The 72089-nt window shown below is 43.1% G+C and overlaps 3 protein-coding genes across 4 annotated transcripts in view; all 3 read left to right on the forward strand.

The window, feature by feature from the left end:
• LOC110496445 (transmembrane protein 106B) overlaps window positions 1-2062 on the forward strand; it is a 17245-nt gene extending 15183 nt beyond the window's left edge. For both annotated transcript variants that reach the window (XM_021572359.2, XM_021572360.2), the window contains exon 8: window positions 1-2062. This exon is cut by the window's left edge and continues 140 nt beyond it. In XM_021572359.2, coding sequence (XP_021428034.2) covers window positions 1-20 — 20 coding nt within the window. In that variant the 3' untranslated portion in view covers window positions 21-2062.
• A 6873-nt stretch (window positions 2063-8935) lies between these two features.
• LOC110496446 (adseverin) lies at window positions 8936-23429 on the forward strand. Its single transcript, XM_036953028.1, has 16 exons — window positions 8936-9277; window positions 11993-12147; window positions 12788-12949; window positions 13579-13728; window positions 13957-14049; window positions 14138-14270; window positions 14395-14483; window positions 17382-17597; window positions 17852-17973; window positions 18086-18176; window positions 19414-19584; window positions 19843-20020; window positions 20551-20672; window positions 20772-20849; window positions 20946-21006; window positions 22862-23429. The coding sequence occupies exons 1-16, from the start codon at window positions 9085-9087 to the stop codon at window positions 23029-23031; spliced, it is 2184 nt and encodes a 727-aa protein (XP_036808923.1). The 5' UTR covers window positions 8936-9084; the 3' UTR covers window positions 23032-23429.
• Window positions 23430-24546: 1117 nt separating this feature from the next.
• LOC110496447 (ADP-ribosylation factor-like protein 4A) lies at window positions 24547-28240 on the forward strand. The gene is made up of 2 exons (XM_021572363.2): window positions 24547-24733; window positions 25539-28240. Exon 2 carries the CDS (start codon window positions 25661-25663, stop codon window positions 26270-26272), a length of 612 nt encoding a protein of 203 aa, XP_021428038.1. The 5' UTR covers window positions 24547-24733; window positions 25539-25660; the 3' UTR covers window positions 26273-28240.
• Window positions 28241-72089: the final 43849 nt, after the last annotated feature.

A 72089-nucleotide genomic window follows, 5' to 3' on the forward strand; every position in this document is an offset into this window, starting at 1 on the left:
TGCCCCCCTACCTGACCTGAGCCCGGTCCTGGTGAGGGTCCTTGGATGCTAGTCTTAGATCAGGGATCTAGGAAACCTGCCAAATCTGGAGAGGAGCTGTGTGTGTGTAGGCTATTGTTCCAGCCCTTCTCTAACACAGCTGATCAGCAGGATATAGAATGTTAGAGCAGGGATAAATGTGTCCACCCAGTAGCTCTCCAGGAGGGGGGTTAGCCACCCCAGCCGAAGATGGTACACTGTGTTTCTCCTTCCTCTTCACCATCCATCTACTGATGAAGACCCCACTGTCATGCATTTCTGTGTTAGCTTACCATTTTGTTGGGAGTATATGCCAAATGTGCAGTTGAGGGGAAAAATACTTGTTTTAAATGTATTAACACTACCACAATGTTTCAGTACCAAACCATTATGCACTTTATTAATGCAGTTCAAATTCAACCTGTCACTGTGACAATGTAATATTTCACGATGCCACTCCCGACTCCTCCAAACCACTTTGAACTGTAAATGTATATGAAGTAATAACACTTTCCTGTCTATGGATGAGGATAACCTCTGAAAGAGTTCTCTCAGTAATCTGATCTCAAATCATTATGATAGTCAGAGAAGTTGAGCCAACAGATCTGGGACCAGTCTTCTATTCTCAAAGTTAGACCTGTTTTAACACAATAGTGTGTGTTCTCAAGACATTAATCTAGTCCATTTAAATCTGCTGGTAAATCACAGTCCCCTATATAGCACTACTAGGGCTCTGTCCAAAGGAAGTGCGCTATATAGGGCCCTCAAACTCAACTCTGGACCTCGAAGCCAGTTCCATTGTGGGTTTTCATTGTTCCCCTCTAGTCATGGACTGATTTAGACCTGGGACAACAGGTGGGGTGCAATTATCAGGTAGAACAGAGAACCAGCAGACTCTGGACCTCGTCGGGTTAGAGTTGAATTCCCCTGATATAGGAAATAAGGTGCCATTTGAGATGAAGCCAGAATGTGGTGTTTCCAGAATTTCTCAGCTTATAATGACCAGCTTCTCCTTTTAGAGGGCTCTGTACAATCTGAATTTGGAACAGTTTACTGCGATCCGTTGTGTGTGTGATCCGTTAACGTGAATTGAAAGGCTTATATCCCTGAAATTGAGTACATTTTAAGATATTAAGTTCCTTCCACCACTCTGTTCCCAATTGGTAAAATATTGATTGATTGATAGTGATTCCTTATCAGTAATTTACTCCTCTCAGTTTGTGCCCACGAGGGAGTTGCGTAATGTTTTGCGATCCATACCTACTGCTGATTTGTAATTGACCAACTGAATTTTTACATTCCATCGGATCCATTTTCATGATATACATAGAGGATTTATTAATAACCTGCAAGGAACTGCGTTTTGATAATTTACTTCCCTGCCTATGAAACTCAGTTGAGTTTGTAGAACTACCTGGATTTAATGAAAACCTGTTTTAATACAACTTTTGTAATATGATTCCTACCTACGTTGTAGAGAACCTTTTTTGAAATATGAACTCAAATGAATATAAACTACCCTCTTTCATAGATATAAATATACCTTGAATTATACAACTGTAATAGAAACAACCCTCTGTCATAGAAAAATATGCCTTGAATTTCTTAATGAACAATCAAACTGTGTAGTTTGCCGTTGATGTAATTAGCAGTTTCCTAGGTTATCGTAGAGCACATTTAATTAATTTTTTGTTCCTAATCATACACCTTAATCGTGTATGGAAGAGTGGTTCAGCTTGTGATGGAATGTTTGGATCGAGTGAAGACTTTAAATACTATTGGTACATCAAGAAGAAGTGGTTTTGATGATCTGATGAGGTTCTTTCTGAATGTCTACTTCTGTGGGGTAGATACATTATTCTGATTGACAACTATTTGACAAGATGTAAATACAAGCTGTTTTTAAAGAGTATAAATGTAGTTTTTATTTGTTATTTGCTTTTCATCATATATAAAATAGTTTGTCCTACATAGGTATGTTGTCATGCTTTCAGGAAGAAATTAATATAATAGCATGAATAAAGTTGTCACCACATTTGTCTTATCTTGTATTTTCTTCAGTCTTTGTTCATACCTTTTTTTTATATTTCCAAACCACAGAGGAACTGGTGAGAAATTGAACACCTACATCCTTTAGCACATGAATCAGTGTGACATCACAATTCACTCACAATGAGTTCATGAACCAGAATTGGAATCATACTGGTAATTCTAATTCGATGGATGTTAGCCAAACGGTTGTCTCCTGAGCAAAACTGAACTCGCACAGTGTTGCCATGGGGACAGTGGACAGCCGGTGGGAACAGTTTTTACATCATAAACCCCATATTTGACAAACACCTGTGCATAAATAGCCCCTTCTGGTGGCATTTGGCACATTATTTAATTTCCTTAGGTGGCTGAAGGTATGTTGGCATCCATGCACTTTCAGGCCATTTTGGAAGGTGATCTTTCTTTTGCCTTACTGCAAAGTAATGGGAAGTTGCTATCACTGATGACATGTTGATGCAAGCTTGTATACTTACTGACTTGTCAGATGAGCCTTAACGTGGTTGTAGCCTCAAAGTTGTTTGACTTGACAATGGAGCAAGAGCACCAATTGATCCTGGAACAGGCCAGTAACCAAAGTTTGAGTCCCAGGACGGACAGGGAAATCTGGAGGAAGTTGCAGCCGAAGAGTTGCTGGCTTCAATATCCTATGTTCTATACCCAGTACCATTGTGCCCTTGGGCAAAGCACTTACCACCAGCAAATATGAAAAGAATGTCTCTGCGAATAGTATTGTATATTACACATATTGTATAACTTGTTTATTTTTGCATTTTGTGTATGCAGTACCAGCAGTTTCATTACTTGTGAACAATGCTGCCCCTAACGGGGTATACCAGGTGTACCACGCAGCACCATCGGCATCCTGGCATGGTCTTCCTGTGTCCCCCACCTCACCAGCTGGCCTTGACCACTTCAGAGATACAAGGGGGCACATTTCCAGTGGTGTAAAGTACTTAAGTAAAAATACTTTTAAGTACTACTTAAGAAGTTTTTTGGGGTATCTGTACTGTACTATTTATATTTTTGACAACTTTAACTTTTACTCCACTACATTCCTATAGAAAATAATGTACTTTTTACATTTTCCCTGACACCCAAAAGTCCTAGTTACATTTTGAATGCTAAGCAGGACAGGAAAATTGTCTAATTCACACACTTATCAAGAGAACGTCCCTGGTCATCCCTACTGCCTCTGATCTGGTAGACTCATGAAACACAAATGCTTCGTTTGTAAATTATGTTTGTTGAGTGTTGAACTGTGCCCCTGGTTATCCGTAAATTTAAAAAACAAGAAAATCATGTCTTCTGGTTTGCTTAATATAAGGAATTTTAAATGTTTTATACTGTTCTTTTGATACTTAAGTACATTTAAAACAAACCAAATACTTTTAGGCTTTTACTCAAGTAATATTTTACAGGGTGACTTTTACTTTTACTTGAGATATTTTCTTTTAAGGTATCTTTACTTTTAGTATGAAAATTGGGTACTTTTTCCACCACTGCACTGTTCCCATGAGCCCTGTTGAAACACCTGAGACAAGCCAACATCAGGAGGCTTCTGACTGGAGCCACGGGAGTTCTGACTGGAGCCACGGGAGTTCTGACTGGAGCCACGGGAGTTCTGACTGGAGCCACGGGAGTTCTGACTGGAGCCACGGGAGTTCTGACTGGAGCCACGGGAGTTCTGACTGGAGCCAGAGTTCGGACTCTTCTGAGCCACCCAAGAAGAAGAGAAAGAAGAAGCATGCTGCACCAAAACAGAGGAACCCAGATGGCAGCTTTAATTGGACAAGTACAAGAGAATAATGTCACTGCTGAGGAAAGACGGAGTGGAGGTGGTGGATGAGACAGGGACTAACAGACACTGACAGTGAGTCTGAGCAACATATGAATCGAATGGTGACAGCAGTGAGTAAAGGGGAAAAGCAACAGTGAAAAGTAGGAACTGAAACCAGGCTAACCGACTAAACCAAGACAACGGAGACTCAGCAATCTGACATATCCTCATCTCTGGTAGAGACACAGACTGATGGACCAGAACTGGAGTGCTTATTCTACCTAGCAGCAGAGGGCAATGACGAGGCGGACCTGCTCTCAGAAGTGTCGGATGGGCCCTCAGCGGTCCCAAGATACCTAGACTTCTCCGAGGGCGCTTTGAGCAACATGATCCTTTCACAATATGCCACTCTCATGAACATGTTCCCTCATCTGCCGTGTCCTCCCTTACCTGTACCCTCCATCCTCCCTCTGCAACCTCACCTCGGCCCAGTCTATGGAGAGACTCCAGACCTACTCACACCATCTACCCACAGCGACTGAGTCACCCATGGCAACCCCAGTGATGCCGGCTACACCAATACAGCCGGCCGTTTTGAGGACCAGTATCCTGCCTCCCGAGAACCCCAGCAGCCAGGTGATGCCGACTACACCAATACCTACAGCCATTCCGGGAACCCTTTAGCTATAACTCCAGAGCCCATGCAGCCAGAAGACTACACCAATTCAGGCAACCTCTTGGAGGAACAATATGTTGCCTTACCTGACAATATGGTCAGACCTTTTTGGGACTCTGACTATATTTCTACTGAGCCTGCCTCCTCCCCAGAGCCAGAGCCAAAGATTCAGCCATTAGTGCGGAGAGCGAGCCGATGAAGAGGGAGGCCCAGAGACTGAGGCAGCAGGAGGCCAGGGATACATTATATAGCCTGGGCCGCAACCCACTGGCTGACAGGGAGGACTTCACACTGGGGCGCTACCTGTTCACTGACTGAAACACAGTGACTGTGACTATGGAAAAATAAACATTTGGATTAAAGACAATGCTCTGCTGTTTATTCTAATGTAATGTGTGTTTGTTTACATTAGAATTAGTAGTAGGAAATAGAATACCTTCATTATAGATTAGCAAGTGTGAATACCGTGACACTGTTAGCTAGTTGATTAACTAGTCATTTTGATATCTCCATGTCTCTGGGAAATGAAATGTAGTTGGTGGATTTACGTTATGATTGATATCAGGCAGCAATAATGACAAACAGAACTATAACATATCAAGACGAGGAAGGAAGACAAGGTACTATATTTTTTTCAGCACTTGTCTTCTGCTGTTGGAACTGTGGCTGTCGGTCGAAGCAGTTGTCTGATTTTAAGGGCTATGTGTGTAGGCCTTATCCTCTCAAGACTGAGCGCCCCAAAGGACACAACAGAACAGGGCAAGACTTCTGTTCACATGGAGACCCAATATGAAGACATAATATCTGGCCCAATCAAGCAGACGATTCATCTTGTGTAACATGCTGACCCAGAAGAAAGCACTCAGTGAAAAATTGCCTTAATGAAATTGACTACACTGCTGTCTAGAGGCAGACAGATTGAAATATTCTCTGTGCTTGTGCTATGACAGTTTGCTATGGGAGTCAGTTAATACATTGATACTGTAGGCTATTACATCATACAGTTAATGCTACATCATAGCTCGTTATGTAGTGTTATCAGTGCTTGACTTGGACTGAAATAGGTTCCGGTACTCATTTTGGGTGTCGGTATTGTTTTTATTTAGGTGTAGGAGCTCCACAATACTTTTGAGCTAATATTCTATAAGATGAACAGGAATTTATCTTTTATTTATGACATCATAGCTGTTCCTTTAAGAAATAATGAATTAAACCTCTCAAAGATTCAATTCCCAGCAGGTGGTACCTTTTAACTTTGAAACAGTGTCAACTAGAAGTTGTTGAATTGAATTCCAGTAAACGTTTCATTTAATTATGAGCCATGTAATAAACTTGTAATAGATGACACATGACAGAACTTGTTTGCTTAACTGCATGCAATCACTTACTGGTGGAGAGGTCACAGCCTGTCTTTGAATCTAATACACTCACACACTTTTACTGCACTCATTTCAGAGTACCACTGCCTGTAAACTTCCCCTAAATGGCCTATCTTACCATAAAATATTTTGCCTACCCCACCATTGTAAAGAAAATACTATGAGAAAATAACACAGCCAATGTAAAGCTGAACGTAGTCACTTTAAGTGACGATGAAGTGTGGGTGTATATTGCAGATAAAGTAACAAGGGAATTGACCCCCATTGCTTGTACTTTAATATCAGATCCACACCAAAAACAGGATATCACATGACACTGTGTTTTGATATGTTTACAGTGCTAAGCAACAGCACTGTTTTGCTCCATTTCATTTCTGACATAGATCACCTATTTTCCCTGTCTATCTTTCATATGCCCATAGACTATATTATTTTCAGCATTATATTGGGGTGGCAGGGTAGCCTAGTGGTTAGAGCGTTGGACTAGTAACCGCAAGGTTGTGAGTTCAAAACCCCCGAGCTGACAAGGTACAAATCTGTCGTTCTGCCCCTGAACAGGCAGTTAACCCACTGTTCCCAGGCCGTCATTGAAAATAAGAATTTGTTCTTAACTGCCTGGTTAAATAAAGGTAAAAAAAAATTTTGAAAAATGACCCAAATCAAAAAATGTATATTAAAAAAATGAATGTATGGAAATTGTTATTGAACTCAAAATACCACTCATATTTCAGAACATTTGTATCAAAGCTTCATTTGACTCCAGTTTTGTAGCACCTACGTATGAAATATTATGGAGTCTTAAAGGAGGAGGTCTGGGTAAGTCCAAAAATGTCAGAAATATGCCAACTTTGATTATTTCTCAATTATGTTTTTTGATACAAATGTCAAATATATGTCAACAATACTTCCTCCAAAGGACCATTCTATTTATTAAATGTTGTGAAAGTCCCGAATCATGGTCTTATTTTGTCCTGCTTTCGTGAGGAATCACCATTATAAAACTTCCATCACTGGTCTGGTTCCTCCTCTTCCATTGCTCACATTAACTGACACTAAGTGGAAACTGGTCACTGGCGTCACAAACTTTAAAATAACCTTATTTTTGAGGGGGTTAAAACTCTACAGTACTCAAAACAGATTAGTTGCACAACATTAGCAGATTGGTCTTGTAAAAAAAACACTTGTGTAATAGTTAGTAGTAAGTAGTTGTACTACAGACTGTCATTGCATTTCAAGACTTATGAGGAAGATGCTTGACATTTTCCAAAGATTTGGCCCCAAGCTGTGCAATGTGTTGGAATTGAGCAGGTACGGCTGGTAAATCTACAAGTTTTGAATACCATGGCAAAAAACTTGAACTAGGGCTCTCCCCTAAACCATGACCTTTAGAGACCAGTCTAATTCGAAACAAGAAATAGGGAACTTGAAAGGGAACCATTCTGTAATGTCTGGTTTATATTTAGTTTCTTGGTCAAATGGTAATATTTCTTTAAACCAGAGTAGAGATCAATTCTGAACTGATGCAATTATGGGGATTTTTTTCCGGTTCTTTGTGTTTATAAGTGCAGAGACAAATAACCACACACTGATATCATGGTCCAAACACACCAAAACAGTCATGAAGAGGGCACGACAAAACCTTTTCCATCGGGGGAGACTGAAATGATTTGGAATGGATCCCCAGATCCTAAAAAAGTTCTACAGCTGCACCATCGAGAGCATCCTGACCGGTTGCATCCCCGCCGGGTATGGCAACTGCTCGGCATCCGACCGTAAGGCGCTACAGAGGGTAATGCGTATGGCCCAATATATCACTAGGGCCAAGCTTCCTGCCATCCAGGATCTATATACTAGGCGGCATCCGAGGAAGTCCCCAAAAATGGTCAAAGACTCCAGTCACCCACGTCATAGACTGTTCTCTCTGCTACCCTGCGGCAAGCGGTACCGAAGCGCCAAGTCTAGGTCCAAAAGGCTTCTTAACAGCTTCTACCTCCAACTTCTGAACAATGAATCAAATGGCCACCTGGACTATTTACCTTGACACCCCCACCCCCACCTAAAACCCCAAACAGCAAGCAATGCAGATGTAGAAGCACGGTGGCTAGGAAAAACTCCCTAGAAAGGCCAGAAACTAGGAAGCAACCTAGAGAGGAACCGGGCTCTGAGAGGTGGTCAGTCCTCTTCTGGCTGTGCCGGCTGGAGATTATAACAGAACATGGCCAAGAAGTTCAAACGTTCATAGATGACCAGCAGGGTCAGATAATAATAATCACAGTGGTTGTAGAGGGTGCAACAGGTCAGCAACTCAGGAATGAATGTCAGTTTGCTTTCATAGTCGATCATTCAGAGTTAGAGACAGCAGGTGCGGTAGAGAGAGAGTCCAAAATAGCAGGTCCAGGACAAGGTAGCATTACCTCGACTACCTCGACTAACCTGAACCCCCGCACATTGACTCTGTACCGGTACCCCTGTATATATGGCCTCGTTATTGTTACGTCATTTTATTGTGTTACTTTTTATGAAATGTTTTACTTAGTTTATTTAGTAAATATTTACTTACCTCTATTTTTTAAACTGCATTGTTGGTTAAGGTTTGTAAGTACGCATTTCGAGGTAAGGTCTACTACACATGTTGTATTCGGCGCATGTGATAAATATAATTTGATTTGATCTGCTGAGCACTGTAGAAACTGCAAGATAAACATCTCTGTTGACCTGATCTGAATGCAAGTTATTTGAAGCCTAATATTATGATGTAATAAAGTTATTATAGCAGAACCTTTACTCTGAGCGCTTTTCCAAGGGCATATTGGAAATATTGAGCATGGATAAGGACAGTAATATGTAGGTGTAATGAAAAGATGTGTGTGTGTGTGTGTGTGTGTGTGTGTGTGTGTGTGTGTGTGTGTGTGTGTGTGTGTGTGTGTGTGTGTGTGTGTGTGTGTGTGTGTGCGCACGAATTGTGTGTGTACTTTGGCCGCTTCTAAGACACACCCACCCTGTCTCAGCCTCAACCTCAGCCTTAGAGCCCTGCACACTGCTGCTATTGACTCACTCCTCCCCTGGACCAGACAGAGAACAGAGCAGCAGTCTGTGCCTTGCTCTCACCTCATACTCTTCTCACCACACCAGGGATACACATCCAGCCGCCGCCCGTCTGCCACCAGACAACCAGAGGAACCATGGTGCTCTACCACAGGGAGTTTGACAAGGCAGGCAGGGCAGCCGGTCTCCAGATATGGAGGATAGAGAAGATTGAGCTGGTCCCTGTGCCTGAGAACCTGCATGGGAGCTTCTATGTTGGGGACGCGTACGTGGTCCTCCACACCATCAAACAGCGGGATAGCTGCTTCTACGACCTGCACTTCTGGCTGGGTGAGTCGGAGTGAATGAGCGAGTGTGTTTCCTCAGGCTCTTCCACACAACATGTCACACGCTGGATGATTTGTTTACTGACGGAGGGTTATGGATCCTTGGAGATCAACGTGAATACATGTGGGGAGAGCATCATAGACGTTCACGTTTTATATCTACAGGCTGGAATCCATGGCATAATATTCTCAGAACCTTCTCATTAACATTAATAAATACATTGGCAATAGCTAAAATAACTTAGCATCAAAGGACATAATATACCAACAGTGTTATAACACATTCCCTTCATCATAGGATCATATCTGAGTAGATGTATTCATATAAGAGAAGAACAGGCTGTACATTACAAGACAGAACAAGATAGATGGTTTGGCTTGACACCACAAATGCAGATATGAGATGCTGATAATGTTGAGAAAGATAGTTGAGTCGTAACCGGCCGCGACCGGGAGGTCCGTAGGGCGACGCACAATTGGCCTAGCGTCGCCCGGGTTAGGGAGGGTTTGGCCGGTAGGGAAATCCTTGTCTCATCGCGCACCAGCAACTCCTGTGGCGGGCCGGGCGCAGTGTGCCCCAACCAAGGTTGCCAGGTGCACGGTGTTTCCTCCGACACATTGGTGCGGCTGGCTTCCGGGTTGGATGGCGCTGTGTTAAGAAGCAGTGCGGCTTGGTTGGGTCATGTATCAGAGGAAACATGACTTTCAACCGTCTCTCCCGTGCCCGTACGGGAGTTGTAGCGATGAGACAAGATAGTAGCTACTAAACATTTGGATACCACGAAATTGGGGAGAAAAAGGGGTAAAATAAAAAATTTAAAAACTAAAAAAACACAAAAAAAAAGATAGTTGAGAAATGGATTAAATAATCATTATTATTTGGCATTGCTGGCCTGCACCTCCCCTGAAAGACCCCATGTCAACCTAACAGTAGAATGCCTCTGCTCTTTGTGGATGATCGTGTGTGAGCAGCGATGGAACAGAAGGATTTTGGGCACTGGACAGCCAGTCTTACGTATAGGCCTCAAGGCCTTTGTCAGAGCCCGGGTCTAAATGCCATGCGATGTTTGAAAAATACAAAATGTCAATAGCTGGGTAGCTAGTTGGGCACATTTTGTACTAGCCCTGTCTGAAAAGTACTGGCAATGGGTTAATGGGCTAGCTTAATTTCCATCCCTGTGTGTGAGTGACGTTTCGTAACGTTTCACAACTGTGAGGTCTCGAGGTGCTGTTTTCTTAGTGTACAGAGAAGTAAAGCAGAAGCAAGCCAGCCGATCTTGTCATCAGCTGAGCTGAATACAGGTTTTTTTTGCCTGAAGTAAAAAATGAAAGTGACTATCTGGGTGGGGTGATTGACGATCATGAATCTTCCTGGATAAGATATGGTCATTCTCAGCAGTGGTCGTAAACTATATCAGTCCTCGTTCCACACCTAATCTGGGAAAACGATCACGCCTTTTCATTAACCTTTGAGTAACTTCTCTGTTCAGCTGCCTCAGAGTACACCCATTGTACCTGAAAGTACTGTTCGTTTTGTGGTGGGATGACTGAACCATGCAAGTCAAGGCTACTGATCTGTAACTCCAGCTTCCTTCCTTGACACATAATCATATATTTTTATGTCTCTCTCTCTCTCCCACACCCTCTCTCTCTCTCTCTCTCTCCCACCTTCTCTCTCTTCCACCCTTCCTCTTTCCTCTCCTCCTTCACCCCCCCCCCCCATCATTAATCATTAACCACTAAACACACTAATGGACCCCCAAAGGGTTTCTTTCACACTATGCTTTCTTCCCTCAGTTCCTTCATTCAGTCACTCACTAAATTAGAATGGCAACATGTCATAGACTGCTAGCTAATGTCTAACTATGTTAGTCACACCAAAATAGTAGGTATGACTTGGACTGTTTACCTACCTCATCAGCAGGCCTACAAGGTACCACTGACAGGGTTCCAGCTCCTCAAATCAAATCCAATTGCATTGGTCACATACACATGGTTAGCAGATGTTATTGCGACTGTAGCGAAATGCTTGTGCCTTTATTTCCGACAGTGCAGCAATATCTAACACTGTATTCTCACAATTCCACAACAACTACCTAATAAAAACATATACATATAAATATATGGATGAGCAATGACAGAGCGGCATAGGAAAGATGCAATAGATGGTATAAAATATAGTATAAACATATGAGATGACTAATGCAAGATATGTAAACATTATTGAAGTGGCATTATGAAAGTGACTAGTGATCCATTTATTCAAGTGGCCAATGATTTCAAGTCTGTACCCAGGCAGCAGCATCTCTGTGTTAGGGATGGCTGTTTAACAGTCTGAAGGCCTTGAGATAGGTGTCGAACCACTGTTGTGTTGTGCAGCAGCAGCAGTTACCCAGAAATGTACAATGGCAACACGCAAGGCTGTTAGATTCTGTTTGAGAGTGAAAATATGAAAACCGCATCACCAGTGTGATTATTATTGCCAAGCTATCTATCTGCAAGGGTGACAAAAAAGATGTGAACAAACAGGCCCACGCCACACAGTGTGAAAATAAAGCATACTATGGACATCACAGTGATAACATTAGCTAGGCAGTTTGACTCATAAGAATGAACATTGTGCTTAAGTTCCTTTGTCTAAACTTGAATACTCTCTCATTTCATGCTAACATTTATCACATTGTATTTAAGTACTGTACCACTCATGTTCTCTCCTTAGGTAAGGAGTGCAGCCAGGACGAGAGCACGGCGGCGGCCATCTTTACTGTTCAGCTGGATGATTTCCTAGGAGGGAAGCCTGTCCAGTACCGAGAACTGCAGGGGTTCGAGTCCACCGCCTTCACACGCTACTTCAAGGGAGGCATCACATATAAAGTACAATATTGTCTTACTGATGCATTTTATTTCAGTTTATTTCACTAATATTATATTTGTTCCTGTATCTGTCTTACTGCTATTTACTACTAGAAGATATGATGTTATATTGAACCAAAAAGCACCCTTATTTTTAGCAGTGAACATTCATTCCATTTGCCACATTTCAGACCCTGGGCATCATACTCTGGAGGTCTGCTATTAAATAAACACTTGTTGTAATGTTTTGTTTGGTCCTGACCATGGGCAGCAACACTGACTCATGGGATGGTAAAGGAACCTGGTGTGCAGATGAAAAGGAAAAACAGTCATGCCTGATCCTCACATTGTTTGTTTTTCTTGGTTCTGAACCTTTCTTAATTTTCCTTAATATTGCCCAATCACTAGAAGGAACAACTTGACATTCTAACCTTGTTCAACCTCACAGGCTCATAGGCTCTGACGTTGCCATTTATATGTTGTTTCAGGGATGTTTGTGTTGGGTACTATGTAACTGTGTATCTTGTTTTGTATGTGATGTATGCTATGTACATCTACATCTTGCATTGCTTTTAAACTGAGCAAGACAAATTCCCTCTTGAAGTATTCAATTTTATCTTGATCTACTCCATTTTTTCTATTCTATCCTGTTCTATTTTAGGCTGGAGGCGTGGCCTCTGGGTTCCATCACGTGGTCACCAACGACCTGTCAGCTCTGAGACTATTCCATATCAAAGGTCGCCGCGTCGTCAGGGCAACTGAGGTCACCCTCAACTGGTCCAGCTTCAACACAGGGGACTGCTTCATCGTGGACCTTGGAGCAGTAAGTTTTGATTGATTGATTGATTAATTGATCTACTGATTGACTAATTGACTCACGATGGACCGACAGATCAGTAGATTGTACTTTAGCCTCCCTTTATGTGAGAGTATACCATATAGATATAGAACATGTATCAATGATATAGTGTCTATGTTGGGAACACTGCCTCTGCCACTTGTATGGCACAGATGGTAGTGCACTCAGTCACCCTGTAACAACAGTTAATTTGTTTGACTGTCACCTTCCTGAGAAAACAGACACATTGTCCAGTCAAACTTCAAATTCTGTTGAAAGTCAAATATTAACTGTTTGGCTTGAGTTCTTCTTAAATATGTAGGCCTACGGTATGTTGACTTGAGGTGGGTTTATGTATCAGATAATTTGATATACAAGGTGTCCTAATGTTTACCAAACTAAATCCAAAAGCTGTACTGTTCTCTTATTTTAATATTGCCTGAAATCAGGATGTATTGCCACATAACAGTGACCCACACATGAACCTGGGTCATCTGCTTGCCCCAGCATAGTGTTAGTTATCCCTCGAAGCTAAACGCCTGTATGCACCTGGAACTTTATAAAGTGAGCAACAACCTTCTTTCAAATGAACCGTACCTGTTACCTATCTATAGGTTATTTACCAGTGGTGCGGTTCAGAGTGCAACAAATTTGAGCGCCTGAAGGCAGCACAGGTGGCTGCCAGTATCCGGGACAATGAGAGGAATGGCCGAGCAAAGCTGGTTGTCGTGGAAGAGTGGAGCGAGCCGCCTGAGTTAACTGAGGTGACAGATGCTAATTCAATATGTATTTTTACAATATTGAACTTTCATTCCCTAGTCTAAAATTTGCACTCTTGAATGGACATTACTCTTGAATTACTGCAGGCACTTAACTGTATGACAGTTAAATAATCCAGTTCTGTACACTATCATTTTGCTATCTCCATTAACACAAGTCAATATTATCTTGGTCTTTTTTGTCTTTGTGTTTTTACCGGTCAACTTTAACAGGTACTTGGCAACAAGCCAGATCTACCAGAAGGTGATGACAATGACGATATGATGGCAGATATCTCCAACAGGAAGATGGCCAAACTCTACATGGTACGGTACATAATCTATACACACTCTAACACACACACACACACACACCCCTTCACACACACACTCATCTTGCTGTTGTTCCTTTCAGGTATCTGATGCGTCCGGAGAAATGCAGGTGACCCTGGTCTCAGAGGAGAACCCGTTCTCTCAGAGCCATCTGCTGTCTGACGAGTGCTTCATCCTGGACCACGAGAAGAGCAAGATGATCTTTGTCTGGAAAGGTACGTATTTAAACTGCTACATATGCTTATCTTGGCCATCTAAATTCATCCCCTCATCCTTTAGTACCTCCCATCTTTTTTGTACCTCTTCTTCTGCATGAATCTTCCATCATCACCCATAAAGGCCGTAACGCCAACCCCAGCGAGAGGAAGACTGCCATGAAGACTGCTGAGGGCTTCATCAAGCAGATGGGCTACCCAGCTAACACACAGGTTCATGCTCGTTATCATCCATATAGCGTCAGTCATAATTGCTTTGGTTGGATCTTTTGATTGGATCAACTCGTGACTCAAATATCAGTCTATGTCATTTCATGACCTGCTAAACTGATCAAATCAAACTTCATTTGTCACATGCACCGAATTCAACAAGTCTAGACCTTACCGTGAAATGCTTACATACAAGCCCTTAACCAACAGTGCAGTGCAGAAAATATTTACCAAATTAACTCAAGTAAATAATAACTTGTACATGTAGGTAGAAGTGAAGTGGCTATGCATAGATAATAAACAGCGAGTAGCAGCAGTGTACAAAACAAATGGGGGTGGGGCAGTTCTCTGTCCACACTGCCAGTTCTCTGACCTCCTCCCTATAGGCTGTCTCATTGTTGTCGGTGATCAGGCCTACCGTTGTTGTGTCAACAGCAAACTTAATGATGGTGTTGTAGTCGTGTTTGGCCACACAGTCGTGGGTGACCAGGGAGTACAGGAAAGGACTAAGTACACACCCCTGAGGGGCCCCAGTGTTGAGGACCAGCATGGCAGACGTGTTGTTGTCTACCCTAACCACCTGGGGGCGGCCCGTCAGGAAGTCCAGGGTCCAGTTGCAGAGGGAAGTGTTTAGTCCCTGGGTCCTTAGCTTAGTGATGAGCTTCGTGGGCACTTTGGTGTTGAACGCTGAGCTGTAGTCAGGTGTTCCTTTTGTCCAGGTGGGAAAGGGCAATGTGGAGTGCGAGTGAGATTGCGTCATCTGTGGATCTGTTGGGGCGGTATGCGAATTGGAATGGGTCTAGGGTATCCAGGAGGATGCTGTTGATGTGAGCCGTGACCAGCCTTTCAAAGCACTTCATGGCTACCGACGTGAGTGCCAAAGGGCGGTAATCATTTGGGCCGGTTACCTTCGCTTCACAGGAACTATGGTGGTCTACTTGAAACATGTAGGTATTACAGACTCAGTCAGAGGTTGAAAATGTCAGTGAAGACACTTGCTAGTTGGTCCGCGCATGCTTTGAGTACACGTTCTGGAAGTCCATCTGACCCTGCGGCTTTGTGAATGTTGACCTGTATAAAGGTCTTGCTCACATCGGCTACCGAGAGCGTTATCACATAGACATCCAGAACAGCTGGTGCTCTCGATCATGCTTCAGTGTTGCTTGCCTCGAAGCGAGCATAAAAGCATTTAGCTCGTCTGGTAGGCTTGCGTCACTGGGCAGCTCACGTCTGTGTTTCCCTTTGCAGTCCATAATTGTTTTCAAGCCCTGCCACATCCGATGAGAGTCAAAGCCGGTGTAGTAGGATTCAATCTTAATCATGTATTGACGCTTTGCTTGTTTGATGGTTCGTCTGAGGGCATAGTGGGATTAGTGTCATGCTACTTGAAAGCGGGAGCTTTAGCCTTTAGCTCAATGCGGATGTTGCCTGTAATCCATGGCTTCTTGTTGGAATGTGTACGTACAGTCACTGTGGGGATGACGTCGTCAATGCACTTATTGATGAAGCCGATGACTGAGGTGGTATACTCCTCAATGCCATTGGATGAATCCCGGAACATATTCCAGTCTGGGCTAGCAAAACAGTCTTGTAGCGTAGCATCTGCGTCATCTGACCACTTCCGTATTAAGCGAGTCACTGGTACTTCCTGCTTTAGTTTTTGCTTGTAAGCAGGAATCAGGAGGATAGAATTATGGTCAGATTTACCAAATGGAAGGCGGGTTAGAGCTTTGTATGCATCTCTGTATATGGAGTAAAGGTGGTCTAGAGTTTTTTCCCCTCTGGTTGCACATGTGACATGCTGGTAAATATTTGGTAAAACTGATGTAAGTTTTCCTGCATTAAAGTCCCCGGCCACTAGGAGCGCCGCTTCTGGGTGATTATTTTCTTGTTTGCTTGTGGCCTTATAGAGTTAGTTGAGTGTGGTGTTAGTGCCAGCTTCTTCTGTGGTGGCAAATAGACAGCTGCAAATAATATAGATTAGAATTATTTTGGTGGATAGTGTGGTCTACAGTATAAGGTACTCTACCTCAGGCGCGCAATACCTTGAGACTTCTTTAATATTAGACATCGTGCACCAGCTGTTATTGACAAAAAGACACACACCCCCACCCCTCGTCTTATCAGACCTAGCTTCTCTGTTCAGCAGGTGAATGGAAAATCCCGCCAGCTCCATATTATCCGTGTTGACATTCAGGAACGACTCGGTGAAACATAAGTTATTACAGTTCTTAATGTCCCGTTGGTAGGATAATCGTAGGTCATCAATTTTATTTTCCAATTATTGTATCAGGATAAGGTAAGACCCAGATGCAGACCGTGTCAAAGTAACAATGTTGATTACAGCAACAGGGGCAAAGGTACAGGAAGGCAGGCAGGCTCAGGGTCAGGTTAGGCAGAGGTCGGTAATCCAGAGACGGGCAAAGGTACAGGAAGGCAGGCAGGCTCAGGGTCAGGTCAGGCAGAGGTCGGTAATCCAGAGACGGGCAAAGGTACAGGATGGCAGGCTCAGGCTCAGGCTCAGGCGCAGGCTCAGGCGCAGGCTCAGGCGCAGGTTCAGGGGCAGGGGCAGGCAGAGTGGTCAGGCGGGCGGGCTCAGGGTCAGAACAGACAACGGTCAAAAACAGGAGGACGAGAAAAGACAGACTGGGGAAAAGCAGGAGCTGACACAAAACCGCTGGTTGACTTGACAAAGAAGACGAACTGGCACAGACAAACAGAGAACACCAGAATAAATACACAGGACATAATGGGGAAGATGGGCAAAAAATTACAAAATAGCACAATTGGTTAGGAACATGTAAAACGGCAGCCATCCTCTTCGGCGCCGTCTTAATCAGGACTGAAGGAGAGTTGATCTCCCAACCCTGACATTCATAGAAACAACTCCTCTATCTCCAGATCCAGGTACTTCCAGAGGGTGGGGAGACTCCCATCTTCAAGCATTTCTTCCAGGGCTGGAGGGATAAAAACCAGAGCGAAGGGTTTGGGAAGGTCTTTGTGACCGAGAGGATCGCAAAGATACGTCAGGTGGAGTTCGATGCCTCTAAACTCCATGAGTCCCAGGGCATGGCAGCCCATTATAACATGGTGGATGACGGCACAGGAGACACTCAGGTACAGAACCATGTGTTACTGCCACAAGACTGTTAGCCCGCTGAGCTAAGGTCTAAGCAATAGATCAGGGAGCTAACACAGGCCTTCAGGTATCAGGCAAGGTTCCTCATTACGCAAGCATTACGAGCAGTGAATAAGGAAATGTGCTAATCTAAAAATTAGTCAGGTGTTTTATTCAACTGACAATTCCAATCACATGGATTGTAAACAATTGATAGTAGAATAGCAAGCCAGATGCATGTTTCATGTTCCAGATCTTCAGAGTGGAGAGCAGTGGTCGAGTCCCAATCGACCCAAAGACCTATGGCCAGTTCTATGGAGGAGACTGTTACATCATCCTCTATACATATAAGAGAGGACAGATAATCTACACCTGGTGAGTCTGGTAGACCTGTGCTCATATATTCAATTAGATTGATTGGTTGATTGGTTGGTTGCATGGATTGATTGATTAATTAATTGATTGATCCCTATACTTCCTGTGGCAGGCAGGGGGCTAGCAGCACTCTAGATGAGCTCACAGCTTCTGCCTTCCTAACTGTGGAGCTCGATCGCTCTCTGGGTGGGAATGCAGTTCAGGTAAGTCTAACCTAAATTAAGTTGAGGATCTCTTATTGTCCAATGTCCACAGATGTCCAGTGGATGTGCTTTATCCCAAACCCTCCGAAAGACACACACACTACTGCTCAGTGGAAATGTGTAAAAGCTGTAGAAAGTTTTAAACCTTTTTTTTTAGATCACAGTTGTAAAGTGTGATACTAGTGGTTTTTCTCTCCAGCCCATAGTGTATTAAATTCCCTAATTTGATTGTTTCATCAGGGTTTACTCCATGCCTACGGTGCATGATGAAATCTTTTTTCTGGTTGCTAAGTTGGTATCTCATTATCTGATTCAATGTTTTATGATAAACTGTTAGCTCAGGGTGCCGCTGGGAGATTCTCAATTGGTTTTACTAACTCCTCCATCCTCTCCTCATCTCTTTTTTTTAAAAAGGTCAAAGGTAATCAAGGAGAAGAAACGTGGAAACAAATGCGCTTATATGAAATGAGAATCTCCTTCTCCACTCGTGCCTCATCAGGCAAATCGAGAGCTTGGGACTAAAAGGTTCAATGTGGAAAAAGATGATTCTAAGATAATTAAAGTTCTGATCCCTCAATGGTTTGAATGGTGTCCGCGATGTTTCTTGTATTCTTTTGAAATTAACAACATGATTTGGGGTATTTAGAGTACTATATAGGTAGAGAACATTGAACAGAACAAGGCTATGTCAATAACAACATTTAGACAAAAATGCAGATACAATCTTATAGTCCCAAACTCTCGAAATACGTTTACAGGGGTGGAATACCCAAATAAATGTGTAAAGTGATGAAAACAAATGGATCTAGTTGTGGCAGACAGTTTATAGATAAGTAGAGTATAGTTTTGTGTACATGTTTTTCTCCTTCGAAAAAAAACATCTGATTCAAAGTGGGTGTGGCGGATTATAAAACCCTTCTGTGCTACCTGCCGCGAGGACACTCTTGTGCATCCGCTGCCGAAGGAGGCCATCGAAGAGGGAGCACTCCTTTGTTCGCCTACTAACGAATTGACACTTTCCTCAACCACTTGGCAACTTATCGGTTTCTGGGTCACAGAGGATAGATAACGGTATTTTACCCAAATGACAATCTTCCACTGTGTTTTCTGTGTTATAGTGCCCCCTAGTGGTTGTCTACAGCATAGTTTTCTACCTGGCCCTCCAGCTATGGCTTTGCTATCCATGAGCTCCTGTACCAAATTTGATATGCGTTAATACTCTCTTTTGGTTTCCTAGGTGAGAGTATCCCAAGGAAAAGAGCCTGCCCATCTCCTAAGTCTGTTCAAAGCCAAACCCCTCATCGTGTATAAGAGTGGTACCTCACGCATCGGAGGCCAGGCACCTGCGGCCCCCACACGCCTGTTTCAGGTCCGACGTAACCTGGGCACAATCACACGCATCGCAGAGGTAAGGATATTCTCTCACACAGACACACACCTATGGTTGTTTGATTGGCAGAGATGCAAGGTAAACACACATAAATGCAGTTTTCACACTATATTGTGAATAGGCACTGATTATTGCTAAATTTGAGTTTTTTTGCATTGGCATTTTCGATGCTCATTTGTCATTTCCTATCATCTAGACTGAAGGTCAGCATTTGCTCACCACTAGATCCCAGTTGCATTGTCTGTTGTGTGTGTGTGTGTGTGTGTGTTGTGGCAGGTGGATGCGGAGGCTAGCAGCCTGAACTCTAACGACGCATACCTGCTGAAGCTGCCCTCGGGGGGGAGCTACCTGTGGGTGGGTAAGGGCGCCAGCGAGGACGAAGAGCGGGGGGCCCAGTACCTGAGTCAGGTGCTGAAGTGTCAGACGCAACGCATCGTAGAGGGACAGGAACCAGGTGAGAATATCATACAGATTCCTTGGCCTGGTCTCATGTTCATAAAACGTCTCAGGGGAGGAGTGCTAATGTAGTATTAGTTTTCCTTTTTAGTTCATAATGAATAAGAATATATGGACGGGTTCTTGATATTAGATCAGAAGTTCTACTCCGAGAAGCTTTATGAGGGGCAGTAGCCTAGTGGTTAGAGCGTTGGACTAGTAACTGGAAGGTTGCTCGATCGAATCCCCGAGCTGACAAGTTAAATATCTGTTGTTCTGCCCCTGAACAAGGCCTTTAACTCACTGTTCCTAGGCCGTCATTGAAAATAAGAGTTTTGTTCTTAGCTGACTTGCCTGGTTAAATAAAGGTAAAATAAAATAAAAATGAGATGTGATGTGGTGTAGTACTCAGGAAAGTCACCAGGGGGAACACTGACACAAGGAAAGTCTTCAGACAGATTGACAAGTTTGAGGTTTTTAGTCCTAAAATGTATATCACAAGTTCAAGATGCAAAGAAACCCAAGCAGATTTGTTTTGTTTGGTTGTAGCGGACCTCTGGGCAGCGTTAGGGGGGAAGAAGGACTACCAGACATCAGAGAGACTGGCGAGTAAGAGCCTCACTCAACAACCTCGCCTGTTCGCCTGCTCCAACAAGACTGGCAGGTTCATCGTGAGTACCACACACTCTCACTCTCTCACTCTCACTCTCTCACTCTCTCACACACACACACTCACACTCAAATAGATAGATGACAAAAACTGCTTTCAGATTGAGGAGGTTCCAGGAGAGTTCAGTCAGGAGGATCTAGCAGAGGATGACGTGATGCTGTTGGACGTCTGGGATCAGGTATGGAGCTTGTTACATATCCTCAAATGACAGTTTTCAGCCCATTTCCAACTCTATGGAGGTTGAACTACATTGATGGGTTTTTTTTTGCGATAGGTGTTTATCTGGATTGGCAAAGATGCCAATGAAGTTGAGAGAACTGAATCTGTAAAATCAGGTGAGTTTTGGTCTTTGCCTTGTGTGTGTGTATATAGGGTAATTTATTTTTTGTAGTACGTTTAATATATAGTTTACTATAATACATATGTATAATATATGTGTGTGTGTGTGTATGTGTGTGTATGTATATATATATATATATATATATATATATATATATATATATATATATATATATATATATATATATATACACACTGCTCAAAAAAAATAAAGGGAACACTTAAACAACACAATGTAACTCCAAGTCAATCACACTTCTGTGAAATCAAACTGTCCACTTAGGAAGCAACACTGATTGACAATACATTTCACATGCTGTTGTGCAAATGGAATAGACAACAGGTGGAAATTATAGGCAATTAGCAAGACACCCCCAACAAAGGAGTGGTTCTGCAGGTGGGGACCACAGACCACTTCTCAGTTCCTATGCTTCCTGGCTGATGTTTTGTTCATTTTGAATGCTGGCAGTGCTTTCACTCTAGTAGTAGCATAAGACGGAGTCTTCAACCCACACAAGTGGCTCAGGTAGTGCAGCTCATCCAGGATGGCACATCAATGCGAGCTGTGGCAAGAAGGTTTGCTATGTCTGTCAGCGTAGTGTCCAGAGCATGGAGGCGCTACCAGGAGACAGGCCAGTACATCAGGAGACGTGGAGGAGGCCGTAGGAGGGCAACAACCCAGCAGCAGGACCGCTACCTCCGCCTTTGTGCAAGGAGGAGCACTGCCAGAGCCCTGCAAAATGACCTCCAGCAGGCCACAAATGTGCATGTGTCTGCTCAAACGGTCAGAAACAGACTCCATGAGGGTGGTATGAGGGCCCGATGTCCACAGGTGGGGGTTGTGCTTACAGCCCAACACTGTGCAGGACGTTTGGCATTTGCCAGAGAACACCAAGGTTGGAAAATTTGCCACTGGTGCCCTGTGCTCTTCACAGATGAAAGCAGGTTCACACTGAGCACGTGACAGCGTCTGGAGATGCCGTGGAGAACCTTCTGCTGTCTGCAACATCCTCCAGCATGACCGGTTTGGCGGTGGGTCAGTCATGGTGTGGGGTGACATTTCTTTGGGGGGGACGCACAGCCCTCCATGTGCTTGCCAGAGGTAGCCTGACTGCCATTAGGTACCGAGATGAGATCCTCAGACCCCTTGTGAGACCATATGCTGGTGCGGTTGACCCTGGGTTCCTCCTAATGCCAGACAATGCTAGACCTCATGTGGCTGGAGTGTGTCAGCAGTTCCTGCAAGAGGAAGGCATTGATGCTATGGACTGGCCCGCCCGTTCCCCAGACCTGAATCCAATTGAGCACATCTGGGACATCATGTCTCACTCCATCCACCACAGACTGTCCAGGAGTTGGCGGATGCTTTAGTCCAGGTCTGGGAGGAGATCCCTCAGGAGACCATCCGCCACCTCATCAGGAGCATGCCCAGGCGTTGTAGGGAGGTCATAGAGGCACGTGGAGGCCACACACACTACTGAGCCTCATTTTGACTTGTTTTAAGGACATTACATCAAAGTTGGATCAGCCTGTAGTGTGGTTTTCCACTTTAATTTTGAGTGACTCCAAATATAGATCTCCATGGGTTGATAAATTTGATTTCCATTGATAATTTTTGTGTGATTTTGTTGTCAGCACATTCAACTATGTAAAGAAAAAAGTATTTAATAAGAATATTTCATTCATTCAGATCTAGGATGTGTTATTTTAGTGTTCCCTTTATTTTTTTGAGCAGTGTGTGTGTGTATGTGTGTGTGTGTGTATATATACCTTTAATATATAAGGCGTGTGAACACCCTCTTTTCTATGGTTTATCTCATTGATAACATCTATGTGCTCCCTTCCTTACAGCCAAGACATACATCGAGACGGATCCGGGCGGTCGGGATAAGAGGACCTCCATAGTGGTGGTGAAGCAGGGTCATGAGCCCCCCACCTTCACAGGGTGGTTCCTGGGGTGGGACGTGGCACGCTGGGACTCAGACACCATGGCCAGGACCATGAAGACACTGCAGATTTAGCATCAATGAATCCCAAAAGTTATAACACCATTATAACACAGTTTAGACAGTTCTAATAGTTATAACATTCACTCTGTATTCAGTAGAGGGTTTACAAATACTAGTGTGAAAGAAGGTTTAGCTTGCCCTTCAGGGACTAGTGTTAACCACAGATGAAGTGTACCGCTTGGACATCTGTGTTGTTTTTGTTCCAAAGACAAAAGACCAAAAAGTATATATGATATATAAGATATATGATGTTAATTTTAATGCGGATCTTTACATTTGGACAACGTCTGGAAATAAGTATTGCTATTTGCTCTATAAAAACAAAAATACCAATAAGACGTTTGTAATTTGTGTGTTGGCGAGTATGGAAGATTGAATGCTTTTGTCATTAAAAACTCTGATGGAAAATGCATAGCGCCTTCTGAGAGTTATTTGCATGAACTCACACAGAGAAAGAGAATTTCATAGTTGTTTTGTCCTCGAGTCTAACCTAGCCTCGAAAGCCGCCTGATCTCGCGAGCTTACATGAATGGTTCGCAAATCAGTCTAGTAATTACCAGGCTAAAAGTATAACCACGATGGATAATAAAATGAACTCAAGATGGGCTAATACATTATTAAAAATGTATTAGCTCCAGTGTCTTGTCTTCATCTCAAACCTTGGCCTCCTGTGTAGCCTGTAAAATTAACTTGTAATTCATATCCTACAATATTCGAGTACCTGAAAAAGTCATTTTGGTCACTTTAGAATATCAAAAGAAAGACCTAGGCTTTCCAATGAGAGACATAACTATCACTAGTAAATTGAGCATGCGATTGGGCACAGACATCAATTCAACGTTAATTCCACGTTGGTTCAACGTAATTTCATTGAAGTGGAAACAACGTCGATTCAATCAATGTGTGCCCAGTGTGTTTGCACTGCAATGTTATTTCAAATGTACATTTCCTACCATCACAATGTCTGGCGTCTTTCAGATCATACAATTGAAACTGTTGAGCGATCAGACCAGATCCGAGAGACCACCCAAGTCACTCAGTAAATGTGCTCTTGATGGTCCTCATCTTGGTAAAGAAAATCACCGTGCTTTGATCTTACATGATTGCTTTTTTCCTTTCTGATCTAATCATTTTTAAAAATCGGCCCTATTTGTATTTGAACATACACATTAAGGCAGGACACATCTTTTAAGAAGACCTAGATCTTCATATTCTTGACGTTTGTTGCAATCAATGAAACTTGAAACATTTCAATCACAAGCCACACAAGTGTAGCTTATAGATGAGTTCCAGATAAGACACACATTTTACACAGAAAACATATCAAGTACAAATACATCTAGAATATATAACACGCCCTTTTTATTGCAACCAGTACAATGTAATTTCAGAGTTCAATGACACCAAGTGACAGAAACAGGTGGCGCGTGGAGGTGTGTCGAGTGAGGACGACGACGACGACAGACACCGCTCATCACCAATCGGACAAGGTGAAAACGGAGCGCTCTGGGACTTCAACCAAACAGAGCTCTCGCTAGAAACATTCTGGGTTGAACCCGTGGTGCGGGAAGGGAGAGGGAGTCCATCCACGTTTATCGCTCAGTAGTCGTGTGGACCTGAAAGTGTGAGCAAGAGAGAGGAGGTCATAAACGATACCCTGTTGCAACGATTTCGCTTTCATGTTTTGGAAAGTCCATAGGCCTACATCACAAAGGTAGGTGTGCATTCTACAAACGATATAATTGTGTAGAGATTGGAGATTATGCGTAGAGATTACGTTTAGGACAATATGTGGAATGAATTAGATTATACTCAAACCATCGTCACCAATGTTTCATGACAGTTTGCATTGAATGTCTGCCTAGACCGCCTATTATTGAGTGCAAGATGATTGAATAACAAACTAGCAATAGCCTACTAACATATATAAGAGCATTCGATTCAGCGTTTTGTTTTTTCATAGCACATAACCCCTCTGTCTGCCTGTCAACCCATTCGTTTTGTCGTTAGTGGTAGAAGACTGATGTTGCCGCGCAACAGTTTCTTGATGGCCAGCCAGTCAATCTTCTGTAGCCTATTTAGATTATTCTCTCAATTTACGATTTGTCAGGCAACGAGCAGAATAATGTTATTCCTTGTGCCAACGGCAATGATCATCAACCCGAAGGCAGTTAAAGTCGGATTTTGTTGGGAGCACGCCGGCGTCCTTGTCATTCAATATCGATAGCCTACTGTCTCTGAATGAGAATTAACATATGAAATCCACCGAGCTCCGAGCGCTCCTCTAGACGCTACATGTGCAAATAGGCTCCTTTCACACCCCTCTGGTTTACCTCTCATTCATCTCATGGGCCGAAATATTAAAGATGTATAAGGAAGAGAGAGACCTATAGGCCTAGGTTTATATTCACTTACAGTGCATAGCCCCTCCAATTGTAAAGCAATAGACTGCTGTTCTTGTTGGTTGTTGAGTGCTTTTTACATCTGCTTAAATTGTATACTCTCTCTTTCATGTCTAGGTGAATGCTGCAGCACAGCCCCCTGGAAAAGGAATGAGCAAAGAAGTCTTGTGATTATTTGTTGAAGCAGCGGCGACACGCCTCTCCCCTGTCTGAGTCTCCCTCAAAGTGTGAGTAACACCATGGGGAATGGATTATCAGACCAGATCTTCCCCAGCCTTCCTTCCTTCCAGGCCCTCCATATTGTCATCCTGGGTCTGGACTGCGCTGGGAAGACCACTGTCCTCTATCGCCTTCGTTTCAATGAGTTTGTGAACACGGTCCCCACTAAGGGATTCAACACGGAGAAGATCAAAGTGTCCCTGAGCGCGGGCGGAAAGTCCTGGCGGAAGGCGGCGTTCCACTTCTGGGACGTGGGCGGTCAGGAGAAGCTCCGCCCCCTGTGGCGCTCATACACGCGGTGCGCCGACGGTATCGTGTTTGTGGTGGATTCCGTCGACACGGAGCGTCTGGAGGAGGCCAAGACGGAGCTCCATAAGATCACGAGGTTAGCAGAAAACCAGGGGGTGCCTGTTCTAGTGGTGGCCAACAAGCAGGACCTGAGGAACTCCCTGCCGCTTCACGAGATGGAGCGCTCTCTGGCGCTAGCAGAGCTGGGTAATGGAACGCCCTGGCACCTGCAGCCCACCTGCGCCATCATAGGGGAGGGGCTACAGGAAGGTCTCGAGAAGCTCCACACCATGATCATCAAAAGGAGGAAGACGCAGAAAGCTCAACAGAAGAAGAAGAGATGATCGGATTGGTCACACACACAACCGCCATCATGGCGGAGTTGGTGGAGTTACACAAGGACTTAATGTGAGATACCAATGGTGATGGACGGGGTGTTAACCTGTTAACCATGAGCTGGACATGTGGTGTTGACTAGTATGGTCTACCAATAATGCTAGGTGTGTCCTTATCAATACATTGACCAGGTGATGTGAAGCACTCAGTGATGGGTCAGCTGCTTGCCGGACTGCCTGCCTGCCTGCAAGTCTGTCTTGGCTCAGTTGTATGAGTCAAATGGAATGGGACTGAGTTTGTTCAGGGCTGTCCCGGGGTGTTGTCACTATGTCCTCGCGGGAACTGATGGAATAGATTTGTTTCACCATGTCATGGACTTTGGATGGTAACAGAACTGGCTGGCTCAGCAACACGGGACAGTAGACACTAATGTATTTTTTAAGTATTTCGTCATACCATGAGGCACACAAGAGTTCCCAGAGAGACAAAACAATCAAAACGTTGAAGTGTCAGAGAAGTCAAATGCACACTTGACTGTATGCTGTCTTTACTGTCAAGTGTTACAAGTGTATGTAGCCTATTGTTCAATCAGTTTGAAACATGAAAACACAATGAAATGATAGGTTTACTAAAGCTTTTGTTGACAAGGAGATTACATGTCGAAAACACAAAGAATGTTGCAGTAGGAGTCATGTTAGCGTGACCTCTGAAATGTTGTCTTACAATCAGTCAGTATTAGAAGCAGGGGCGCAACTTTCACTGGGGACGGGGGACATGTCCCCCCCCACAGTCTGAAATTGCATTTTTGAGAATGTTTAATCATTGGAATGTGATACAAAACGAGGCAACTGTGTGCTTTAGGACCATGCGGACGCCTCCGAGCAGTTGGGTAAACTGTTTGGAGTGTTTGTCCGACTGGATAAAATAAAATAAAAAATTTTGTTCCCCCCTCTTCTAAAACCAAAGTTGCGCCTCTGTATACAAGTTTAGAGAATAGTTCACAATAAGCTCAATGATGATGATTCACTGAGAAGAGAATACAGAGATGGACATTTTTAAACGTAAGTGTAACAACATTAGTGTTTCATCAGTGATAAATTATTAGGATCTACAGCAGTTAGGCTATTTAATGTTACGATCACTTGGGTGAAGTATGGTCAAGGTGGGGTATAAACTCAGTTCAACTCAGCACTATTGGTGTCAGTGTCCGTGGTTGTAGTTGTGTCTTGTGTAATTCTGTTGATTGTCAGGCTCAGGTGGCTAAGCAATCTCTGAATATTCCTTCCTGGCTTGGCTAGCGGTCTGATCTGGACCCTGTACATCAAAAGTGTCAGGCATCTGTCAGATCCAGGCCCCGAACCTGCCTAAGACTTTGGGTGCGTTCCAGAGTGTAGATCCAGCCCTACTTCACTATCTACCTAAGACTTTGGGTGCGTTCCAGATACACCTTTTCTGCTGTCAGATCCAGCCCTACCTTTTCTGCTGTCAGATCCAGCCCTACCTAAGACTTTAGGTGCGTTCCAGATACACTCATTCTATTCAGGTCCTTGCAGTTTATAGGATCCTTATATCATGTTGATGTGCTTCCTGAGATGTTAAATAGTTCTCCAAATGATGTAAAGATCTGATCATCTGAGACCTGTGCAGAGTTTGTTTACCTGGAACGCACCCATGGACTTCCATATTCCATAGGGACATTCAAGTAAATGCACTTTATTGGTCCGTTTTCTGACCTTGCGTCATCAGATTTTTGTATGACGTTTATTATGATACTTAAAAGAAGTCAAATATTGATATTGTTTCGAAGGAAGCGTTTAAAAAAAAAAGTTGTTACACTGTTACCACATTGGACAGTCAGTTATGTCCCCCTGTTTACTCTGTCTGTGTGTGAGGGGGGAGGGGTGATCATATGTATGTGTTTGTTTGTAGGAATTTGTTCAACTCGAATAAAGCAACAATTAAACGCAATAACATGACATCGCACAGTGGTTTTCTCCTCTCCCATGTCATAATTTCCTAGATAACGTTAGACATTGGGCAACAGTGTTATGAATATGATCTTCAGAGGAAGAATAATAATATTTAAGGTACATTTCTACCATAGCTTATCAGCAGTTCTATGGCATTTACACACTGCATTGGATTCTGGGGGAAAAAAATTGTAAATCACTGATATCTGCTCATGAAATAGGTTCCCGCCCTCCTGTCAGTGTAGAAACGGAGAATAACAAACTGGAGAGATGTGCTTTCATTACACAGTGTACTTTACTCTACTCACACACAGACACTTTATTTCACTTTTCACGGACCTGAATTCACTGGCTACTCCCCAAACCCCCGTAATTCACTGCCTACGCCCCAAACCCACTGAATTCTGCTGTGAAACTAATTCGGGTTCAACAGCTACTCTCACTGTTAGCTAGAAGTGAGGCTGGTGTTCTAATGAGGCTCATGAATATTCCTGTGAAACACTGAGGGAAAAGCATGATATGCATAATGTAACAGGGAACAGGGTCATACCAGTGGGATTTGGAGCTGGGCACAGAATTACAACTCTGATAGTGGTGCTGATCAGGTGGCCTTGGGATATAGGCTACCTCCATTACAGGACAAGCAGTATAACATGTTCACACCATTACCAGCTGTTGAAATGATGTATTACCTTGTTTATTATCTGAGGCTGGTTTCAGTGGTGTTGGGTTGTATCTGTTTGGAGAAGAGACAAGCGGTCACAGCCAGTTCTAGCCCAGGAAGACCCGCCCTCCTCAGAACAATAACAGATACTAACAGAGAGAGGGAGAGAGAAAGGAAGGAGAGAATCAGTCAGAGGAGATGACCCAGTAAGGAGTTATTTTTCTGGACTTGTTTCCCCTGTTAAGCCCTTTCCTGGTTGTTGGCTGGATGGAGGGGAATGCACAGTCATGTGAGGGGAGGGCACACACATGCGCACGCACACTGACACGTACACACACACGTACAAATGCACACACACACATGCGCACACAACCACGGACCACGAACCCCCCCCACACACACACACACACACAACGTGGTCACCCAGGTACCCAGGTCACCCAGGTATCTGATAGGGAGGGATAATGTGGTGAAACTGGCACACAGTTGATTGTTTCAGAGATAAATGAAATATGCAAAGATATTCTCTCTGCATATTCATGTCCTCTCTCTGCATGTGCACCTACAGCAAGCCTGGTCCTGCACCAAAAACGTCAAAGAGAATTTCAAATGTGTTTTCAAACATTTTAAGAATTAGTATTTTTTTATGAATGGAGGAGCAACATAGACATTGTTGTAACTAAATAAATAAACAGCAGAAAACAGAAATAATATGAATTTGACTTTGTAAAGCTTTGCGCTACTTTTTCAAACTACTCTTCGCTGTGCTGTAAACATTTGGATAAAACATTTCAATACTACACCTAACCAAGTGTTACTTTCCTACCACTTGGATATGACTGAATGATCGTCCAGGGTCCTGCCATGTAAACGGTGGCACACTGTTTCTGTGACATCCCTTCTCTGGGGCTAAATGGCTGCTTGCCCATTTCGATTTTTCCATCATAGTGACGTCAGACAGATGTGTGTGGCACCAGAGGTTAAGGCCAGGGGAAACACACACACACACACACACACACACACACACACACACACACACACACACACACACACACACACACACACACACACACACACACACACACACACACACACACACACACACACACACACACTCACACACTCACACACACACAGTTTAACAGAGTCACATTGGGGTGTAGGGTTCTGTCGATCCCATACCCTCCTATCATTCTCCCTCTCTTACTCCTTTCCTCCTTTCCTGTACCACTACAAGCCCTGCCTGGGCCCCTGCCCTCTGATCTTTTGATTTAAGTAACATGGTATTAGTGTGTTAAGGGGCTAAACACATGGACTCCAAGCACCTTCAAATTGAGCTTTGCGTAACTTAATTTGTCCTGTACAATTAAGCCAATGGAATTGTCCTTAAAGTGCAAACTGAGCGAAATCAAGTGCACCTGCTGACCAGCATCATGTGATTCCTCCCTGCCCTCAGAACTAGCTGATTCAGAAGCTGTATGTCAAACCACACCTTGTTCCAGTCCAACCCTGTTCAAGTCACACACCCTCGCTGTCCCACTCTCCCCACACCCTCCACTCCTCCTATGTGACACTGAACTAGGCCTGCTCTAGGGTCATAAAAGAGAAGCTCACAACCATAAATAATCACTGTGCACATGGTCATTACGGGTTTCCATGGAGGGATGTAGTGTGGAGCCAGATCTGGACATGTTTTCATCTACACCAGATGTTTCACTGTACCCTCTGCTCTCGCTGCTGTGACGTGACGCAGGGCAGTGCCCTAAATTATGAGAGCCAAGCTCACACGCTGATGGCATCTCTGTCCACCCTTTTCTTCCTCATTTAATTTCATGCCATTTGTATTTATTTAACCAGGATAGTCCACTTAGTCACAATTAGCACAATTATGTGAAAGTGAACACACTCAGCTCTGTATTGAGTTCATTTTGTGTAGTCCACTAAGAGGTTAGTCTGATCTGATGGCTTCCTGTGGTTGAGGAGAGGAGGTATTACCAGAACAAGCTCTATATTACTGCTTCTCTATCACTACTACCATTAATTTGAAGCCTGTCTGCCTCAGAGGTCTAGCACTGTCAGTACTCCAGAGGTGTGAATGTGGGAGTGGAATCATTCATGTTGGATGGGTGTGTGTGTGAAGCTCCAATCATCCCTCAGCTCCAGCGTGTGTGAGCTGTGGGGCAGGGTGTGTAAACTGCTGTAGCCAGGGTGTGGATGGTGAGGCCGTCACTGATAAGAGAGGAACCAGAGTTACCACTCCCTACAGCATGGCTTTCCTGAGAAGAGGCCTAGAGATGGCCTGCCCTCGCTAACACCCAGAGTGAGAGACAGGACATTACAGCAGAGCTTTTCACACTTTGCAAAGTGTAGGGGGGGAAATTAAGATTTTTTTTCCCCCTACACCCTTTCCCCCCTTTACAAGCATGTCCTATTGTCTCACCCTTTTCCCACTTTACAAGCATGTCCTATTGTCTCACCCTTTCTCCACTTTACAAGCATGTCCTATTGTCTCACCCTTTTCCCACTTTACAAGCATGTCCTATTGTCTCACCCTTTCCTCACTTTACAAGCATGTCCTATTGTTTCACCCTTTCCCCATTTTACAAGCATATCCTATTGTCTCACCCTTTCCCCACTTTACAAGCATGTCCTATTGTCTCACCCTTTCTCTACTTTACATGCATGTCCTATTGTCTCACCCTTTCCTCACTTTACAAGCATGTCCTATTGTCTCACCCTTTCCCCACTTTACAAGCATGTCCTATTGTCTCACCCTGTCCCCACTTTACAAGCATGTCCTATTGTCTCACCCTTTCCCCACTTTACAAGCATGTCCTATTGTCTCACCCTTTCCCCACTTTACAAGCATGTCCTATTGTCTCACCCTTTCCCCACTTTACAAGCATGTCCTATTGTCTCACCCTTTTCCCACTTTACAAGCATGTCCTATTGTCTCACCCTTTCCCCACTTTACAAGCATGTCCTATTGTCTCACCCTTTCCCTACTTTACAAGCATGTCCTATTGTCTCACCCTTTCTCTACTTTACATGCATGTCCTATTGTCTCACCCTTTTCCCACTTTACAAGCATGTCCTATTGTCTCACCCTTTCCCCACTTTACAAGCATGTCCTATTTTCTCACCCTTTTCCCACTTTACAAGCATGTCCTATTGTCTCACCCTTTCCCCACTTTACAAGCATGTCCTATTGTCTCACCCTTTTCCCACTTTACAAGCATGTCCTATTGTCTCACCCTTTCCCCACTTTACAAGCATGTCCTATTGTCTCACCCTTTCCCACTTTACAAGCATGTCCTATTGTCTCACCCTTTCCCACTTTACAAGCATGTCCTATTGTCTCACCCTTTCCCACTTTACAAGCATGTCCTATTGTCTCACCCTTTCCCACTTTACAAGCATGTCCTATTGTCTCACCCTTTCCCTGTCAGTTTATTTCTCATATATCAGCAATTTTTTGCCAATAATAATGATATAATGCATTTTAGAAAAGCGCAGTGTAATGTTGAGAAACATCAATTATTTCCACCTTTTTGTGTTAAGGTAAACAAACATCAGATTAAAAATGATTTCTGTGCCTAAATACTCCTTAATAACAACTAACGGCTGTGCTAAATTGCATAATAAGGCTCAATGAACCGTTTTAATTTATTTTTCATAATAACAGGAAATGAATGGGTGATTGAGATGGCGGCGGAAAAGATGGCTACCGTTGTACGGGCTCCTAACCAATTGTGTTATTGTGTGTGTTTTTTCACGTTATTTGTAACTTATTTTGTACATAATGTTTCTGCAACCATCTCTTATGACCGAAAAGAGCTTTTGGATATCAGGACAGCGATTACTCACCTCTTACTGGACAAATATTTTTTACTTAACAAGTCAGACGCAAAGTTTTCTACACCCGACAAAAAATGACACCCGAGAAGGCCCAAAACCCTGTCATTCACATGAAGAAGAGACTGAGATATCAGGGACCTATGCCTTGCAAGGATCTGATGGCCAGTGAGTAATCCCCCTCTACGATCAGTCCTATCAGCCATCGTGCAATTTAAAAATATATATAATTTCACCTTTATTTAACCAGGTAGGCCAGCTGAGAGCAAGTTCTCATTCACAACTGCGACCTGGCCAAGATAAAGCAAAGTAGTGCGACACAAACAACATAGAGTTACACATGGAATAAACAAACGTAAAGTCAATAACACAATAGAAAAGTCTATGTAAAGTGTGTGCAAATAAAGTAAGATTAGGGAGGCAAAAAACAGTTGAAGTCAGAAGTTTAGATACACTTATGTTGGAGTCATTAAAACTTGTTTTTCAACCACTCCACAAAACTCTTGTTAACAAACTATAGTTTTGGCAAGTCAGTTAGGACATCTACTTTGTGCATGACACAAGTCATTTTTCCAACAATTGTTCACAGACAGATTATTTAACTTATAATTCACTGCATCACAATTCCAGTGGGTCAGAAGTTTATATACACTAAGTTGACTGTGCCTTTAAACATCTTAGAAAACTCCAGAAAATTATGTCATGGCTTCTGATAGGCTAATTTACATAATTTGAGTCAATTTGAGGTGTACCTGTGGATGTATTTCAAGGCCTACCTTGAAACTCAGTGCCTCTTTGCTTGACATCATGAGAAAATCGAAAGAAATTAGCCAAGACCTCAGAAAAAAAATTGTAGACCTCCACAAGTCTGGATGGGACCACACAGCCATCATACCGCTCAGGAAGGAGACGCATTCTGTCTCCTAGAGATGAACGTACTTTGGTGCGAAAAGTGCAAATCAATCACAGAGCAACAGCAAACTACCTTGTGAAGATGCTGGAGGAAACAGGTACAAACGTATCTATATCCACAGGAAAATGAGTCCTATATCATCATAGCCTGAAAGGCCGCTCAGCAAGGAAGAAGCCACTGTTCCAAAACCGCCAGACTATGGTTTGCAACAGCACATGGGGACAAAGATTGTACTTTTTGGAGAAATCTTCTCTGGTCTGATGAAACAAAAATGGAACTGTTTGGCCATAATGATCATTGTTATGTTTGGAAGAAAAAGGGGGATGCTTGCATGCCGAAGAACACTATCCCAACCGTGAAGCACGGGGCTGGCAACACCATGTTGTTGGGTCCTTTGCTGCAGAAGGGACTGGAGCACTTCACAAAATAGATGGCATCATGAGGAAAGAAAATTATGTGGATATTTCCTGACATCAGTCAGGAAGTTATAGCTTGGTCATAAATGGGTCCTCCAAATGAATGAACAATGACCCCAAGCATACTTCCAAAATTGTGGCAAAATGGCTTAAGGACAACAAAGTCAAGGTATTGGAGTGGCCATCACAAAGCCCTGACCTCAATCCTATAGAAATTTGTGGGCAGAACTGAAAAAGTGTGTGCGAGCAAAGAGGCCTACAAACCCGATTCAGTTACATCAGCTCTATCAGGAGGAATGGGACAAAAGTTAAACAATTTAAAGGCAATGCTACCAAATACTTCTTGAGTGTATGTAAACTTCTGACCCACTGGGAATGTGATGAAAGAAAAAAGAAGCTGAAAGAAATCATTCTCTCTCCTATTATTCTGACATTTCACATTCTTAAAATAAAGTGGTGATCCTAACTGAACTAATACAGGGAGTTTTACAAGGATTAAATGTCAGGAATTGTGAAAAACTGAGTTTAAATGTATTTGGCTAAGGTGTATGTAAACTTCTGACTTCAACTGTAATTACAATTTAGATTACCTCCTCCGGCGCAATCCAATCATTGGATAACAAAATGGATGAGCTCCGATCAGGACTGTCCTACCAACAGGATATTAAAAACTGTAATATCTTATGTTTCACCGAGTCATGGCTGAAAAACGACCTTGGATAACATACAGCTGCCGGGGTTTTCGGTCCATCGGCAACATAGAACAGCTGCCTCTGGTAAGACAAGGGGGAAAACTCTAGACCACCTTTACTCCACAGACAGAGATGCATAAAAAGCACTGCCTCGCCCTCCATTTGGCAAATCTGACCATTTGGCAAATCCATCCTCCTGATTCCTGCTTACAAGCAAAAACTAAAGCAGGTAGTACCAGAGACTCGCTCAATAAGGAAGTGTTCAGATGCTAAGCTACAGGACTGTTTTGCTTGCTCAGCCTGGAATATATTCCGGGATTCTTCCAACGGCATTGAGGAGTACACCACATCAGTCGCTGGCTTCATCAATAAATGCATTGATGACGTCATCCCCACAGTGATCGTACGTACATACCCCAACTGGAAGCCATGGATTACAGGCAACATCCGCACTGAACTAAAGGGTGGAGCTGCCGCTTTCAAGGCGTGGGACTTTAACCTGGATGCTTATAAGATATCCCGCTATGCCCTCTGACGAACCATCAAACAGGCAAAGCGTCAATACAGGACTAAGATTGAAACATACAACACTGTCTTCGACACTCGTCGGATGTGGCAGGGCTAGCAAACTATTATGTAATACAAAGGGAAGCACAGCTGAGAGCTGCCCAGTGACACAAGCTTACCAGGCGAGCTAAATAACTTCTATGCTTGCATCGAGGCAAGCAGCACTGAAGCATGAATGAGAGCATCAGCTGGTCCGGATGACTGTGTGATCAAGCTCTTCGTAGCAGGTCAAACATTCACAAGGCCAGACTGATTACCAGGACGTGTACTCAAAGCACGGCTGACCAATTGGCAAGTCTCTTCACTGACATTTTCAATCTGTCCCTGACCGAGTCTGTAATACCAACATGTTTCAAGCAGACCACCATAGTCTCTGTGCCCAGGAACATCAAGGTAAACTGCTTAAATGACTACCGACCCGTAGCACTCACGTCTGTGGCCATGAAGTGCTTTGAAAGGCTGGTCATGGCTCACATTAACACCATTATCCCAGATACCGTAAACCCACTCCAATTTGCATATCGCCCCAACAGATCCAAAGATGATGCAATCTCTATTGCACTCAACACTGGCCTCTCCCACCTGGACAAAAGGAACACCTGCTTGGGAATGCTATTCATTGACTACAGCTCAGCGTTTAACACCCTAGTGCTCTCAAAGCTCATCACTAAGCTAAGGACCCTGGGACTAAACACCTCCCTCTGCAACTGGATCCTGGACTTCCTGACGGGCCAACCCCAGGTGGTGAGGGTAGGCAACAGCACATCCTCCACACTGACTATCAAAACAGGGGCCCCTCAGGGGTGCATGCTCAGTCCCCTCCTGTACTCCCTGTTCACTCATGACTGCATGGCCAAGCACAACTCCAACACCATCATTAAATTTGCCAACGTCACAACAGTGAAATATATGTATTTATATAGCCCTTCTTACATCAGCTGATATCTCAAAGTGCTGTACAGAAACCCAGTATAAAACCCCAAACAGCAAGCAATGCATGTGTAGAAGCACAGTGGCTAGGAAAAACTCCCTAGAAAGGCCAAAACCTAGGAAGAAACCTAGAGCGGAACCAGGCTATGAGGGGTGGTCAGTCCTCTTCTGGCTGTGCCAGGTGGAGATTATAACAGAACATGGCCAAGATGTTAAAATGTTCATAAATGACCAGCATTGTCAAATAATAATAATGATCACAGTAGTTGTTGAGGGTCAACAAGTCAGCACCTCAGGAGAAAATGTCAGTTGGCTTTTCATAGCCGATCATTCAGAGTATCTCTACCGCTCTTGCTGTCTCTAGAGAGTTGAAAACAGCAGGTCTGGGACAGGTAGCACATCTGGTGAACAGGTCAGGGTTCCATAGCCGCAGGCAGCACAGCCAGGTGGACTGGGGACTGGGGACAGCAAGGAGTCATCATGCCAGGTAGTCCTGAGGCATGGTCCTAGGGCTCAGGTCCTCCGAGAGAGAGAAAGAAAGAAAGAGAGAAAGAGAGAATTAGAGAGAGCATACTTAAATTCACACAGGACACCGGATAAGACAGGAAAAATACTCCAGATATAACAGACTGAGCCTAGCCCCCCGATACATAAACCACTGCAGCAGAAATACTGGAGGCTGAGACAGGAGGGGTCAGGAGACACTGTGGCCCCATCCGATGATACCCCCGGACAGAGCCAAACAGGCAGGATATAACCCCACCCACTTTGCCAAAGCACAGCCCCCACACCACTTGAGGGATATCTTCAACCACCAACTTACCATCCTGAGACAAGGCCGAGTATAGCCCACAAAGATCTCCGCCACGGCACAACCCAGACAGGAAGATCACTTCAGTGACTCAACCCACTCAAGTGACGCACCCCTCCTAGGGACGGCATGTAAGAGCACCAGTAAGCCAGTGACTCAGCCCCTGTAATAGGGTTAGAGGCAGAGCATCCCAGTGGAGAGATGGGAACCGGCCAGGTAGAGACAGCAAGGGAGGTTCGTTGCTCCAGAGCCTTTCCGTTCATCTTCACACTCCTGGACCAAACTACACTCAATCATATGACCCACTGAAGAGATGAGTCTTCAGTAAAGACTTAAAGGTTGAGACCGAGTCTGCGTCTCTCACATAGGTAGGCAGACCATTCCATAAAAACTGAGCTCTATAGGAGAAAGCCCTGCCTCCAGCTGTTTGCTTAGAAATTCTAGGGACAATTAGGAGGCCTGCGTCTTGTGACCGTAACGTGTCACCGACAATGATGAGACATCCTATAGGGGGGAGGGCAGAGACCTGGAAGTGTGGTGCCAGGATAACAACCTCTCCCTCAACGTGATCAAGACAAAGGAGATGATTGTTGACTAAAAATAAGGATGACCGAGCACGCCCCCATTCTCATCAACGGGGCTGTAGTGGAACAGGTTGAGAGTTTCAAGTTACTTGGTGTCCACATCACCTTAAACTAACATGGTCCAAACACACCAAGACTGTCGTGAAGAGGTCACGACAATAACTATTCCCCCTCCAGAGACTGAAAAGATTTGGCATGGGTCCTCAGATCCTCAAAAGGTTCTACAGCTGCACCATCGAGAGCATCCTGACTGGTTGCGTCACTGTCTGGTATGGCAACTGCTCGGCCTCCGACCGCAAGGCACTACAAAGGTTACTGCGTACGGCCCAGTATATCACTGGGGCCAAGCTTCCTGCCATCCAGGAACTCTATACCAGGCGGTGTCAGAGGAGCGCCCAAAAAATTGTCAAAGATTCCAGCCAACCTAGTCATAGACTGTTCTCTCTGCTACCGCACAGCAAGCAGAAATGTTGCCTAAAACCCCAAACAGCAAGCAATGCAGGTGTAGAAGCACAGTGGCTAGGAAAAACTCCCTAGAAAGGTCATAACCTAGGAAGAAACCTAGAGAGGAACCAGGCTATGATCGGAGCGCCAAGTCTATGTCCAAAAAAGGCTTCTTAACAGCATCTACCCCCAAGTCATAAGACTCATGAACAGCAAATCAAATGGCTACTCTGACTATTTGCATTGTTCCCTCCCCATTTTTATGCTGCTGCTGCTCTCTGTTTATTATCCATGCATGGTCACTTTATCTCTACCTACTTGTACATATTACCTCAATTACCTGGACTAACCGATGCCCCTGCACATTGACTCTGTACCGGTACCCCCTGTTATAGAGCCTCACTACTGTTATTTATTTGTCGCTCCTGAATTATGTTTTTTTTATTTATTTTTTTGCTTGTAATTAAGCACTTCACTGTAAGGTCTACCTACACCTGTTGTATTTGACACATGTGACAAATCAAATTGGATTGGATTTGAAGCTCACTATGGAATAGATAATATCAGGGAACAAGCTCTGGAATCTGTGACCTGTTTTCTTCAAGGTGAACCTTCCAAATGCCCCAAGGGATTATTCAAACGGAACTCATATATTTTTCTCATATACTTATTTGATTTTGGCTTGAATGGCAGTTCAACAAAACATGTACAAATATTATCTTTCAATTAAACAGACCAGTTCAACTAGTGCAGTGTGTGTGTGTGTGTGTGTGTGTGTGTGTGTGTGTGTGTGTGTGTGTGTGTGTGTGTGTGTGTGCGTGTGCGTGTGCGTGTGCGTGTGCGTGTGCGTGTGCGTGTGTGTGTGTGTGTGTGTGTGTGTGTGTGTGTGTGTATATATATATAGGGGTGGTAGAGCCAATGGAGGAACACCTCAGACCCAAGCAGTCCTACTTCACTCTATTACGTAACTAAGGCCTGAATTTGGATGCCCCAGAATTCTTCTTGTCCCTGTTTAGAGGAGAGTTTAACAAAAGCAATCATATCTCCATTTAACTTCAATCACATACATTATTAAGTGTTAAGAGGAAAGTTCTGAACTCTAATTCAGTCTGTCTCTCACCCCGTAGCTGCACTCCACATATGGTGTGATCAACAGGAGACTTTGCCAGTTGTATGACTGTTTCTGAAACTTTGCAAGTGGGACAAAGCAGGTTTCCCTTTCTCTCTGAGACAATGGGAAGAGAGACAGGGAGGGGAAGAGGGAAGGGTGGGGGAGGTTAGAGGGAGGTGGCTGGACAGTCCTGTGGATTTGTTATTCCATAAGTCCTGAACTTCACAGCCTTCAAAGGGTGTCCTCCTACTCTAACCGAGTCCCTGTGACAATATGTAGTAGTATGAGTGTTAACCCTGGTGTTCTGACTAAATAAACAGTATGTAGTAGTATGAGTGTTAACCCTGGTGTTCTGACTAAATAAACAGTGTGTAGTAGTATGAGTGTTAACCCTGGTGTTCTGACTAAATAAACAGTATGTAGTAGTATGAGTGTTAACCTTGGTGTTCTGACTAAATAAACAATATGTAGTAGTATGAGTGTTAACCCTGGTGTTCTGACTAAATAAACAGTATGTAGTAGTATGAGTGTTAACCCTGGTGTTCTGACTAAATAAACAGTATGTAGTAGTATGAGTGTTAACCCTGGTGTTCTGACTAAATAAACAGTATGTAGTAGTATGAGTGTTAACCCTGGTGTTCTGACTAAATAAACAGTATGTAGTAGTATGAGTGTTAACCCTGGTGTTCTGACTAAATAAACAGTATGTAGTAGTATGAGTGTTAACCCTGGTGTTCTGGCTAAATAAATAGTATGTAGTAGTATGAGTGTTAACCCTGGTGTTCTGACTAAATAAACAGTATGTAGTAGTATGAGTGTTAACCCTGGTGTTCTGGCTAAATAAATAGTATGTAGTAGTATGAGTGTTAACCCTGGTGTTCTGGCTAAATAAACAGTATGTAGTAGTATGAGTGTTAACCCTGGTGTTCTGGCTAAAGAAACAATATGTAGTAGTATGAGTGTTAACCCTGGTGTTCTGACTAAATAAACAATATGTAGTAGTATGAGTGTTAACCCTGGTGTTCTGGCTAAATAAACAGTATGTAGTAGTATGAGTGTTAACCCTGGTGTTCTGACTAAATAAACAGTATGTAGTAGTATGAGTGTTAACCCTGGTGTTCTGACTAAATAAACAGTATGTAGTAGTATGAGTGTTAACCTTGGTGTTCTGACTAAATAAACAGTATGTAGTAGTATGAGTGTTAACCCTGGTGTTCTGACTAAATAAACAGTATGTAGTAGTATGAGTGTTAACCCTGGTGTTCTGACTAAATAAACAGTATGTAGTAGTATGAGTGTTAACCCTGGTGTTCTGACTAAATAAACAGTATGTAGTAGTATGAGTGTTAACCCTGGTGTTCTGACTAAATAAACAATATGTAGTAGTATGAGTGTTAACCCTGGTGTTCTGACTAAATAAACAGTATGTAGTAGTATGAGTGTTAACCCTGGTGTTCTGGCTAAATAAACAATATGTAGTAGTATGAGTGTTAACCCTGGTGTTCTGGCTAAAGAAACAATATGTAGTAGTATGAGTGTTAACCCTGGTGTTCTGACTAAATAAACAGTATGTAGTAGTATGAGTGTTAACCCTGGTGTTCTGACTAAATAAACAGTATGTAGTAGTATGAGTGTTAACCCTGGTGTTCTGACTAAATAAACAGTATGTAGTAGTATGAGTGTTAACCCTGGTGTTCTGACTAAATAAACAGTATGTAGTAGTATGAGTGTTAACCCTGGTGTTCTGGCTAAATAAACAATATGTAGTAGTATGATTGTTAACCCTGGTGTTCTGGCTAAAGAAACAATATGTAGTAGTATGAGTGTTAACCCTGGTGTTCTGACTAAATAAACAGTATGTAGTAGTATGAGTGTTAACCCTGGTGTTCTGGCTAAATAAACAATATGTAGTAGTATGAATGTTAACTGGGATAACTCACCTCAAATTGGACGAGGAGTTCTTCTTCAATGAGTCGGACGCAAGGGATATACTATGGACACCTGGCCAGGCCCAGATCCCCGTGATTCGCTGGAAAAGGAAATGTAGAAGTAGGTTTTGCGGAAAGAGATCAGGATGCTTTGTAAAGATCAGGTGACGAGTGGCTAATCTGCCCATGCCTTCCGTTCTGCTAGCTAATGTTCAATCACTGGAATATGCATGGAACGAACTGAAAGCACATATATCCTACCAACGGGACATTAAAAACTTATGTTTCACAGAGTTGTGGCTGAATGACGACATTAAGAACATACAGCTGGCGGGTAATACACTCTATCGGTAGGACAGAACTGCAGCCTCTGGTAAGACACAGGGTGGGGGTCTATGCATACTTGTAAACAATAGCTGGTGCACAATATCTAAGGAAGTCTCAAGGTTTTGCTCGCGTGAAGTAAAGTATCTCATGATCAGCTGTAGCCCACACTATCTACCTAGAGAGTTTTCATCTGTATTTTTCGTAGCTGTCTACATACCACCATAGACCGAAGCTGGCACTAAAACCGAACTCAATGACAGGAAAACGCTCATCCAGAGACGGCGCTCCTAGTGGCCGGGGACTTTAATGCAGTGAAACTTAAATCAGTTTTACCGAATTTCTATCAGCATGTTAAATGTGCAACCAGATGGAAAAAATTCTAGACCACCTTTACTCCACAGACAGAGATGCATACAAAGCTCTCCCTCGCCCTCCATTTGGCAAATCTGACCATATCTCTATCCTCCTGATTCCTGCTTACAAGCAAAAATTTAAGCAGGAAGCACCAGTGACTCGGTCTATAAAAAAGTGGTCAAATGAAGCAGATGCTTAAATACAGGACTGTTTTGCTAGAACAGACTGGAATATGTTCCTGGATTCTTCCAATGGCATTGAGGAGTACACCACATGTCACTGGCTTTATTTATAAGTGCATCGAGGACGTCATCCCCACAGTGACCGTACGTACATACCCCAACCAGAAGCCATGGATTACAGGCAACATTCGCACTGAGATAAAGGGTAGAGCTGCCTCTTTCAAGGAGTGGGACTCTAACCCGGAAGCTTATAAGAAATCCCGCTATGCCCTCCTACGAACCATCAAACAGGCAAAGCGTCAATACAGGAATAAGATCGAATTGTACTACACCGGCTGCGACGATCATCAGATGTGGCAGGGCTTGCAAACTATTACAGAAAACAAAGGGAAGCACAGCCGAGAGCTGCCCAGTGACACAAGCATACCAGATGAGCTAAACTACTTCTATGCTAGCATCGATGCAAGGAACACTGAAACATGCAAGAGAGCATTAGCTATTCTGGATGACTGTGTGATCACGCTCTCCACAGCTGATGTGAGTAAGAGTTTTAAACAGGTCGACATTCACAAGGCCGCTGGGCCAGACGGATAACCAGGACGTGTACGCCGTGCATGCGCTGTGTCTTCTCTGACATTATCAAACTCTCCCTGAGTCTGTAATACTAACGTGTTTCAAGCAGACCACCATAGTCTATGTGCCCAGGAACACCAAGGTAACCTACCTAAATGACTACTGACCTGTAGCACTCATGTTTGTGGCCATGTAATGCTTTGAAAGTCTGGTCATGGCTCGCATCAACACCATTATCCTAGAAACCCTAGACCCACTCCAATTTGCATACCTCACCAACTGATCCACAGATGATGCAATCTCTATTGCGCTCCACACTGCCCTTTCCCACCTGGACAAAAGGAACACCTATGTGAGAATGTTATTCATTGACTACAGCTCAGCGATCAACACCATAGTGCCCTCAAAGTTCATCACTAAGCTGAGGATCCTGGGACTAAACACCTCCCTCTGCAACTGGATCCTGGACTTCCTGACGGGCCACCCACAGGTGGCAAGGGTAGGTAACAACACATCCGCCATGCTGATCCTCAACACGGGGGCCCCTCAGGGGTGCGTGGTCAGTTCCCTCCTGTACTCCCTGTTCACTCATGACTGCATGGCCAGGCACAACTCCAACACCATCATTAAGTTTGCAGATGACACAACAGTGATAGGCCTGATCACCGACAATGATGAGACAGCTTATAGGGAGGAGGTCAGAGACCTGACCATGTGGAGCAAGGACAACCTTTCCCTCAACATGAAGGCATCAAGACAAAGGAGATGATTATGGACTACAGGAAAAGGATGACCGAGCACAGCCCCATTCTCATCGATGGGGCTGTAGTGGAGCAGGTTGACATCAAGTCCCTTGGTGTCCACATCACCAACATACTAACATGGTCCAAGCACACCATGACAGTCGTGAATAGGGCACGACAAAACCTATTCCCCCTCAGGAGACTGAAAAGATTTGGCACGGGTCCTCAGATCCTCAAAAGTTTCTACAGCTGCACCATCGAGAGCATCCTGAGGGGTTGCATCACTGCCTGGTATGGCAATTGCTTGGCCTCCGACCGCAAGGCACTACAGAGGGTGGTGCGTACGGCACAGTACATCACTGGGGCCAAGCTTCCTGCCATCCAGGACCTCTATATCAGGCGGTGTCAGAAGGAAGGCCCTAAAAATTGTCAAAGACTCCAGCCACTCTCGTCATAGACTGTTCTTTCTGCTACCGCATGGCAAGCTGTACCGGAGCCCCAAGACTAGGTCCAAGAAGCTTCTAAACAGCTTCTACCCTCAAGCCACAAGACTCGTGAATAGCTCATCAAATGGCTACCCAAACTATTTGAATTGCCTCCCCCCATGCTGCTGCTAAACTCTGTTATTATCTATGCATAGCCACTTTAAAAACGTTACCTACATGTACATAATTACCTCAATTACCTTGACACCAGTACCCCCTGTATATAGCCCGATATTGTTATTCTCATTTTCTTAAAACTGCATTGTTGGTTAAGGGCTTGTAAGTAAGTATTACCTGTTGTATTCGACGCAAAAATACATGTTTTTATTTTTTTTATTTTAATTCAACCAGTGTAGGAACCTTATATAATGTCATGTTTATTACTCCCTGTGCATGCTTGCTGTTTTATAGTTTCCAAGGTATGTGGACAGTATTGTGTGCCCTTGTTAGCCCTTTATTCAACTTTCAGTCACTTTAACAAACTTTTTTGGGATAGGGGGCAGCATTTTCACTTTTGGATAAATACTGTGCCCAATTTCAACTTCCTGCTACTCATCCCCAGAATATAAGCTATGCACATTATTAGTAGATTTGGATAGAAAACACTCTGACGTTTCTAAAACTGTTTGAATGATGTCTGTGAGTATAACAGAACTTATGTCACAGGTAAAACCCAGAGGACAAACCATTCAGATTTTTGTTTTTGAGGTCACTGTCTATTTAATGAGATTTCATTGGGAAACTAGATTTCTAAGGGACTTGTTTGCAGTTCCTACCGCTTCCACTGGATGTCACCAGTCTTTAGAAATTGGTTGAGGTTATTCCTCAAGAAGTACGGCCATCTTGAATGAGTGTCAAGTGAAGTGGCCTTTTTGAGAGAGGCGCATAACTAGAAAAGTAGCGTCAGTTTGTTGTCTTCCTGTATTGAAAACAGATAGTCCCGTATTTAATTTGATCGATTATTAACATTTAAAAATACCTAAAGTTGTATTACAAAAGTAGTTTGAAATGTTTTGGCAAAGTTTACAGGTAACTTTTGAGATATTTTGTAGTGACGTTGCGCAAATTGGAAGCTGTGTTTTTCTGGATCAAACGCGCCAAACAAATGGACATTTTGGATATATATCGACGGAATTAATCAAACAAAAGGACCATTTGTGATGTTTATGGGACATGTTGGAGTGCCAACAAAAAAAGCTTGTCAAAGGTAAGGCATGAATTATATTTTATTTCTGCGTTTTGTGTTGCGCCTGCAGGGTTGAAATATGTTACTCTCTTTGTTACTGTTGTTCTATCCTCAGATAATAGCATCTTATGCTTTCGCCAAAAATACTTTTTGAAATCTGACATGTTGGCTGTATTCACAACGAGTGTAGCTTTAATTTGATATTTTACATGTGTGATTTAATGAAAGTTAAGATTTTTAACTCTTAACGCTCTCTGCATTTTCCCGCCTATCCCAGATTAAACAAACATTAAAAAAATTGCAGGTTATAAAAGGCGCTGTAATAAAGTGATTTTGAATGTTTCCTCTCCACCATTCACAAGCACCCATACATCTTCCACCTTCCACCTTTTCTCAAGGCGTGACGGTATGACTCAAAAAGTATGCTAGCTTGGGCCTTGAAATCAAATGATTCAAACCCACAATGATAAAGGCAGAGAGGATTTCTTTTTCACACCCTTTTTCATGATATACAATTCAGATCTTGTCTCATCGCTGCAATTCCCCAACGGGCTCAGGAGAGGCGAAGGTCAAGTCATGCCTCCCCCCGAAACCGCATTTCTTCACACCGCCCGCTTAACACAGAAGCCAGCTGCACCAATGTGTCGGAGGAAACACAGTTCAACTGACGACCAAAGTGAACCTGCAGGTGCCCAGCCCACCACAAGGAGTCACTAGAGCACAATAACCCAGACGACACTGAGTCAATTGTACACCGCCCTATGGGACTCACGGTCACAGCCTGTTGTGACACAGTCTGGGATCGAACCCAGGTCTGTAGTGATGCCTCAAGCACTGAGATGCAGTGCCTTTGACCGCTGCGCCACTCTGGAGGCGGCAGAGATGTTTTTAGAGTATTTCGTGTTAACTGTTTCCACAGAAGCATTTCCTTTACACCATATTTGATTGAGGGGAGAACGGCTCATAATAATGGCTGGTTAGGAGCAAATGGAATGGCATGTAAACCATGTGATTAATGTAATTTATACCATTCCACTTTTCCGCTCCATCCATTACCAATTAAGGTGCCACAAACCTCCTATGGTACCATTCTATACCATGTAGAGAAATTGTGTGGTTGATGGGTATTGGAGAGTGGAGGGAAATGGCGTGGCTTGGGTTATGCAACACTTGTTGGCACGATGATTAGGGAAACCCCAGGTAGGCAGACCACTGTGAAAACACGCAAAGAGATTCCTCCCAGCAGACACACAGTAGACTTCCTAGGTAGAAGTTCTGTGTTGAATCTAGTGTATATCTATTGTTACACCCCAACGAGGTACACCCCAACGAGGGACACCCCAACTGGGCCTGCTGAAGGGTGATGGACAGGTGTCACGTGTGCTGCTGGGAGAGCCATGTTTTATCTGGAAATACACACAAACACACGCATCCACACACACACCCATACACACACTCATACACACGCCCATGGGAAGGCTATTTACGGAGGTGAACCAACAGGATTACCTCTTGGCAGGTAACAGATATAGTTCCAGGATGGGACATGCAGAGAGCCACTGACTGACACCTCATTATCATCTTTGATGGATACATCGACAGGAGGAGCAACAGCTCACACACCTTCAAACAGACACATGTAATCCTCAAATAGACTGTGTTTACTCAAAGACAATGAGGTATCCTTCAAAAAAGCCCCACATGTTTAAAGGCATTCAGATACACGACTTCCTGTTGCCAAGTATTTGACACAAACAAATCCCACCTGGAATGGATTACTTCCCACAGCAGCTTAAGAACATTCAGTTCCTCCTCACATCTCCTTGAAATTAAATACTTGTCCTTTCTAAGTCTTATACAATACAGTGTGTGTGTGTCTGTGTGCGAGTGCGCGTGTGTGTGTGTATGTTTGAGGACATCAGACAGGGTAGAACTGTGATAGTGTACACATATCAGGTGTCCCTACGATGACAAAACACAACACAACAGTGTAGTCTGTTCCAGGGCCGTTTACTGTTATGTAACGCTGGTGTAGTTTCCCTCCACAGCGTCTGCTGTGGTATGTCCAAATGAGGCTCTGGAACAGGCTCCAGCAGGAGACGTGTGTGTGTGTGTGTGTGTCTGTGTCTGTGTCTGTGTGCGTGTGCGCGTGCGCGTCTGTGTCTGTGCCTGCGTGTGTGTGTGTGTCTGTGTGCGTGTGTGTCTGTGTCTGTGTCTGTGTCTGTGTCTATGTGTGTCTATGTGTGTCTGTGTACTTGTTTCCTACCTTATCACTACCCCAATGTCCTAACAATTCACCCAAAAGTAACGACAAGGTAGGAAAGGATTTTTTTCATGTCCTAAATTTGTTCAAATGCTATTTTAATCTTAAGGGTTATGTTTAGAATTTTGTGGTGAAGGTTAGGGTTAGGGTTAGGGTTTTGGAGGTTGGACTTAGTTTAGGGGTAGGGTTAGGGTTAAGGTTTAGAAGTTCGAATAAGTTTTTTAATGGTCAAACATTTTTACTGTCCAAAAAGTGTCTGAGTGCATGGATGCATGCATGAATCCATGTGCGTGTGTGTGTGAATGGGTGCGTGCATCTGTGTGTGTGGGGGTGCGTCTCTCTGTGTGTGTAGCGGTGTTGTTGTAAGATAGGCCACAACTCTTTCCCAGTGTACTTCTGGCACCAACTCACCAATCACAGACTGAGCCTTCAGCACACTGTCTGGCTCAGAGGAATAATATTTTGGAAGGGCTGAGTTGAGTAACGGCTGATTCTCATGCCATGTTTAATTACTTTTGCCTGTTCTAACAGTCCTCTCTGTCATTTCAGATTGTTAATATTCATAACAGTTATGTGTTGATTTTTGATGCTGAAAACACACTAAGTTTTAAATCAGTTTAATTTACTAAACAATATGCTTTAAAGGCCCGGTGCAGTCACTAATGAGACTTTCCTGTGTTTTATACATATTTCCACACTAAGAGGTTGGAATAATACCGTGAAATTGTGAAAATTATGATAATACCCTTTTGGTGTAACAGCGGTTTGAAAGGCCGCCTGAAATTACAGCTTGTTTAATTGGGATGGAATTTTGATCTGCGTGGTGACATCACCAGTTAGTTAATAGACGAATAAGAAAGCGAGTTCCAAATGTCACTGCCAATAACAATTTCGGTTTTCCCCTCCTCACTCAAACCACTCCCACACAGTCCTAGCAAAATCTAGCTTGAGAAATTGCTCTTTGCTAAGAAGCTATATTGGTTTATTTTTGACCATTTTAATTAAAACCAGCATGGTAAGGTACTTAATTGTTGATATTGACATCAAACTGCTGCATTGGGCCTTTACTTATGATAGGCAAGCAATCCCTGCAGTGTTGTGAAGTACTGGAGAGTCATTTAAGTAGCTTTTTAAGGTATCTGTACCATACTTTACTATTTATATTTTAGCCAACTTTTACTTCACTACATTCCAAAAGAAAATAATGTACTTTTTACTCCATTAATTTTCCCTGACACACAAAAGTACTTGTTATATTTTGACAGGAAAATGGTCCAATTCAAGGGAACATCCCTGGTCATCCCTACTGCCTCCGATCTGGCAGACTCATTAAACACATATACTTTGTTTGTAAAATATGTCTGAGTGTTGGAGTGTGCCCCTGGCTACCCGTCAATAAAGAATATTTAAAACATGGTGCGGTCTGGATTGCTGAATGTAAGGAATATGAAATGATTTATGCTTTTACCTTTACTTTTGAAACTTAAGTACATTTTAGTAATTCCATTTACTTTTGATACTTAAGTATATTTAAAACCAAATACTTTCACACTTTTGCTCAAGTAGTGTTTTACTGGGTGACTTTCACTTTTACTTGAGTCATTTTCTATGAAGGTATCTTTACTTTTACTCAAGTATGGCAATTGAATACTTTTTCCACCACTGAATCCCTGCATATATTCTAACAGTGGGCGTCAGACCCCTATTCTTTTACAATGGGAGAACTGAGTTGTAAATCCACTATAAACACAGGCCACAAATATCCTCCAAAGTACTTCATGTGAAAACTCTAACTTCTCCAACATTACCACACTACAATATACAGTAGCCCTGTCCACTGTAAATGTTTGCAAACAAAAGTGAATAGTTAAGCCACCCTGAAGCTGATTTTTATGAAAACAAAACCTTTTTCCCGCTTTGCTCCTCCTTCCCCTGTCCCTCACTTCCCCTCCCTCCCCTTACCCCACTCCCCCTCCCTCCCCTGTCAGCCCAATGTGTTGATATTGTATTAATGTTATTGACCTGAGAGCTCAGATAACAATGGCAGGGGACTGAGAGGAGGGAAATGTATTCTTCTGACTCTGTAAAGAGGGGAGCAGCAGGAGGGGGATGCTGCCAGGGAGCCAGGGACACAGTCAGGGGCCCAAGCATAGCCCACAGTCGTTACTGGGCAGGAGCTGAGGCTCAAGCTGGAGCTCCCCTGTCATCTCAATCAGCTGTTTTACAAACACAAAGGGATTGCTATTTGAGGGTCAACCCCAGGAGCGGAATGGGACCAGAATTCGGCCCTGGCATTTATATTTTTTTCTTTGAGGCCCACATACTAGACACTTTTTTCCTCAAGCCCCCATACCGTCCCATTTTTTCCCCTTGAGGCCGACATTATTAGTCAGATAATGATAATTTTGTTACACAGGCAATCTGGGCTAAAAATGCCTGATGGCCAGTCCGCCCCTGGTCAGCCCCCCTGAACCCCTCCACGGTTGGTTAAATCATGTTATATCACCTTGAGACTTTCCTGTCAATATGCTCTTGCTACGCTAACGTTAAAAAGTTTTAGAACACCTACTCATTCAAGTTTTTTTTTTCATTTAGAAAAAGTGTTAAATAAATCAAAATATATTTGAGATTCTTCAAATAACCACACTTTGCCTTTTTGTAACTAAGTAAGTCAGTTAAGAACAACTTCTTATTTTTAATGACACCTAGGAACAGGGGTAGAACAACAGATTTTTACCTTGTCAGCTCGGGGATTTGATCGGGCAACTTTCCGGTTATTAGTCCAAAGCTCTAACCACTAGGCTACCTGCCGCCTTGATGACAGTTTTGCACACTCTTGGCATTCTCTCAACCAGCTCCATGAGGAATGCTTTTCCAACAGTCTTGAAGGAGTTCCCAGATATGCTGAGCACTTGTTGGCTGCTTTTCCTTCACTCTACAGTCCGACTCATCCCAAACCACCTCAATTTTGTTGGGTTCGGGGGATTGTGGAGACCGAGTCATCTGATGCAGCACGCCATCACTCTCCTTCTTGGTAAAACAGCCCTTACACACCCTGGAGGTATGTTGCGTCATTGTCCTGTTGAAAACAAATGATAGTCCCACTAAGTGCAAACCAGATGGGATGGCGTATCACTGCAGAATGCTGTGGTAGTCAGGCTGGTTAAAAGTGCCTTGAATTCTAAATAAATCACTGATAGTGTCACCTGTAAAGCCCCCCACACCATAACACCTCCTCCTCCATGCTTTATGGTGAGAGATACACATGCAGAGATCACCCACACCGCGTCTCACAAAGACATGGCGGTTGGAACCAAAAATCTCTAATTTGGACAACAGACCAAAGGACAACTTTCCACCAGTCTAATGTCCATTGCTCGTGTTTCTTGGCCCAAACAAGTCTCTTATTATTATTGGTATCCTTTAGTAGTGGTTTCTTTACAGCAATTTGACCATGAAGACCTGATGCACAGTCTCCTCTGAACAGTTGATGTTGAGATGTGTCTGTTACTCTGTGAAGCATTTATTTGGGCAAACATTTCTGAGGCTGGTAACTTTAATGAATTTATCCTCTGCAGCAAAAGGTAAGTCTGAGTCTTCCAATCCTGTGGCTGTCCTCATGAGAGCCAGTTTCATCACAGCACTTGATGGTTTTTGCGACTGCTCTTGAAGTGACTTCAAGTTCTTGAAATGTTCCGTATTGACTGGCATTCATGTCTTAAAGTAGTGATGGACTGTCATTTCTCTTTGCTTATTTGAGCTATTCTTGCCATAATATGGATTTGGTATTTTACCAAATAGGGATATCTTCTGTATACCTTGTCACAACACAAGTGAATGGCTCAAACTCATTAAGAAGGAAAGAAATTCTACAAATGTACTTTTAACAAGGCAGACCTGTTAATTGAAAAGCATTCCAGGTGACTACCTCATGAAGCTGGTTGAGAGAATGCGTGTGCAAAGCTGTCATCAAGGCAAGTGGTGGCTATTTGAAGAATCTCAAATCTATTTAGATTTGTTGAAACACTTTTTTTGGGACTACATGATTCCAAATGTGTTATTTCATAGTTGTGATGTCTTCACTATTATTCCACAATGCAGAAAATAGAAAAAATAAAGAAAACCCCTTGAATGAGTAGATGTGTCCAAACTTTTGACCGGTAGTGTAAGTTATCACAGTCAATTCTTAGTGTAAAATAACACTTAACAGTACAGTAGAGCACAGTATAACTGGTCCCTACACCCCAATTTTAGAGGAGCTAAACCATGGTTCATGTGATGTTCCTAGATGCTGTAAGTCGTAATGGCTCACAGAACTGCTTCTGAAATCAGTCTGGTGCATTAGTGTAGCTGTTTAAAACTAGGAGGTGCTAATATGTTCCCTTCATTTTCATGTTTTATGTGTGGAGCTAATGTTGCCTGCAGGGCCCTGGGGTTGTAGGGTAACTGAAAGAGTTTTGAGACAGAAGAAGGAGAAGGAGAGGGAGAAGGGGAAGGAGAAGGAGGGAGACCCATTCATCAGTGTCACCTCTTTGATTTGAACTCTCATGTACACTGAGTGTATAAAACATTAAGAACACTTTACTATTATTCCTCAGAACAGCCTCATTTCGTCAGGGCATGGACTCTACAAGGTGTCGATAGCATTCCACATGGATGCTGGTCCATGTTGACTCCAAAGCTTCCCACAGTTATGGCAAGTTGGCTGGATGTCCTTTGGGTGGTGGACCATTCTTGATGCACACAGGAAACTTTTGAGCACGAAAAACCCAGCAGTATTGCAGTTCTTGACACAAGAACGACTGGCACCTACTACCATGCCCCGTTAAAAGGCACTTAAATATTTTTTCTTGCCCATTCATCCTCTGAATGGCACACATACACAATCCATGTCTCAATTGTCTCAAGGCTTAAAAATCCTTCTTTAACCTGTCTCCTCCCCTTCATCTTCACTGATTGAAGTTTAACAAGTGACATCAATAAGGGATTATAGCTTTCACCTGGATTCACCTGGTCAGTCTATGTCATGGAAAGAGCAGGTGTTCTTAATGTTTTGTATACTCAGTGTATATCCGTCCTCTGCTAGCCCTTACACTAGAGGCGTGTGATGGGTGCGTCAGAGTGGCCTGCTTCTCGCAGGAGGAAGTAGAAAAAGCATTCTGAGAACATGATAAGACCCTCATCAATCACTGACATCACATCAGGACCCATGTGAGCTGCCCTGGGTTCACACAGGGGCCGTGTGTGTGTGTGTGTGTGTGTGTGTGTGTGTGTGTGTGTGTGTGTGTGTGTGTGTGTGTGTGTGTGTGTGTTACAGCCGACCTGAGATCTAAAACCATGCCAAGAGTTATGTGAAATTAATGATGCAGTGTTTAATGAATGAACACTTATGATAATATCTTACCCGTACTAGGACCCCTGGGGGTACTTGGCCTATCCACAGGAGGTACTTGAGAAGACTCTTGAAACCGTAGGCTTACTGGTAAAATGCACACAGGCGGTACTTCAGGAGTACTCCGGGTATTGCTAAATTAATTTGGTAGGGCAATAACCGAAAAAGGTTGGGAACCACCGAATTAGAGCGTGTTGTCTCAGCGGAGGGAGCCTTGGGGTAAATGAAACCTGTTCACAGAAACAGAGAGTATCTGGATGTGTTGTTTCCTGCAGTTGCACCACAGTTTGCTCCAACTGCATGACTAACGATCCGTGTGTACAGAGCCTTCAGAAACTATTCACACCCTTTGACTATTTCCACATTTTGTTGTATTACAGCCTGAATTTAAAATAGATTAAATTGAGATTTTTTGTCACCGATCTGCACACAATACCCCATAATAAGTGTAATTTTGTTTGTAGAAATTTGTTCGAAATTAATACAAATTTAAAAGCTGAAATGTCTTAAGTCGCTAAGTATTCAACCACTTTGTTATGGCAAGCCTAAATAAGTTCAGTAGTTAAAATGTGCTTAACAAATCACATAATAAGTAGCATAGTGAATTTCAAGCACAGATTCAACAACAAAGACCAGGGAGGTTTTTCAAATCATTGGTAGATAAAATACAGACGCTAAATATCCCTTTGAGCATGGTGAAGTTATTAATTAGGTTTTCAATGGTGTATCAACATCTAGTCACTACATCTACAAAGATGCAGGTGAGGAAGGAAACTATTCAGGGATTTCACCATTAGGCCAATGGGGATTTTACAGAGTTTAATGGCTGTGATAGGAGGAAAATGGATCAACAGCATTGAAGTTACTCCATAATATTAACCTAAATGACAGAGTGAAAAGAAGGAAGCTGTACAGAATAAAACATTATTCCAGAACATGCATCCTGTTCGCAACAAGACACTAAAGTAATACTGCAAAAATAATGTAAAAGAATTTCATTTTTTGACCTGAATACAATGTTTAGGGCATATCCAACATTTCACTGAGTACCACTCTTCATATTTTCAAGCATGGTGGTGGCTGCTTCATGTTATGGGTATGCTTGTGAATGGCAAGGACTAGGGAGTTTTTAGGACAAAAATAAACAGAACACTCTAAGCTATAAGCAAAGGCAAAATCCTAGAAGAAAACCTGGTTCAGAGTGCTTTCCACCAGACACTTGTAGATGAATTTACCTTTCAGCAGGACAATGACCTAAACCATACTGCCAAATCTACACTGGAGTTGCTTACCACGACTACATTGAATGTTCCTGGGTGACCAGGTTACAGTTTTGACTTAAATCGGCTTGAAAATCTATGGCAAGACCTGAAAATGGCTGTCTGGCAATGATCAACAATCAACTTGACATGGCAAGTACTGTACAATCCAGGTTTGCAAGGCTCTTAGCCCGTTTGGGATAGGGGGCAGTATTTTCACGTCCGGACGAAAAGCGTGCCCAAAGTAAACTGCCTGCTACTCAGGCCCAGAAGCTAGGATATGCATATATTGGTAGATTTGGATAGAAAACACTCTAAAGTTTCTAAAACTCTTAGAATACTGTCGGTGAGTATAACAGAACTTATTTGGCAGAAACCCCGAGGACAAACAATCCAGGTAATTTTGTTTTGAGGTGACTGTGTTTTCTATTGGTTTCTATGGGTAACTAGATTTATGAGGCACCTAGCTGCAGTTCCTATGGCTTCCAATAGATGTCAACAGTCTTTAGAAATTGGTTGATGTTTTTCCTTTGAGAAATGAAGTTGTACGGCTGTTCAGAATGAGTGTCAAGCCAAGTGTACTCTTTTGTTTGGAGCGTGCTCCAGGTTACGCGCTCAACGTTGATTTTATCCGCTATTGAACACAGTATATTCTGTCTTAAATGTTATTGATTATTTACGTTTTAGGATACCTAAAGTTGGATTAGGAAAGTTGTTTGAAATGTTTGGACCAAGTTTACAGGTAATTTATTAGATAATTTGTAGTCATGTTGGGCGAGTTGGAACAGGTGTTTTTCTGAATCAAACGCGCCAAATAAATGGACATTTTGGGGATTTAAAAAGGAGTTTATCGAACAAAAGGACGATTTGTGATGTTTCTGGGACATATTGGAGTGCCAACAGAAGAAGATGTTCAAAGGTAAGGCATGAATTATATCGTTATTTCTGACTTTCGTGTAGCACCTGCTTGGTTGAAATATGATTTTCATGTGTTTGTATGGTGGGGTGCTGTCCTCAGATAATCACATGGTTTGCTTTCGCCGTAAAGCGGTTTTGAAATCTGACACGGTGGCTAGATTAACAAGAAGTGAAGCTTTATTTTGGTGTATTGCACTTGTGATTTCTAATTTTTTTTCCTGTTACATCTAGCCGCCAAAATACTCACATCTGTAATCGCCGCCAAAGGATCTTCTACAAAGTATTGACTCATGGATGTGAATACTTATGTAAATTAGATTTTTCTGTATTTCATGGTCAATAAATGTGATAAATGATGGTATAATATAATCATGGTTTCACATTGTCATTATGGGCTATTGTGTGTAGAGAGGAAAAAAATCTATTTAATCCATTTTGAATTCAGGCAACACAACAAAATGTGTAATAAGCCAAGGGGTATGAATACTTTCTGAAGGCACTGCATCTGTGAGTCACTGAGTCTTCACACTTAGAGAGAGTAGAGGACAACCCTGGTAGATTACAGAAACACAATGCAGAAACGTTCAACAGTACAAAGGTCTCGTTAGTCATCCAAAGCAGTGAAAGCTATTACCTTGGATAGTTTGTTTTGTTTATTACCATTACTTTGATTTTGATATGGGGTCCTGGTTCATGACTGTGCATTTCTTCTCTTCATTTCTTCTCTTCATGAGTCATTACGTTTGATTTGATCAAACCAAGAGTCTTTATCCTGTTTTCTAATTACACATAAACAGATGAGTTCTACATTTTCCGATCCCTACGGTATTTGGTCCAACCCCTGATTAACCATTAAGTCATCTTGGAACCCAGAAGTCTGTCATAAAGGCACGGACCACACCGGTAGCGTTTTCCGGCTGAGAGTATTTAGCCCCTCTGAGCAGTGTGTTAACCGAGTACAAACTGATTCTACACCTAGAAACAATGAAAATGTATGCAGTCAGACACCTACATGCGAGTAGACCCTAAAACACACTGCGCCAAACGAACAGTGAACAAACTGCAAACGAACGGCACCGTCATTCGGTGCGATGGGCTTTTTCCTTTAGAGATGAACCATTAAATGAAATAGTGATGTGATTTAGTGAGGAGAGCCAGGCATGGCCCATATTATCAATATCTTGAATTTAATATCTGTTAGATTAGAGAGATGCAAGGCAGGGAATGATACAGTCAGTGGTGGGATGAGATGGAGAGAGCCTATAGTTTTGCCCTGTGCTGTCAGTTTATTGACAGGATATCTTAGAGAGATCTAGGGCAGGGAAGGGATGGCTTCACAGGGAGATAGTGAAGAGCTCAAGACTCAAAGGTTAGTTTGCTTAAAGAGGACTGTTTTGCTCAGATTACACCTGAATTGTCGGAGAGAAAACAACAGGCCTCGCCCTCCACCTTTGCTTCTCCCATAAACACGGTTTGAGATGATGACAGGGTCACTGTAGAGCAGTGAGATATCTGTTCCTGTCTCCCTCTCCACATCACTCCCTTCCCCCTCCACCTTTCCTTCTCCCATGAACAGGGTTTGAGATGATGACAGAGTCTAGGTAGAGCAGTGAGATATCTGTTCCTGTCTCCCTCTCCACATCACTCCCTTCCCCCTCCACCTTTCCTTCTCCCATGAACAGGGTTTGAGATGATGACAGAGTCTAGGTAGAGCAGTGAGATATCTGTTCCTGTCTCCCTCTCCACATCACTCCCTTCTCCCTACACCTTTCCTTCTCCCATGAACAGGGTTTGAGATGATGACAGAGTCTAGGTAGAGCAGTAAGACCTGTCTGTCTCTGTCTCTGTCTCTCTGCGTTCTACCCCTGCTGAATAATTCTGTATCACATCCTTACAGATGTCTCCGAGGCTGAGGTTGTCTGAGCCCACGTCTTCACAACGTGCTCCGTAACTGTAATACTCAGATTATCTACACAGGGAAGCAATCTGACTGAACCAAGAGAGAAGATAATCATTTCTGTGATACCCTGAAGATGTGTGTGCAGTGAAGAGATCAAACTTCAGTAGGGTGAATCTAAATCCTCTTGTAAATTATTCAAAGAATGCAAGCAAGCCCCTAAAAGAATCACCCTAAAAGAATCACCCCGAAAGAATCACCCCAAAATAATCACCCCAAAAGAATCACCCCAAAATAACTCCCAAACATATGTTCATAGATGACAAAACATTAAGTACATTGTACTTTCTATCCCTTAGCACTCTGGAGTGTGTGTTTCAGTGTGTTTGTGTGTGTGTGTGTGTGTGTGTGTGTGTGTGTGTGTGTGTGTGTGTGTTTGAACCTGTGTCTGGTCTGCTCTCCTCTGGCTGTTCCTCCCTAGTACAGATCCATCTCTAATTACCTCAACACTCCTTATCACTGCCCTGTTATTCATTATTCAACACACACCCATGTCCTGCCACCATGGAGAGCTGGATGACAGCCGCAGAGGAGGTGAGGCTTGTTTTAAGGTCTGGCACTGAATAGCCAATAACCCCCTCAGTGACTGGGCAGAAAAATCCCTATCTGTGCCCATCCGTGACTCATCAACCACCACAGGCCCGCAGCCATCCGACACATAGGGAGAGACCAGTGGCCCAAATCCCAAACCAACTTTCCATTAAGCCCTGGAATCTATTGAACCAACCATCTGCTCTCTCACATCAAGCCCCACCTAACTGATTTAAACAAAGTGTCCCTGTTCTGTTCTCTTTAATGATCTTCCTAACAAATACAGAAAAGACATGGACAGTCTACTTGTGCGTTGTTTCGTTGGCCAAAAATGATAACAAAGACGGTGTTTAAAGCCTTTGATGTTGGAAGTTGTTTTCCTCAGAGACACTTGTTTTTAAAACACACACACACACACACACACACACACACACACACACACACACACACACACACACAAACAAACAAGAAGGGAGCGATGGGTTTAAGTAGGAGCTAGAGGCGTGGTGCCCAGAACTAGTCCTCCATAAATACACCTAGGAAACGGCTTCATCTGTTCATCTATTCATGGAAACACCATTCCTCCCCTTCACTTCCTGTCCAGGCCCTTATTAGCTTATCACCAGGTCATTAATCTAACCTGATTAATACTGTATTTCCCCTTATACATGTCTTTTTACAGCTTCTCCCCAAGTCAGCTATTAAGAATGTCTTAATAAAGTTTTATCCTACAACCATGCTGTAGGAATATGTAGGAAAGTTCCATCCTACAACCATGCTGTAGGAATATGTAGGAAAGTTCCATCCTACAACCATGCTGTAGGAATATGTAGGAAAGTTCCATCCTACAACCACGCTGTAGGAATATGTAGGAACGTTCCATCCTACAACCACGCTGTAGGAATATGTAGGAACGTTCCATCCTACAACCATGCTGTAGGAATATGTAGGAACGTTCCATCCTACAACCATGCTGTAGGAATATGTAGGAACGTTCCATCCTACAACCATGCTGTAGGAATATGTAGGAAAGTTCCATCCTACAACCATGCTGTAGGAATATGTAGGAACGTTCCATCCTACAACCATGCTGTAGGAATATGTAGGAACGTTCCATCCTACAACCATGCTGTAGGAATATGTAGGAAAGTTCCATCCTACAACCATGCTGTAGGAATATGTAGGAAAGTTCCATCCTACAACCATGCTGTAGGAATATGTAGGAAAGTTCCATCCTACAACCATGCTGTAGGAATATGTAGGAACGTTCCATCCTACAACCATGCTGTAGGAATATGTAGGAAAGTTCCATCCTACAACCATGCTGTAGGAATATGTAGGAAAGTTCCATCCTACAACCATGCTGTAGGAATATGTAGGAACGTTCCATCCTACAACCATGCTGTAGGAATATGTAGGAAAGTTCCATCCTACAACCATGCTGTAGGAATATGTAGGAACGTTCCATCCTACAACCATGCTGTAGGAATATGTAGTAAAGTTCCATCCTACAACCATGCTGTAGGAATATGTAGGAAAGTTCCATCCTACAACCATGCTGTAGGAATATGTAGGAAAGTTCCATCCTACAACCATGCTGTAGGAATATGTAGGAACGTTCCATCCTACAACCATGCTGTAGGAATATGTAGGAACGTTCCATCCTACAACCATGCTGTAGGAATATGTAGGAAAGTTCCATCCTACAACCATGCTGTAGGAATATGTAGGAAAGTTCCATCCTACAACCATGCTGTAGGAATATGTAGGAACGTTCCATCCTACAACCATGCTGTAGGAATATGTAGGAACGTTCCATCCTACAACCATGCTGTAGGAATATGTAGGAACGTTCCATCCTACAACCATGCTGTAGGAATATGTAGGAAAGTTCCATCCTACAACCATGCTGTAGGAATATGTAGGAACGTTCCATCCTACAACCATGCTGTCGGAATATGTAGGAACGTTCCATCCTACAACCATGCTGTAGGAATATGTAGGAAAGTTCCATCCTACAACCATGCTGTAGGAATATGTAGGAACGTTCCATCCTACAACCATGCTGTAGGAATATGTAGGAAAGTTCCATCCTACAACCATGCTGTAGGAATATGTAGGAACGTTCCATCCTACAACCATGCTGTAGGAATATGTAGGAAAGTTCCATCCTACAACCATGCTGTAGGAATATGTAGGAAAGTTCCATCCTACAACCATGCTGTAGGAATATGTAGGAAAGTTCCATCCTACAACCATGCTGTAGGAATATGTAGGAAAGTTCCATCCTACAACCATGCTGTAGGAATATGTAGGAACGTTCCATCCTACAACCATGCTGTAGGAATATGTAGGAAAGTTCCATCCTACAACCATGCTGTAGGAATATGTAGGAAAGTTCCATCCTACAACCATGCTGTAGGAATATGTAGGAAAGTTCCATCCTACAACCATGCTGTAGGAATATGTAGGAACGTTCCATCCTACAACCATGCTGTAGGAATATGTAGGAAAGTTCCATCCTACAACCATGCTGTAGGAATATGTAGGAACGTTCCATCCTACAACCATGCTGTAGGAATATGTAGGAAAGTTCCATCCTACAACCATGCTGTAGGAATATGTAGGAACGTTCCATCCTACAACCATGCTGTAGGAATATGTAGGAAAGTTCCATCCTACAACCATGCTGTAGGAATATGTAGGAAAGTTCCATCCTACAACCATGCTGTAGGAATATGTAGGAAAGTTCCATCCTACAACCATGCTGTAGGAATATGTAGGAACGTTCCATCCTACAACCATGCTGTAGGAATATGTAGGAAAGTTCCATCCTACAACCATGCTGTAGGAATATGTAGGAACGTTCCATCCTACAACCATGCTGTAGGAATATGTAGGAAAGTTCCATCCTACAACCATGCTGTAGGAATATGTAGGAACGTTCCATCCTACAACCATGCTGTAGGAATATGTAGGAAAGTTCCATCCTACAACCATGCTGTAGGAATATGTAGGAAAGTTCCATCCTACAACCATGCTGTAGGAATATGTAGGAAAGTTCCATCCTACAACCATGCTGTAGGAATATGTAGGAACGTTCCATCCTACAACCATGCTGTAGGAATATGTAGGAAAGTTCCATCCTACAACCATGCTGTAGGAATATGTAGGAAAGTTCCATCCTACAACAATGCTGTAGGAATATGTAGGAAAGTTCCATCCTACAACCATGCTGTAGGAATATGTAGGAACGTTCCATCCTACAACCATGCCTTTTGGAATATGTAGGAAAGTTCAATTTTCTCACATTAGCAAGTCTTTCACTTCACATCATTTTCTTCTCTTTGTCTTAACATTTATATTTAAAATTTGATTTTACACTGATCCTGTTTTTGTTTTTGTTTTATTTCACATCCACCCCTTTTATTTAATCTATATCAGGTCTTTCTCAAAGAAAATATTTTTTGAGAACATTGCTCTATGCATGCCAGTCAAGCTCTTCCACATCGATCTTGACAAACCATTTCTGTATGGACCTCACTTTGTGCACAGGGGCATTGTCATGCTGAAACAGGAAAGGGCCTTCCCCAAACAATTGCCACCAAGTTGGAAGCACAGAATCATCTAGTATGTCATTGTATGCTGTAGCGTTAAGATTTCCCTTCACTGGAAATAAGGGGCCTAGGCCGAACCATGAAAAACAGCCCCAGACCATTATTCCTCATCCACCAACTTTACAGTTGGCACTATGCATTGGGGCATGTAGCATTCTCCTGGCATTCGCCAAACCCAGATTTGTCCATCGGACTGCCAGATGGTGAAGCGTGATTCATCACTCCAGAAAACTAGTATCCACTTCTCCAGAGTCCAATTGCGGTGAGCTTTACACCATTTCAGCCGACATCTGATATTACACATGGTGATCTTAGCCTTGTGTGCGGATGCTCGGCCATGGAAACCCATTTCATGAAGCTCCCAACAAACAGCTCCTGTGCTGATGTTGCTTCCAGGGGCAGTTTGGAACTCGGTAGTGAGTCTTGCAACCGAAGACAGACGATTTATGAGCGCTACACTGCTCAGCACGCAGCAGTCCTGTTCTGTGAGCTTGTGGGCGTACCACTTCGCGGCTGAGCCGTTATTGCTCCTAGACATTTCCAATTCATACATAAAAGCACAGTTGACCGGGGCAGCTCTAGCAGGGCAGAAATTTGATGAACTGACTTGTTGGAAAGGTGGTATCCTATGATGGTGCCGCGTTGAAAGTCACTGAGCTCTTCAGTAAGGCCATTCTACTGACAATGTTTGTCTATGGAGATTGCATGGCTGGGTACTCCATTTTTTTTTTTACACCTGTCAGCAACGTGTGTGGCTGAAATTGCAGAGTCCACTAATTTGAAGGGGTGTCCACATACTTTTGTATATATAGTGTACCTGGATAATAGCTAGTGAAAGAGAATCAGGTCAGAAAACCAATTGAGTGAGCAATGTAAGTAAAGAAAGGATAGAGAGAGGGAGGAATGTGCATGTTTAATTACAGATAATGACAGAGAGTCAAGGATGAAATCTAATTTTATTTTAATCTTATTACAAACACCTCACACAAAAGCATTTTCTGACTTCTATCAACATACAGAGTCTTCGGAAAGACTTCTGACCCCTTGACTTTTTTCACATTTTGTTACGATACAACCTTATTCTAAAATGGATTGAATTGTTTTTTTTCCCTCTTCAGTCTACACACATCACCCAATAATGGCAAAGCAAAAACAGGCTTTTATCATTTTCTTGAAAAAAAATAAAAAAATAAACATAAATGTCACATTTACATAAGTATTCAGACCCTTATTCAGTACTTTGTTGAAGCACCTTTGGCAGCGATTACAGCCTCAAGTCTTCTTGGGTATGATGCTTACAAGCCTGACTAACCTTTATGTGGGGAGTTTCTCCCATTCTTCTCTGCAGATCCTCTCAAGCTCTGTGTCACATTCTGACCTTTAGTTCCTTTGTTTTGTATTTATTTAGTATGGTCAGGGCGTGAGTTGGGTGGGCAGTCTATGTTTGTTTTTCTATGTTTTGGGGCATTTCTTTGTTTCGGCCTAGTATGGTTCTCAATCAGAGGCAGGTGTCATTAGTTGTCTCTGATTGAGAATCATACTTAGGTAGCCTGGGTTGCACTGTTTGTTTGTGGGTGATTGTCTATGTTAGTGGCTTGTGTCAGCACAGGTCTCATTTTGTAGCTTCACGGTCAAATTTGGTTTATTGTTTTTGTTACTCTTTTGCATAGTGTTCAGTCTTTCTTTATTAAAGATTTACCATGGACACTTACCACGCCGCATATTGGTCCTCTGATCCTTTTCGCCTCTCCTCTTCTGATGAAGAGGAGGACGATCGTGACACTCTGTTAGGTTGGATGGGGAACGTCACTACACAGCTATTTTGAGGTCTCTCCAGAGATGTTCGATCGGGTTCAAGTCCGGGCTCTGGCTGGGACACTCAAGGATAATCAGAGACTTGTCCCGAAGCCACTCCTGGCTGTGTGCTTAGGGTCGTTGTCCTGTTGGAAGGTGAACCATCGCCCCAATCTGAGGTCCTGAGCGCTCTGGAGCAGGTTTTCATCAAGGATCTCTCTGTACTTTGCTCCGTTTATATTTCCCTCGATCCTGACTAGTCTCCCAGGCCTTGCCGCAGAAAAACATCCCCCACAGCATGATGCTGCAATCACCATGCTTCACCTTAGGGATGGTGCCAGGTTTCCTCCAGACATGACACTTGGCATTCTGGTCAAATAGTACAATCTTGGTTCCATCAGACCAGAGAATCTTGCATCTCATGGTCTGAGAGTCCTTTGGGTGCCTTTTGGCAAACTCCAAGTGGGCTGTCATGTGCCTTTTACTGGGGAGTGGCTTCCGTCTGGCCACTCTACCATAAAGACTGGTGGAGTGCTGCAAATATGATTGTCCTTCTGGAAGGTTCTCCCATCTCCACAGAGGTACTCTGGAGCTCTGTCAGAGTGACCATCAGGTTCTTGGCCACCTTCCTGACCAAGGCCCTTCTCCTCCGATTGCTCAGTTTGGCCGGGTAGCCAGCTCTAGGAAAAGTCTTGGTGGTTCCAAAATTCTTAAATTTAAGAATGATGGAGGCCACTGTGTTCTTGGGGACCTTCAAGGCTGCAGAAATGTTATGGTCCCCCTCCACAGACCTGTGCCCCGACACAATCCTGTCTTGGAGCTCTGCGGACAATTCCTTCAACATCATGGCTTGGTTTTTGCTCTGACATCCACTGTCAACTGTGGGACCTTATATAGACAGGTGTGTGCATTTCCAAATCATGTCCAATCAATTGAATTTACCACAGGTGGACTTCAATCAAGTTGCTAAAACATCTTGAGGATGATCAATGGAAACAGGATGCACCTGAGCTCAATTTCGAGTCTCATAGCAAAGGGTTTGAATACTTATGTAAATATTATTTTTCTGTTTTTTATTTGTAATATATTTGCAAACATTTCTAAAAACCTGTTTTTGCTTTGACATTAAGGGGTATTGCTAATTCATTGAATACATTTTAGAATAAGACTGTAACGTAACAAAATGTGGAAAAAGACATGGGCTCTGTATACTTTCCGAATGCACTGTGTACTGGATCATGTGAAGCCTAAACGTGACCATTATTAATCAGCACTGTCTCTGTGTGAAGCAGGGATAATAATACAGATAATAAACTCATTAAGGAGATGAGGCTCTCCCCTGTTATCTGTGATCACTGTTGCATTAACTGTGTCATCCATTTATAGATCAAACACAGTGGTGCATCTGAGCTGTCCATACTCTGAGAGAGAGGGGAGGGAAACTCATTTGATGGGGAGGAAACCTGTTTCAAATCATCAGATTCTCAAAGCCAAATGTTTCATCTCATATCGTACCTCACCAAGCTCATTAGCCCAGTCTGGGGCCATGTGTTTGACATAACAACAATGCACTTTTTCCACTGAAGAGAACCGAAGTCGAAATAAAGTAAACCGTTTGTTTGTTGTTTAGTTTTTAATTTTAATGAAGCTATTACATTATACAGATAAAACTAGGTGAACTGTAAATAAATAGATAAACAATCTATCTCTACACACTGACCTTTCACCTACAGGCCTTCACCCTGGCCTCATTGCCTTATTAAAGCATGTCTGTCTGAGGATCAGTTTCTCCGGGTGGAACTAAGATGCAGACATTAATATCTCCAGTCAGACAACTGGCTTCCAAAAAGCTTAGTGGTATTCGGGGATCCTTGGGACATCTCTACCCTAAACCCTAACTTTAAACTTAACTCCTACCCTTACCCTAACCGTAACCTTAACACGTACCAAACCATTTAAAATCTGAACTTCAATGGGGTGAGGTCAGAGTTGGGACTTCCCAAGGATCCCATTTATACTATTCCCTTACAAAAAGGTGGCAGTTACCACCCACATACAGAGTATGTCTTTACACTAGAGATATCCTGTGGGTGAACCCACCTCCTCTACTACACTGTGCTGTTCCAAATCCGATCTCTTCGGGGACCTCACTAGCCAATATAGGCCTCTATTCAACTAGCCAATATAGGCCTCTACTCAACTGGCCGATATAGGCCTCCACTCAACTGGCCGATATAGCCCTCCACTCAACTAGCCAATATAGCCCTCCACTCAACTGGCCAATATAGGCCTCTACTCAACTGACCAATATAGCCCTCCACTCAACTGGCCAATATAGGCCTCTACTCAACTGACCAATATAGCCCTCCATTCAATTTTACTCTCCTATCATTTCAACTGGTGTTCAAAGCACAACGTCACTGCTTGGACCTCTACTCCACAATACTGCTCCATAATAAAATCCCCAGCCCTTCAAGGACCTCTATGTCACAATATGGAATATGGATCTCTACTCCAACTTAACACCAACCCACTGCCCTGTCCACTACACTGGTCACTGTCCTGTCTAATCCACTACTCCAACTTAACACCAACCCACTGCCCGGTCCACTACACTGGCCACTGTCCTGTCTAATCCACTACTCCAACTTAACACCAACCCACTGCCCGGTCCACTACACTGGCCACTGTCCTGTCTAATCCACTACTCCAACTTAACACCAACCCACTGCCCGGTCCACTACACTGGCCACTGTCCTGTCCAATCCACTACTCTGCAGAGTGTCTGAAAACTGCAGTCAGACTGGTCTCTGGAACACAATGACCTGACCTGAAAATAAAGGGTTGAATGGAAGGAAGGAGAGTGGCGCAGAGACAGGAAGCCAATCAGACCAGAGGAAATGTGCTGCAGCGTTCTTCTCACTCTTGACACACACAGAGGCTGCGCCCCGAATGGCATCCTGTTCCCTATGTATTCCATAGGGCTCTGGTCAAAAGTAGTGCACTATATGGAGAATAGGGTGCCATTTGGACACAGACAGAGGCTTCCAGTGGCAAACGCTGGTTATGGACTATAGTAACCTTTTCACACATCTGAGCATACCCAAGCCACTACACTCCTTCGCACCTACCTGATGCCCGTCATATTGTTGAACTGGGTACTAAATCTTACATGTGGATGTTATGAGGCTGTTTGGAAGATGTTATCATTTAGATCTGCTCTCCAGCCCTGAACTCATGGCCTTTTTCAGTGAAAACATTGGAATCTGAAATGCTATGATTCTCTCTTGCGCCCTCTGCCACTGTATCCACCATCTCCACACACACACACACACACACACACACACACACACACACACACACACACACACACACACACACACACACACACACACACACACACACACACACACACACACACACACACACACACACACACACACACACACACACACACACACACACACACAGGTTGCTGTTGACACTGGATGGTTGTGTAACACACCTGCAGGCTTTGTCTGTCTGAGTCTGCACCTGGGTCCTCACCAATGTTCACTTACATGTTTTGGGGCACTGAGCAAATTTTAGGTGTTGTGAGCGGCTTGAGTTCACTGTGAACACTGAGGCTTTACCCTTACAGTTTCAGACAGTAGCCAATAGGCTATTGTGGCTGTTTGAGCATAATGTAGGCCTACCAACAAAACCAATGGAGCAAATCCTATAACATTTTCACATGGAAATAGCTTTTGTTTTCTATGATATAGCCTTTAGCAGCCTATATGTGGTGTTCAATGCAGGCCTACTTTGCATGAGACTTTTAAAAATGTTTTTACATTATGAAGGGCTTGACGTTAAATAATGATGTTTTACATTGTCTGTAAGACCATGAGCCAAATAGCTAAATGTAAATTCCATTGTATTGTGTTGTATCATGCAAGAAACCACTTTGCAAAATACCAAATACATATTAATTATTATTACCATATAGAGAATTAGAATTACCCATTTTGCCTACTGGCTTATTTGCATATTCAAGCGTGTCTCAAAATACAACACTGCCCCTTTAATTAATACATACGCGTTTTACCTGACTCGCTTTTCAAAGACAGCTTGACATGCAGACTACTCAAAGACAGTTTTAAATGTAGCCTACTCAAAGACAGCTTGACATGCAGACTACTCAAAGACAGTTTTAAATGTAGCCTACTCAAAGACAGCTTGACATGCAGACTACTCAAAGACAGTTTTAACTGTAGCCTACTCAAAGACAGTTTTAACTGTAGCCTACTCAAAGACAGCTTTAACTGTAGCCTACTCAAAGACAGCTTTAACTGTAGCCTACTCAAAGACAGCTTTAACTATAGCCTACTCAAAGACAGCTTTAACTGTAGCCTACTCAAAGACAGCTTTAACTGTAGCCTACTCAAAGACAGCTTTAACTGTAGCCTACTCGAAGACAGCTTTAACTATAGCCTACTCAAAGACAGCTTTAACTGTAGCCTACTCAAAGACAGCTTTAACTGTAGCCTACTCAAAGACAGCTTTAACTGTACCCTACTCAAATACAGTTTTAACTGTAGCCTACTCGAAGACAGCTTTAACTATAGCCTACTCAAAGACAGCTTTAACTGTAGCCTACTCAAAGACAGCTTTAACTGTAGCCTACTCAAAGACAGCTTTAACTGTAGCCTACTCAAAGACAGCTTTAACTGTAGCCTACTCAAAGACAGCTTGACATGCAGACTACTCAAAGACAGCTTTAACTGTAGCCTACTCAAAGACAGCTTTAACTGTAGCCTACTCAAAGACAGCTTTAACTGTAGCCTACTCAAAGACAGCTTCAACTATAGCCTACTCAAAGACAGCTTCAACTGTAACCTACTCAAAGACAGCTTGACATGCAGACTACTCAATGACAGCTTCAACTGTAGCCTACTCAAAGACAGCTTTAACTGTAGCTTACTCAAATACAGCTTTAACTGTAGCCTACTCAAAGACAGCTTGACATGCAGACTACTCAAAGACAGCTTTAACTGTAGCCTACACAAAGACAGCTTTAACTGTAGCCTACTCAAAGACAGCTTTAACTGTAGCCTACTCAAAGACAGCTTCAACTATAGCCTACTCAAAGACAGCTTCAACTGTAGCCTACTCAAAGACAGCTTTAACTGTAGCCTACTCAAAGACAACTTTAACTGTAGCCTACTCAAAGACAGCTTTAACTGTAGCCTACTCAAAGACAGCTTTAACTGTAGCCTACTCAAAGACAGTTTTAACTGTAGCCTACTCAAAGACAGCTTTAACTGTAGCCTACTCAAAGACAGCTTGACATGCAGACTACTCAAAGACAGCTTTAACTGTAGCCTACTCAAAGACAGCTTTAACTGTAGCCTACTCAAAGACAGCTTTAACTGTAGCCTACTCAAAGACAGCTTTAACTGTAGCCTACTCAAAGACAGCTTTAACTGTAGCCTACTCAAAGACAGCTTGAAATGCAGACTACTCAAAGACAGCTTTAACTGTAGCCTACTCAAAGACAGCTTGAAATGCAGACTACTCAAAGACAGCTTTAACTGTAGCCTACTCAAAGACAGCTTGACATGCAGACTACTCAAAGACAGCTTTAACTGTAGCCTACTCAAAGACAGCTTGACATGCAGACTACTCAAAGACAGCTTTAACTGTAGCCTACTCAAAGACAGCTTGACATACAGACTACTCAAAGACAGCTTTAACTGTAGCCTACTCAAAGACAGCTTGAAATGCAGACTACTCAAAGACAGCTTGACATGCAGACTACTCAAAGACAGCTTTAACTGTAGCCTACTCAAAGACAGCTTTAACTATAGCCTACTCAAAGACAGCTTTAACTGTAGCCTACTCAAAGACAGCTTGACATGCAGACTACTCAAAGACAGCTTTAACTGTAGCCTACTCAAAGACAGCTTTAACTATAGCCTACTCAAAGACAGCTTTAACTGTAGCCTACTCAAAGACAGCTTTAACTGTAGCCTACTCAAAGACAGCTTTAACTGTAGCCTACTCAAAGACAGCTTGAAATGTAGCCTACTCAAAGACAGCTTTAACTGTAGCCTACTCAAAGACAGCTTGAAATGCAGACTACTCAAAGACAGCTTGAAATGCAGACTACTCAAAGACAGCTTGAAATGCAGACTACTCAAAGACATCTTGAAATGTAGCCTACTCAAAGACCGCTTGAAATGCAGACTACTCAAAGACAGCTTGAAATGCAGACTACTCAAAGACAGCTTGAAATGCAGACTACTCAAAGACAGCTTGAAATGTAGCCGACACATTTTGATGCTCTTGTAGGAAGCAGTAACTCCCCATTGCTAGACTTATCTATAACTGGGCGAATAACTATCCCAACTAGCAAAGAATATCAACACATGATCTGAACTGATCTGAAAAGCGCATTCATTCACTCACTGGTGATGAAAAGACCCCTCATGGGCGACCCACCCCGAATTCTTTTCCGTTGTGCTCTGGCTCTGCCTACAACAATATCACAGACTCAATCTTCCAAAGTTAGACTTGTTTTGGCTTGTTACGTTGAAATGGGGCGGATATAATGTTGATAAGATCACGGAAAAAGTGTTGATCTACATGTACAGTTTAAGTCGGAAGTTTACATTCACCTTGGCCAAATACATTTAAACTCAGGTTTACACAATTCCTGACAATTAATTATAGTAACAATTCCTTCTCTTAGGTCAGTTAGGATTACCACTTTATTTTAAGAATGTGAAATTTCAGAATAATAGTAGAGAGAATGATTTATTTCAGCTTTTATTTATTTCATCACATTCTCAGTGGGTCAGAAGTTTACATACACTCAATTAGTATTTGGTAGCATTGCCCTTACATTGTTTAACTTGGGTCAAACATTTCGGGAAGCCTCCCACAAGCTTCCCACAATAAGTTGGGCGAATTTTGGCCCATTCCTCCTGACAGAGCTGGTGGAACTGAGTCAAGTTTGTAGGGGTCCTGGCTCACACACGCTTTTTCAGTTCTGCCCACAAATTTTCTATAGGATTGAGGTCAGGGCTTTGTGATGGCCACTCCAATAACTTGACTTTTTCGTCCTTAAGCCATTTTGCCACAACTTTGGAAGTTTGCTTGGCGTCATTGTCCATTTCGAAGACATATTTGCAACCAAGCTTTAACTTTCTGAGTGATGTCTTGAGATGTTGCTTCAATATATCCACATAATTATCATTCCTCATGATGACATCAATTTTGTGAAGTGCATCAGTCCCTCCTACAGCAAAGCACCCCCACAACATGATTTTTATTCATTTTATTGTATTTATTTCACCTTTATTTAACCAGGTAGGCTAGCTGAGAACAAGTTCTCATTTGCAACTGCGACCTGGCCAAGATAAAGCGTAGCAATTCAACACATACAACAACACAGAGTTACACATGGAAATAACAAAACATACAGTCAATAATACAGTAGAACAAAAGAAAACAAAAAGTATATTTACAGTGAGTGCAAATTAGGTAAGTTAAGGAAGTAAATAGGCCATGGTGGCGAAGTAATTACAATATAACAATTAAACACTGGAATGGTAGATCGGCAGAAGATGAATGTGCAGGTAGAGATACTGGGGTGCAAAGGAGCTAAATAAATAAATAAATACCAGTATGGGGATGAGGTAGGTAGATGGGCTGTTTACAGATAGGCTAAGTACAGGTGCAGTGATCTGTAAACTGACAGCTGGTGTTTAAAGCTAGTGAGGGAGATGTGAGTCTCCAGCTTCAGAGATTTTTGCAATTCGTTCCAGTCATGGGCAGCAGAGAACTGGAAGGAAAGACGACCAAAGGAGGAATTGGCTTTGGGGGTGACCAGTGAGATATACCTGCTGGAGCGCGTGCTATGAATGGGTGCTGCTATGGTGATCAGTGAGCTGAGATAAGGCGGGGCTTTACCTAGCAGAGACTTGTAGATAACCTGTAGCCAGTGGGTTTGGCGACGAGTATGAAGCGAGGGCCAACCAAAGAGAGCGTACAGGTCGCAATGGTGGGTAGTGTATGGGGCTTTGGTGACAAAACAGATGGCACTGTGATAGACTGCATCCAGTTTGTTGAGTAGAGTGTTGGAGGCTATTTTATAGATGACATCACCGAAGTCGAGGATCGGTAGGATGGTCAGTTTTACGAGGGTATGTTTGGCAGCATGAGTGAAGGATGCTTTATTGCGATGTAGGAAGCCAATTCTAGATTTCATTCTGGATTGGAGATGCTTAATGTGAGTCTGGACGGAGAGTTTACAGTCTAACCAGACACCCAGGTATTTGTAGTTGTCCACGTATTCTAAGTCAGAGCCGTCCAGAGTTGTGATGCTGGACGGGAGAGCAGGTGCGGGCAGCGATCGACTGAAAAGCATGCACTTAATTTGACTTGCGTTTAAGAGCAGTTGGAGGCCACGGAAGGAGAGTAGTATGGCATTGAAGCTCGTCTGGAGGTTAGTTAACACAGTGTCCAAGGAGGGGTCAGAAGTATACAGAATGGTGTCGTCTGCGTAGAGGTGGATCAGAGAATCACCAGCAGCAAGAGCAACATCATTGATGTATACAGAAAAGAGAGAATTGAACCCTGTGGCACAGCAAGAGACTGTCAGAGGTTCAGACAACAGGCCCTCCAATTTGACACACTGAACTCTATTAGAGAAGGAGTTGGTAAACCAGGCGAGGCAATCATTTGAGAAACCAAGGCTGTCGAGTCTGCCAATAAGAATGTTGTGATTGACAGAGTCGAAAGCCTTGGCCAGGTCGTTGAATACGGCTGCACAGTAATGTCTCTTATCGATGGCGGTTATGATGTCTTTAGAACCTTGAGCGTGGCTGAGGTGCACCCATGACCAGCTCTGAAAATGATGCTGCCACCCGTGCTTCATAGGTGGGATGGTGTTTTTCGGCTTGCAAGCCTCCCCCTTCTTCCTCCAAACATAACGATGGTCATTATGGCCAAACAGTTCTATTTTTGTTTCATCAGACCAGAGGACATTTCTCCAAAAAGGACGATCTTTGTCCCCATGTGCAGTTGCAAACCGTAGTCTGGCTTTTTTATAGTGTACGTAAACTTCCGACTTCAACTGTCTGTAGTGCAAATTCATGGGGTGAGCTCAGTGAAGTTCAATCTCGTGTCTCTGTGCGCGGTCTGGTTTTTCTTCTGCGCAGCAGTCCTGGAGGAGGTGTGCGGCCGTGCATGGGCGCAGCTTATAGGGAACATTGGTCCTCACTGAAATACCAGATGGCTGTGTGTGTGTGTGTGTGTGTGTGTGTGTGTGTGTGTGTGTGTGTGTGTGTGTGTGTGTGTGTGTGTGTGTGTGT

This window comes from Oncorhynchus mykiss, chromosome 18 (assembly GCF_013265735.2).
Source record: "Oncorhynchus mykiss isolate Arlee chromosome 18, USDA_OmykA_1.1, whole genome shotgun sequence".
NCBI classification, from domain to species: domain Eukaryota; kingdom Metazoa; phylum Chordata; class Actinopteri; order Salmoniformes; family Salmonidae; genus Oncorhynchus; species Oncorhynchus mykiss.

Excerpts from the sequence above, each read along its gene's own strand:
- LOC110496447 (XM_021572363.2), top strand. The coding sequence starts at position 25,661 with ATGGGGAATGGATTATCAGACCAGATCTTCCCCAGCCTTCCTTCCTTC.
- LOC110496446 (XM_036953028.1), top strand. The coding sequence starts at position 9,085 with ATGGTGCTCTACCACAGGGAGTTTGACAAGGCAGGCAGGGCAGCCGGT. Across the intron at positions 12,148-12,787 it reads AGGGAGGCATCACATATAAA|GCTGGAGGCGTGGCCTCTGG; the intron begins GTACAATATTGT and ends GTTCTATTTTAG. Across the intron at positions 20,673-20,771 it reads ACAAGACTGGCAGGTTCATC|ATTGAGGAGGTTCCAGGAGA; the intron begins GTGAGTACCACA and ends AACTGCTTTCAG.